At 41.6% G+C, this 64519-nt stretch overlaps 1 protein-coding gene across 1 annotated transcript; it reads right to left on the reverse strand.

Annotated features, from left to right (window-relative positions):
• Positions 1–49: 49 nt before the first annotated feature.
• On the reverse strand, positions 50–24106 carry LOC311120035 (anthrax toxin receptor 2-like). The gene is made up of 7 exons (XM_084194666.1): positions 23684–24106; positions 16430–16501; positions 9081–9152; positions 6483–6564; positions 5459–5563; positions 5043–5192; positions 50–565 (listed from the first exon to the last, which is right to left on the reverse strand). Exons 1-7 carry the CDS (start codon positions 23854–23856, stop codon positions 356–358), a joined length of 864 nt encoding a protein of 287 aa, XP_084050792.1. The 5' UTR covers positions 23857–24106; the 3' UTR covers positions 50–355.
• Between the last annotated feature and the right edge of the window lie 40413 nt (positions 24107–64519).

The following is a 64519-nucleotide window of genomic DNA, read 5'->3' on the forward strand; positions in this document are numbered from 1 at the left end:
CAACACTAAGGACCCACACACTGGACAACACTAAGGACACACACACTGGACAACACTAAGGACACACACACTCGACAACACTAAGGACACACACACTGGACAACACTAAGGACACACACACTGGACAACACTAAGGACACACACACTGGAAAACACTAAGGACACACACACTGGACAACACTAAGGACACACACACTGGACAACACTAAGGACACACACACTGGACAACACTAAGGACACACACACTGGACAACACTAAGGACACACACACTGGACAACACTAAGGACACACACACTGGACAACACTAAGGACACACACACTGGACAACACTAAGGACACACACACTGGACAACACTAAGGACACACACACTGGACAACACTAAGGTCACAAAAACACAGGACGGCAGTCTTTATGACCAGCAATGGAACATAAATACAGGCCCTGAGCTGGGTGTGACTGCAATGCAACACTTCACATTCCCACACACAACAACAACACTTACGGTTCACACAGACACTGGAAGGCTCCACTGTCAGGATCTCTGTACAGGACTGCTTTAATATCTGCAAAACGGAATGGATATGATGACATTAGTCAAGAGTTTAGAGAGTTTAGAAGAGTGGGGGAGAGATGGAGTGAGGGGGAGAGGAGTGGGGGAGGAGTGGGAGAGACAAAGATGAGTGGGGGAGAGAGGGACCCATGGGAGGGAGGAGTAGGAGAGAGAGGGGAGAGAGAGGGGCTATGCGGGGGAGAGAAGGGGAGTGAGAGAGAGAGGGAAAGCTACAGTGGGGAAAAAAAGTATTTATTCAGCCACCAATTGTGCAAGTTCTCCCACTTAAAAAGATGAGAGAGGCCTGTAGTTTTCATCATAGGTACACGTCAACTATGACAGACAAATTGAGAAAAAAATATCCAGAAAATCACATTGTAGGATTTTTTATGAATTTATTTGCAAATTATGGTGGAAAATAAGTATTTGGTCACCTACAAACAAGCAACATTTCTGGCTCTCACAGACCTGTAACTTCTTCTTTAAGAGGCTCCTCTGTCCTCCACTCGTTACCTGTATTAATGGCACCTGTTTGAACTTGTTATCAGTATAAAAGACACCTGTCCACAACCTCAAACAGTCACACTCCAAACTCCACTATGGCCAAGACCAAAGAGCTGTCAAAGGACACCAGAAACAAAATTGTAGACCTGCACCAGGCTGGGAAGACTGAATCTGCAATAGGTAAGCAGCTTGGTTTGAAGAAATCAACTGTGGGAGCAATTATTAGGAAATGGAAGACATACAAGACCACTGATAATCTCCCTTGATCTGGGGCTCCATGCAAGATCTCACCCCGTGGGGTCAAAATGATCACAAGAACGGTGAGCAAAAATCCCAGAACCACACGGGGGGACCTAGTGAATGACCTGCAGAGAGCTGGGACCAAAGTAACAAAGCCTACCATCAGTAACACACTACGCTGCCAGGGACTCAAATCCTGCAGTGCCAGACGTGTCCCCCTGCTTAAGCCAGTACATGTCCAGGCCCATCTGAAGTTTGCTAGAGTGCATTTGGATGATCCAGAAGAGGATTGGGAGAATGTCATATGGTCAGATGAAACCAAAATATAACTTTTTGGTAAAAACTCAACTTGTCGTGTTTGGAGGACAAAGAATGCTGAGTTGCATCCAAAGAACACCATACCTACTGTGAAGCATGGGGGTGGAAACATCATGCTTTGGGGCTGTTTTTCTGCAAAGGGACCAGGATGACTGATCCGTGTAAAGGAAAGAATGAATGGGGCCATGTATCGTGAGATTTTGAGTGAAAACCTCCTTCCATCAGCAAGGGCATTGAAGATGAAACGTGGCTGGGTCTTTCAGCATGACAATGATCCCAAACACACCGCCCGGGCAACGAAGGAGTGGCTTCGTAAGAAGTATTTCAAGGTCCTGGAGTTGCCTAGCCAGTCTCCAGATCTCAACCCCATAGAAAATCTTTGGAGGGAGTTGAAAGTCCGTGTTGCCCAGCGACAGCCCCAAAACATCACTGCTCTAGAGGAGATCTGCATGGAGGAATGGGCCAAAATACCAGCAACAGTGTGTGAAAACCTTGTGAAGACTTACAGAAAATGTTTGACCTGTGTCATTGCCAACAAAGGGTATATAACAAAGTATTGAGAAACTTTTGTTATTGACCAAATACTTATTTTCCACCATAATTTGCAAATAAATTCATTAAAAATGCTACAATGTGATTTTCTGGATTTTTTTTCTCTCATTTTGTCTGTCATAGTTGACGTGTACCTATGATGCAAATTACAGGCCTCTCTCATCTTTTTAAGTGGGAGAACTTGCACAATTGGTGGCTGACTAAATACTTTTTTTCCCCACTGTATGTGGGGTTGAGAGTGGGAGAGATGTGGGAGCTGTGCCATCATTTATGGAGAAATTATGCAAGACTATTACATTCCTCCATTCTATTAAAAACCCAGAGCCGACATCTATCTGAGCCCACTGTCATACAGCTGACATTATCATATAAAAAGGCAGTTCAAGAAATAGAGTTAAGAAAATATTTACTATATAAACTAAAGTAAAAAATAACATAAAAAGTAACACAATAAAATTACATAACAATAACGAGGCTATATACAGGGGGTACCGGTACCAAGTCAATGTTCAGGGGTACAGGTTAGTCGAGGTAATTTCTACATGTAGGTAGGGGTAAAGTGACTATGCATAGATAATAAACAGCGAGTAGCAGCAGCGTAAAAACAAAGGTGTGTGGGGGGGGGGGGGGGTCAATGCAAATAGTCCGGGTGGCCATTTTATTAATTATTCAGCAGTCTTATAGCTTAGGTATAGAAGCTGTTAAGGAGCCTTTTGGACCTAGACTTGGCGCTCCGGTACCGCTTGCCGTGCGGTAGCAGAGAGAACAGTCTATGACTTGGGTGACTGGAGTCTTTGACAGTTATTTGGACCTTCCTCTGCTACATGCTACACATGAAGCGCAGTCTGCTTCTGCATAACAGAATATGACCACAACAGTGTTGCATAATACTTCATATCCTTAATTAGAATATGAAGTCACTAATAGTCGTTTTTTTCAAAACTGTAACTAGTCAACAAAAACACTCAAATCAAAACAATCAAAACAATCTGAACTTGCTCTGACTTCTCTCACTTCCGGCAAATTTCTGTAACATTTGTCATGAAGTCACAGCAGACGTGGAGATCTTCCTGGTCCCAGGAAGTTGAAAGCTGCACAGATGATTTCAAATCATAGAAATCCAAGTGAGAACTTACAAGGCCAGCAATGTCCAGCAGCATCCAAGATTACTAATCACTGAAAAATGCTCTGTTTCTCTCTCTGTGTTTCTCTCTGTGTTTTCTTTGGAACCCAAACAGTAATTTCAGCTGGTCAACACTTTGCAGCTTTGGAGCTTTGTAGCAATGAGGGGTTGAGTGTTGCTTTTCGATTTTGGTCAAACCCTGTAGTTCAGTTAGTAATGTAACTACATTTTGCAGTAGCTTGGTGGTAGTTCAACTAAATTCAAATCCAGGTAGTGTTTCCAGTAGTTAATAAATGTTTTGTCATGTAGCGGTGTAGCTAACTACTGGAACTACACACTACTGTTTTACCATGTAGCGGTGTAGCTAACTACTGGAACTACACACTACTGTTTTACCATGTAGCGGTGTAGCTAACTACTGGAACTACACACTACTGTTTTACCATGTAGCGGTGTAGCTAACTACTGGAACTACACACTACTGTTTTACCATGTAGCGGTGTAGCTAACTACTGGAACTACACACTACTGTTTTACCATGTAGCGGTGTAGCTAACTACTGGAACTACACACTACTGTTTTACCATGTAGCGGTGTAGCTAACTACTGGAACTACACACTACTGTTTTACCATGTAGCGGTGTAGCTAACTACTGGAACTACACACTATTGTTTTACCATGTAGCGGTGTAGCTAACTACTGGAACTACACACTACTGTTTTACCATGTAGCGGTGTCGCTAACTACTGGAACTACACACTACTGTTTTACCATGTAGCGGTGTAGCTAACTACTGGAACTACACACTACTGTTTTACCATGTAGCGGTGTAGCTAACTACTGGAACTACACACTATTGTTTTACCATGTAGCGGTGTAGCTAACTACTGGAACTACACACTACTGTTTTACCATGTAGCGGTGTCGCTAACTACTAGAACTACACACTACTGTTTTACCATGTAGCGGTGTAGCTAACTACTGGAACTACACACTACTGTTTTACCATGTAGCGGTGTAGCTAACTACTGGAACTACACACTACTCTCTTTGCAAAAATAAAATAAAATATGTGTTTAGTAGAAAATAACTTCAATTCTATTTCGGAATCAGACCAGGCTAATTCTCACTTGAACTTTTTTTTTGTTTTGTTTAATTGGCTGTTAACATATGATCCCAAAGTGACATGTTCTTGCAATTTGTAGTCCATGACTTCAGATTTACATATGATAATTTTTCACGAAGTATTTTGGATGTAGTTTGGACTTTTTCAAAGTAACTTTAGTTAAGTCAAATCTATTTTTCTTAATGGTAGTTTTTCTTAGTGTAGCTTAACTTCTTCCAGTGCAAATTAATTGGTAGGTTGGTAAACTATATTTTCAGAGTAGCTTCCCCAACACTGCCAATGACTAACTATCAGGCTGTTCCTCAGTGCTGTTCTCCTGTGGGTTCTCCTGTGGGTTCTCCTGTGGGTTCTCCTGTGGGTTCTGTTACTGTGTGTGGTAAAACACAGACTTCCCTACCTACACTGACTGCCTACATGTTGAAACACAGAGAGCCACAAGCAGTTATTTCCATAGGCTCTTTCCATGTACCTAGGCTCTTTCCATGTACCTAAATGGGAAGGTCTGCCTCTCCAAACAGAAGTTTTTTTTTTTTTCCACAAGAAGGTTGCAATGAAGTGACTTGAAATCTCGACCCCTACTGCACATTTATTTACAGTAAAATAGTGAATGAATGAACATGTCTTACTGAATTGACGATGCCTTTGAGTGCATGGAAGCCATCTTTAACAGGGAACACTTGATCTTTGGTGTCAGCAACCTCGGCTAACTGTTGCTCGTCAAAGTCCTTGATACCGACACAGTACACCCGAGCACCGTAGTACCTTGCTTCATTGGCCTGCATTAGAGAAAAAAAAACGGAATAACTTTAACTTTGAACCAACAAGTAACACTTTGCATTGGACATTTAAGGCTCAGAATTCTTGGACCCAGATTAAGCCTACTCATGAACTTCAAGCTTTAAAAAAAAAATATATATATAGAAATGTTCCATTGAGCATACTTTTTAGTCAAGACTAGGCTAAATCTGTGTCTGAGAAACCACCCCTGTAAACTGTAAACTTGTAAACATGAATAGTTCAGTTTGGATGAAATCAAGCTCACCGCTTCAACTGTTAGATGCTGTACATAGACCGCCAGCTTTCCGTCCGTCAAAGCCACAATGATGCTGGAGGACTTGGTCGCTTGGGCTTTGATTTGATCGTTTGCCTTTTGGTTCAAACACAAGAGGTGGGAATGGAGGAGTAAACAGAGATATGAGATTATTAGTGAATAACAATATACAGTAGAGTCGGTGTCAGTTCCATTAGGTCTATAATTCAGTCAACTCAGCCAGGAAGTTAACTGAAATTCCAACTCCAATTACAATTTTCCTTCATGCTTTCCAATTAGGAAAATTAGAATTGGAATTACATTTTTCAGTTTACTTCCTGGCTGAGTTGACTATAATTGAAATGACAGTGACCCCAACCCAATACACCAGATATGTCTACAGAAGGAGACATATAATAAATGCAAAGCTAACTGTTATAGAGGAGTCAGAATGTATTAGTTAGTTCACCTGGAGTATTTCCAGCATGGAAAGCTTTTGAATTTCTCCCTATCTAAACAGCCAAACAGATCAAACACAGCAAGGCCTAGCTATTAGGCTAGCACAGATAGGGTCAATGTCAGACTAGGTTTAGGGGTAGCTTTAGGGTTAGCTTTAGGGTTACCTTTAGGGTTAGCTTTAGGGTTAGGTTTAGGGTTAGGTTTAGGGTTAGGTTTAGGGTTAGCTTTAGGGTTAGCTTTAGGGTTAGCTTTAGGGTTAGGTTTAGGGTTAGCTTTAGGGTTAGCTTTAGGGTTAGCTTTAGGGTTAGCTTTAGGGTTAGCTTTAGGGTTAGGTTTAGGGTTAGGTTTAGGGTTAGCTCAGTTGGTAGAGCATGGCGCTTGCAACGCCAGGGTTGTGGGTTCGATTCCCATGGGGGACCAGTATGAAAAAAAAAAAAAAGTATGCTCCCACTAACTGTAAGTCGCTCTGGATAAGAGCGTCTGCTAAATGACTAAAATGTAAAATGTTAGTGGATAGTTAGTTGAACATCTGTAAAGTATCTATTGGGGACTATCCAACGTGTTACACATACTGTACCTCTTTAATCCCTTCATGCATGTAAGTTTCCCCTGCTGGCTTCACCTCTCTCAGTCTCTCCAGGCCTTCCTGGATTTCATATCTTCAAACAGAAAGACATCAACTCACTATCCAACATTTTCTGGTAGGTGTTTTACATATAAAAGATACATATAAAAATTGCCTTAGTGGACTTTCTTTGTTCATGTTATGGCTGTTATAAGCATGTAATATGAACGCTTATAATCTTATTATTATTATTATTATAATTTTTTTCTAGGGGGTAGATCAGCTTTAATATTGCAGATAGATTGTAACTTCCATCAATGTAATTGTCTGCATCACTTCCAATATGTTTTTTTAATTTTTTTCTCTCACATATACATACATATACATTGGGGAGAACAAGTATTTGATACACTGCCAATTTTGCAGGTTTTCCTACTTACAAAGCATGTAGAGGTCTGTAATTTTTATCATAGGTACACTTCAACTGTGAGAGACGGAATCTAAATCAAAAATCCAGAAAATCAAATTGTATGATTTTTCAGTAATTCATTTGCATTTTATTGCATGACATAAGTATTTGATCACCTACCAACCAGTAAGAATTCCGGCTCTCACAGACCTGTTAGTTTTTCTTTAAGAAGCCCTCATGTTCTCCACTCATTACCTGTATTAACTGCACCTGTTTGAACTCGTTACCTGTATAAAAGACACCTGTCCAAACACTCAATCAAACAGACTCCAACCTGGCCAAGACCAGAGAGCTGTGTAAGGACATCAGGGATAAAATTGTAGACCTGCACAAGGCTGGGATGGGCAACAGGACAATAGGCAAGTAGCTTGGTGAGAAGGCAACAACTGTTGGCGCAATTATTAGAAAATGGAAGAAGTTCAAGATGACGGTCAATCACCCTCGGTCTGGGGCTCCATGCAAGATCTCACCTCGTGGGGCATCAATGATCATGAGGAAGGTGAGGGATCAGCCCTGAACTACACGGCAGGACCTGGTCAATGACCTGAAGAGAGCTGGGACCACAGTCTCAAAGAAAACCATTAGTAACACACTACGCCGTCATGGATTAAAATCCTGCAGCGCACGCAAGGTCCCTCTGCTCAAACCAGCGCATGTCCAGGCCCGTCTGAAGTTTGCCAATGACCATCTGGATGATCCAGAGGAGGAATGGGAGAAGGTCATGTGGTCTGATGAGACAAAAATAGAGCTTTTTGGTCTAAACTCCACTTGCCATGTTTGTAGGAAGAAGAAGGATGAGTACAACCCCAAGAACACCATTCCACCGTGAAGCATGGAGGTGGAAACATCATTCTTTGGGGATGCTTTTCTGCAAAGGGGACAGGACGACTGCACCGTATTGAGGGGAGGATGGATGGGGCCATGTATCGCGAGATCTTGGCCAACAACCTCCTTCCCTCAGTAAGAGCATTGAAGATGGGTCGTGGCTGGGTCTTTCAGCATGACAACGACCCGAAACACACAGCCAGGGCAACTAAGGAGTGGCTCCGTAAGAAGCATCTCAAGGTCCTGGAGTGGCCTAGCCAGTCTCCAGACCTGAACCCAATAGAACATCTTTGGAGGGAGCTGAAAGTCCGTATTGCCCAGCGACAGCCCTGAAACCTGAAGGATCTAGAGAAGGTATGGAGGAGTGGGCCAAAATCCCTGCTGTAGTGTGTGCAAACCTGGTCAAGACCTACAGGACATGTATGATCTCTGTAATTGCAAACAAAGGTTTCTGTACCAAATATTAAGTTCTGCTTTTCTGATGTATCAAATACTTATGTCATGCAATAAAATGCAAATTAATTACTTAAAAATCATACAATGTGATTTTCTGGATTTTTGTGAGATTCCGTCTCTCACAGTTGAAGTGTACCTATGATAAGAATTACAGACCTCTACATGCTTTGTAAGTAGGAAAACCTGCAAAATCGGCAGTGTATCAAATACTTGTTCTCCCCACTGTACATATATGTACATATATATATATATATATATATATATATATATATATATATATATATATATATATATATATATATGTACATATATATATATATATATATATATATATATATACATACATACATACATACATACATACACATACATATAAGCATATACATACATATATATACATACATATCCTTTAAAAATATATATATTTCCCTTTATTACTTTCCAACCCCACCTACCCTTCCCTAATTGGAGTAAACTAATGAAAAACAATGCTTAGGCCTCTACTTCATGCTTATACATACTATATACATTTTATGGACACGGTCAATAAATAAATAATATGCCATTTAGCAGACGCTTTTATCCAAAGCGACTTACAGTCATGCGTGCATACATTTTTGTGTATGGGTGGTCCCGGGGATCGAACCCACTACCCTGGCGTTACAAGCGCCGTGCTCTATCAGCTGAGCTACAGAGGACCACCACAGTCAATAATTATATTTTGTTTGTTTTTACTCCTGAACTTCCTCTGATCATTTTCATGATGTCCATCTGGTAAGCTTCTATATGCCATATCTTATAATCTGTTATTACAAGGCTTATAACATGTTATGTCATTGTCAATAGGAGGAATACCATACCTGTCTCCAGTGAGAGGTAACATCACTTTGGCTGAAGATGAGAACACTATAAAGGAAACCCTCATGCTGGGGCTGGAAGGAAACAAAACAGTAGAAAATATATATCAGGTCAATATACAGTAGAATATATATCAGGTTAATATACAGTAGAATATATATCAGGTTAATATACAGTAGAATATATATCAGGTCAATATACAGTAGAATATATATCAGGTTAATATACAGTAGAATATATATCAGGTTAATATACAGTAGAATATATATCAGGTCAATATACAGTAGAATATATATCAGGTTAATATACAGTAGAATATATATCAGGTTAATATACAGTAGAATATATATCAGGTCAATATACAGTAGAATATATATCAGGTTAATATACAGTAGAATATATATCAGGTTAATATACAGTAGAATATATATCAGGTTAATATACAGTAGAATATATATCAGGTTAATATACAGTAGAATATATATCAGGTCAATATACAGTAGAATATATATCAGGTTAATATACAGTAGAATATATATCAGGTTAATATACAGTAGAATATATATCAGGTCAATATACAGTAGAATATATATCAGGTTAATATACAGTAGAATATATATCAGGTTAATATACAGTAGAATATATATCAGGTCAATATACAGTAGAATATATATCAGGTTAATATACAGTAGAATATATATCAGGTTAATATACAGTAGAATATATATCAGGTTAATATACAGTAGAATATATATCAGGTTAATATACAGTAGAATATATATCAGGTAAATATACAGTAGAATATATATCAGGTTAATATACAGTAGAATATATATCAGGTTAATATACAGTAGAATATATATCAGGTTAATATACAGTATAATATATATCAGGTTAATATACAGTAGAATATATATCAGGTAAATATACAGTAGAATATATATCAGGTTAATATACAGTAGAATATATATCAGGTTAATATACAGTAGAATATATATCAGGTTAATATACAGTAGAATATATATCAGGTTAATATACAGTAGAATATATATCAGGTTAATATACAGTAGAATATATATCAGGTTAATATACAGTAGAATATATATCAGGTTAATATACAGTAGAATATATATCAGGTTAATATACAGTAGAATATATATCAGGTTCATATACAGTAGAATATATATCAGGTTCATATACAGTAGAATATATATCAGGTTAATATACAGTAGAATATATATCAGGTTAATATACAGTAGAATATATATCAGGTTAATATACAGTAGAATATATATCAGGTTAATATACAGTAGAATATATATCAGGTTAATATACAGTAGAATATATATCAGGTTAATATACAGTAGAATATATATCAGGTTAATATACAGTAGAATATATATCAGGTCAATATACAGTAGAATATATATCAGGTTAATATACAGTAGAATATATATCAGGTTAATATACAGTAGAATATATATCAGGTTAATATACAGTAGAATATATATCAGGTCAATATACAGTAGAATATATATCAGGTAAATATACAGTAGAATATATATCAGGTTAATATACAGTAGAATATATATCAGGTTAATATACAGTAGAATATATATCAGGTTAATATACAGTAGAATATATATCAGGTTAATATACAGTAGAATATATATCAGGTCAATATACAGTAGAATATATATCAGGTTAATATACAGTAGAATATATATCAGGTCAATATACAGTAGAATATATATATCAGGTCAATATACAGTAGAATATATATCAGGTAAATATACAGTAGAATATATATATCAGGTCAATATACAGTAGAATATATATCAGGTTAATATACAGTATAATATATATCAGGTTAATATACAGTAGAATATATATCAGGTTAATATACAGTAGAATATATATCAGGTTAATATACAGTAGAATATATATCAGGTTAATATACAGTAGAATATATATCAGGTAAATATACAGTAGAATATATATATCAGGTCAATATACAGTAGAATATATATCAGGTAAATATACAGTAGAATATATATATCAGGTTAATATACAGTAGAATATATATCAGGTTAATATACAGTATAATATATATCAGGTTAATATACAGTAGAATATATATCAGGTTAATATACAGTAGAATATATATCAGGTTAATATACAGTAGAATATATATCAGGTTAATATACAGTAGAATATATATCAGGTAAATATACAGTAGAATATATATATCAGGTCAATATACAGTAGAATATATATCAGGTAAATATACAGTAGAATATATATATCAGGTCAATATACAGTAGAATATATATCAGGTTAATATACAGTATAATATATATCAGGTTAATATACAGTAGAAAATATATCAGGTTAATATACAGTAGAATATATATCAGGTTAATATACAGTAGAAAATATATCAGGTTAATATACAGTAGAATATAAACTACCAGTCAAAAGTTTGGACACACCTACTCATTCAAGTGTTTTTCTTTATTTTTTACTATTTTCTACATTGTAGAATAATAGTGAAGACATCAAAACTATGAAATACCACATATGGAATCATGTAGTAACCAAAAATTGTTAAACTAATCAAAATATATTTTATATTTGAGAATAGCCACCCTTTGCCTTGATGACAGCTTTGCACACTCTTGGCATTCTCTCAACCAGCTTCACCTGGAATGCTTTTCCAACAGTCTTGAAGGAGATCCCACATATGCTGAGCACTTGTTGGCTGCTATTCCTTGTTTTTGTTTTTAGTCATTTAGCAGACGCTCTTATCCAGAGCGGCTTACAGTTAGTGAGTGCATACATTCTTTTTTTCATACTGGCCCCCCGTGGGAATCGAACCCACAATCCTGGCGTTGCAAACACCATGCTCTACCAACAGAGCTACATCCCTGCCGGCCATTCCCTCCCCTACCCTGGACAATGGTGGGCCAATTGCGCGCCGCCCCATGGGTCTCCCGGTCGCGGCCGGCAACGACAGAGCCTGGATTCGAACCAGGATCTCTAGTGGCACAGCTAGCACTGCGATGCAATGCCTTTGCCCACTGCGCCACTCGCCACTCACCTCCTTCACTCTGCCGTCCGACTCATCCAAAACCACCTCACACTCCTTCTTGATAGAATAGCCCTTACACAGGCTGGAGGTGTGTTGGGTCATGTTCCTGTTGAAAAACAAACGATAGTCCAACTAAGCCCAAACCAGATGACATGGCGTATCACTGCAGAATGCTGTGGTAGCCATGCTGGTTAAGTGTGCCTTGAATTCTAAATAAATCAGAGAGTCACCAGCAAAGCACCTCCACACCATAACACCTCCTCCTCCATGCTTTATGGTGGGAACTACACATGAAGAGATCATCCGTTCAGCGTCTCACAAAACACGGCGGTTGGAACCAAAAATCTCCAATTTGGACTCCAGACCAAAGGACACATTTCCACCGGTCTAAAGTCCATTGCTCGTGTTTCTTAGCCCAAGCAGGTCTCTTCTTCTTATTGGTGTCCTTTAGTAGTGGTTTCTTTGCAGCAATTCGACCATGAAGGCCTGATTCACACAGTCCCCTCTGAACAGTTGATGTTGAGATGTGTCTGTGACTTGAACTCTGTGAAGCATTTATTTGGGCTACAATTTCTGAGGCTGGTAACTCATATGAACTTATCCTCTGCAGCAGAGGTAACTCTGGGTCTTCCATTCCTGTGGTGGTCCTCATGAGAGCCAGTTTCATCAGAGCGCTTGATGGTTTTTGCGACTGCACTTGAAGAAACGTTCAAAGTTCTTGAAATGTTCCGTATTGACTGACCTTCATGTCTTAAAGTAATGATGGACCGTTGTTTCTCTTTGCTTATTTGAGCTGTTCTTGCAATAATATGGACTTGGTCTTTTACCAAATAGGGCTGTCTTCTGTATACCCCCCTACCTTGTCACAACACAACTGATTGGCTCAAACGCATTAAGAAGGAAAGAAATTCCACACATTAACTTTTAACAAGGCACACCTGTTAATTGAAATGCATTCCAGGTGACTACCTCATGAAGCTGGTTGAGAGAATGGCAACAGTGTGCAAAGCTGTCATCAAGGCAAAGGGTGGCTATTTGAAGATTCTCAAATATAACATATATTTTGATTTGTTTAACACTTGTTTGGTTCCTACATGATTCCATGTGTGTTATTTCATAGTTTTGATGTCTTCACTATTATTCTACAATGTAAAATAAAGTAAAAATAAAGAAAAACCCTTGAATGTGTATGTGTCCAAACTTTTGACTCGTACTGTATATCAGGTCTTTACCTTTCCTTTCCCTTACATTTACATTTACATTTTAGTCATTTAGCAGACGCTCTTATCCAGAGCGACTTACAGTGCATACATATATAAAAAAAAAAATATCATACTGGCACCCCGCGGGAATCGAACCCACAACCCTGGCGTTGCTAACGCCATGCTCTACCAACATCCCAGCCAGCCATTCCCTCCCCTACCCTGGACCAATTGTGCGCCGCCCCATGGGTCTCCCGGTCACGGCCGGCTACGACAGATCCTGGATTCGAACCAGGATCTCTAGTGGCACAGCTAGCACTGCGATGCAGTGCCTTAGACCACTGCGCCACTCGGGAGACATATATCAAGTCAATACACAGTATAATATATATCAGGTCAATATACAGTAGAATATATATCAAGTCAATATACAGTTGAATATATATCAGGTTAATATACAGTCAAATATATATCAGGTCAATATACAGTAGAATATATATCAGGTCAATATACAGTAGAATATATATCAGGTCAATATACAGTAGAATATATATCAGGTCAATATACAGTAGAATATATATCAGGTCAATATACAGTAGAATATATATCAAGTCAATATACAGTTGAATATATATCAGGTTAATATACAGTATAATATATATCAGGTCAATATACAGTAGAATATATATCAGGTCAATATACAGTAGAATATATATCAGGTCAATATACAGTAGAATATATATCAAGTCAATATACAGTTGAATATATATCAGGTTAATATACAGTAAAATATATATCAGGTCAATATACAGTAGAATATATATCAGGTCAATATACAGTATTTTCATTAGTATTATTGTATACTATTCTAGACTGCACAGTAATGTAACACTCAACAATATGTGAAGGTTTGACCATTAGGATCTCATTGACTTGACAAACCCAGAATGAGTTAGACAGTTATTGAATAGACTGTGAAGTGTAAATACATTATTTCAGATACGCAGTGTGAAGAAAAGCAAACTACCAACAAACGTTACATGGTATACAAGATACCAATACACTAGTTTGTATCACCTGATTCTAGTACAGTATGTGATTTAAGGGAGGATATGCTGTTCTCCTGAGGAGGGAGGAAGTGGTTAACAGACAGTAAACAGGTTGTCATGACAATGATTAACCCCCCCCCCCCCACCACCACCACCACCACCACCACCACCACCACCTCCACACACACAGGATGTTGTGCAATATATTTTTATACCTGTCACTTTATGAGGGTGTGAATGGGTAATGGAAAGTCATATGCTTTGTTCCAGACCAAACCCACACGATCTATATCTAGCTGTTCCACCTGCCCATTAGTTTTGCCTTGACTGATCCTAAGGTGCAAACACAGCTGTACATGGATATAAATATTTGGCAAAAAAAAACAATAACTGCCTTTATAAACTCTGAAAAATATTTAGCTGAGTAAATATGTATATACAGTATTTCCTGGACCAGTAGAGTCCTCAGAGATGCGAGCGTTCTTCAGAGCATAAGGAGAGGTGTTGCTTGCTCTCACCCACATGACACATGGCCTAGTCTCAGCTAAACTCAGCTAGTCTCAGCTAGTCCTTGCCCACAGTCAGACCACATAGCATCTTTTAGCCACACGGACAGGTCTGGCAAGAAAACACAGCAGACGTATGGATCATGTCCTTACTAAATATGTATTTTTAGAGCCTGACTGAGTAATTTGTTTGTGGAGATTGAGAATTGGATTTAGTGATAAATGAGAAATTGTGTGAGTCAAAATATTTGTACTATTTGTAACTTTAGACAGGTGATGGACTGGCTAGAATCCAATCTATTCCCCATACATACTTTACTGATCTTATATCTAAAGATGTTTGCCTAACATCTCAGGCTAGGCTGAAATTATAATTGCAATTAAATCTTTTTTTTTTTTCTTCAGTTTTCTCTTCAAACAACACTGAATAAATCAAGAGCTTGCTTGCAGTGCCAGGGAGAAAATCCAAATCTGGAGAAAAACCAGAAGAGAGATATCTCTCCAGCCTGCATGCTCCACATGGCAGAGCAGAAGTGTTCCTGGTAAACGAGCATTGTGTAGCAGATTGTCCTCGCCTCTCTGTGTTCTTTTGCCTTACTGTACATTCCCTGCCTCTCCCTGGACCATTCCGTGCAGGACCACCTGGGTTCAAAATACTATTCTGAATCATTTAAAATACTTTATCTGCACTTGATTGAGCTTGCCTGCCTTGCTTAATGGACCAATTGAATAATCGCAATACTGTAAACCCCGCCCGTCTGGCCCTTTTGGAAGGCGAGAACAAAAACGCTCAAAGTATTTGAAAGATATCAAATAGTACTTGAACCCAGGTCTTCTGGCCCCCTTTCTGTGGAAGGAAGGGGAGATAGATATCTATGTGTGGATCTGGACCACCCTGGTACAAATGGCCATTCTCACAGCCCATAAGACTGATCCTCGCTGCCTCCCACTCCCACCTGGCCTGCTTGCTATGTTCTTCAACAAACCATTTCTTCATTTCAGTTTGGCTGGGTCGATACCGTCTGGACTGGCACATAGCATTGAGTCAACCAACGTTGTTACGCAAGCTAAAAGATTCAGCCTGCAATTTAATTTTATTGGTCCTTTTTCTCCTCTTGTTTAACACAGGTTGGACATGAGGACTGTTTCCTATGGTAGTCGGTACAGTATGCAGAGTTAGGCTCTATTGGTTAATGGACTGGGAAGAATTTGATTAGTCGTTTAGCTAGACAGAAGTTGGTCAGAAGAACGTTTAAAAACAGGTACAAGATAGATAGAAACTCAGATGTGATATAAAGCTGGGCATAGACAAAAGTGGCATTTGTTGATTTGTTGAAATCTCCAAGGGCCTCAGAATCCATTTTAACAAACATATCCAGTCCTCCCTTTACTTACCCAACGCTCATCGGGGAGCATAAGCAATCAACAAGTCTTCTCCATTACACTCAGTCCTTGTCCCTTCGCCAGACCACAAGTAATTTGTAAAGTATACAAAATGCTTACCTCACAAATCGGTCTGTCAGATTCTTCACAAAGGCATAAATCTCACCCCAGTCGTTAGAAACACTTCCCGACCTGCAACAGAGAAAACACAGTTGACTTGCAGAGTTCTGTTCCATTGGACGAGCCCACAACAATAAAGGCATTTTAATAATCATGAAGACTGCCTTGATCCTCCTGTTGTTTTTGCTGACCAATAACCCCTTCACCAAAGAGCACCTTAACCTACAATTGTGATGATTTACATCCATAGAGCTGCTACAGTTAGACTTGCTGACTAGGCCTGCAGAGTGCTGTTAATTGAGCACAGCACGAATAAGCTGAATGTGTTCAGACCGATGCTTTCAGATACAGTAGATGAAAGACAACCACATTGTCTTTGAAACTAAATTAAACTTGAGTCACACAATTCCTTAGGAGAATGTTTGAACTTGATCACCTCCTGCAAGAACTGGATGTCTCTACAGATGGATAAAGGATTCATTATGGTGGTCATGATGAGAAGAGCAGAGAGATTAGAGACATTGGTAACATTATTTACGTTATTAAAGCGTTGTTGTGCCAAAACCACTGATATTGTGAGTCTCTACAGCTGCATCACAAGTGCTGTGGCCTGGTTTACTTCCCTGGTTTACTTCCCTGGAATACTTCCCTGGAATACTTCCCTGGTCTACTTCCCTGGTCTACTTCCCTGGAATACTTCCCTGGTCTACTTCCTGGTCTACTACCTTGGTTCACTTAATTGGTTCACTTAATTGGTTCACTTAATTGGTTTACTTCCTTGGTTTACTTCCTTGGTTTACTTCCTTGGTTCTTTGGTTCACTTCCTGGTCTACTTCCTGGTCTACTTCACTGGTTTACTTTCTTGGTTTACTTCCTGGTCTACTTCCTGTTCTACTTCCTTGGTTTACGTCCTGGTCTACATCCTTGGTTTACTTCCTGGTCATTTCCTTGCTACAATGCCAATACCACCTAGTTTCATTAAATAAACTATTTTGGTTGATAACTGATATGATGACTCATAGCTTGTGTTATTATTGTTATCATTGAGATACATCATGTTCCTAAATGTGACTGCAACAGTCAAGAGGGTGATGTTGGAGTGTGCTTACCCTCTATCAGTCAAAGTGAGCAATGTGAACACAGTCAGTGTGTTAAATCTGCCCTTGATGATAACGACATCGGAGTAATTAAACTAATAATTACAATTCAATGTATGTGCAGAGAACATTAAAACATGAGAGATTCACCATTAGGGCCACCATCTTTCACACAGCTTCTCTCCTCCCCCATCTCCAAGACAAGGTCAATGTTTCTGTCTGGCAAAGAGGTGATTAACTTTGTGAATACATTACATTGGTCCTCGTTACAACACCTACACGTCAGTACTGACCTCAAGAGCTTCGGACCTCTTGGTGTAATGGCTATGGTGTTGGACTGACTGACCGTTCACTGAAACATGCAGTTGGCTTTTACATTTACATTTTACATATTTAGCAGACGCTCTTATCCAGAGCGACTTACAGGAGCAATTAGGGTTAAGTGCCTTGCTTAAGGGCACATCGACAGATTTTTCACCTAGTCGGCTCGGGGATTAGAACCAGTGACCTTTCGGTTACTGGCACAACGCTCTTACCCACTAAGCTACCTGCCGCCCCTTTTGACGATCTAATGTTTACTAGTAGGCCAAAGTACTGTATGCCTTCAGAGTATTCAGACCCCTTGACTTTTTCCACATTTTGCTGTGTTACAGCCTGAATTTTAAATGGCTTTTGTGTCACTGGCCCCATAATGTCAAAGTGGAATTATGTTTTTAGAAATGTTTACTAATTAATAAAAAACTGAAAAACTGAAATGTCTTGAGTCAATAAGTATTCAATCCCTTTGTTATGGCAAGCCTAAATAAGTTCAGGAGTAAAACTTTGCTTAACAAGTCACATAATAAGTTGCATGGACTCAAGAACTACAATGGAATATATTGTTCTGTGTACGTGTTATTTTGAGTAAACGGAAAGGTAGGGGTGGTGGGATGATATTCTGTTTTTATGTTAAGCTGTTTTCAAATGAAACACAATACCTTGCTCTTGTTAAAGCTTTTGAATGTATTCGTTTTTTCTTTCAATAATAGTGTTTAACATGATTTTTGAATGACTATTTCATCTCTGTACCCCACACACATCATTATCTGTAAGGTCCCTCAGTCGAGCAGTGAATTTCAAACACAGATTCTACCACAAAGACCAGGGAGGTTTTCCAAGAAGGGCACCTATTGGTAGATGGGTAAAAATAGAAAAAGCAGATATTGAATATCCCTTTGAGCATGGTGAAGTTATTAATTACACTTTGGATGGTGTATCAATACACACAGTCAATAATAATATAATATAATAATATGCCATTTAGCAGACGCTTTTATCCAAAGCGACTTACAGTCATGCGTGCATACATTTTTACGTATGGGTGGTCCCGGGGATCGAACCCACTACCCTGGCGTTACAAGCGCCATGCTCTACCAATTGAGCTACAGAGGACCACAATACAAAGATACAGGCTTCCTTCCTAACTCAGTTGCCGGAGAGGAAGGAAACCGCTCAGGGATTTCACCATGAGGCCAATGGTGACTTTAAAACAGTTACAGAGTTTAATGGCTGTGATGGGAGAAAACTGAGGATGGATCAACAACATTATAGTTACTCCACAATACTAACCTAATTGACAGAGTGAAAAGAAGAAAGCCTGTACAGAATAAAAAGATCCTGTTTGCAACAAGGCACTAAATTAAAACAGCAAAAAATGTGGCAAAGAAATTAACTTTATGTCCTGAATACAAAGCGTTATGTTTGGGGCAAATCCAACACTTCATATTTTCAAGCATGGTGGCGGCCAATGTTCCCTCTTAGCTGTGTGCAGTAGCCCCAAGACTGCCGGCAGAGCGCAGATGAAATATCAGCCCACGGAGCACGAGATTGAACTTCACTCAACTCTCTAGAGTTTCCCCTGTTAGTTAACGCTATCAACGTTTCCCTTTACTGTGGCAATTGTGATCGAATCAACGCAATATTATCCACTTCCAATGCAACATACCGAAACAAAACGAACTGTGCAAGAGATTTTGTTGTAGGCACAATGCATCAGAGTAGGATTCTATTGTGCATGACTCAGCCCATACTCTACACAGACCTGGTTTGAATAAGCTATGTAGCCAATAGGCAGAGGGTAGCATAATTTGTCTGATTCTCTTTAATAATGGTTTGGGAATAATAAAGCTTTTTATTTTGTAAAGTAGTTTCTTGCATCAAACAACACAACAACATTTTCAGTCACCTCCTTGTCTGAAGGACAAGTTGATAAACAGGTTAATGTCAAGCCCTGCATGTTTTTTTTCTTTCAAAAGTCTCACGGAATGTAGGCCTACATTGAACACCACACATTGGCTGCTACTGTAGACTGAATGATAGACCAGCTATTTCCATGTTAAAATGTTATGGGATGCATTTTCTCCATTGTTTTGGTAGGCTACTCTGGTAGGCCTACATTATGATCAAATTGCCATAGTAGCCTACTTGGCCACTGTTAAAACTGTAACTTAAAGGGGGTACAGCCTGTGTTCACAGTAAATGCACGCTGGAAGTTGCACAGAATTTTCACAACGTTCAAGTTTGCTCAGCAGACCTGAAATTTGCTCAGTGCCTGATTTTTTTAATTTTAATATTTTTCCTGAAAAATTATAGGGAACATTGGTGATGGCTGCATCATGCTATGGGTATGCTTGTCATCAGCAAGGACTAGGGAGTTTTTTAGGATGAAAAGAAACGGAATAGAGCTAAGCACAGGCAAATTCCTAGAGGAAAACTTGGTTCAGTCTGCTTTCCAACAGACACTGGGACACAAATCCACCTTTCAGCATGACAACCTAAAATGCAAGGCCAAATTTACACTGGAGCTACTTACCAAGACGACATTGAATGTTCCTGAGTGGCCTAGTTACAGTTTTCACTTAAATCGGCTTGAAAATCTATGGCAAAACTTGAAAATGGCTAGCAATGATCAACAACCAACTTGACAGAGCTTGAAGATTTAAAAAAAAATACTAATGTGCAGATATTGTACAATCCAGGTGTGCAAAGCTCATAGAGACTTACCCAGAAAGAGTCTCAGCTGTAATCGAAGGTCAAAGGTGACTCTACCCTATTGACCCAGGGGTGTGAACAGTTACACTACCGTTCAAAAGTTTGGGGTCACTTAGAAATGTCCTTGTTTTCCATGAAAACATACAAGAAATTAGTTTGAATAGGAAATATAGCAAAATGCATAGGAAATGTAGTCACTGACAAGGTTAGAAATAATGATTTTTTTTATTGAAATAATAATTGTGTCCTTCAAAATTTAGCTTTCGTCAAAGAATCCTCCATTTTCCAGCAATTACAGCCTTGCAGACCTTTGGCATTCTAGTTGTCAGTTTGTCGAGGTAATCTGAAGAGATTTCACCCCATGCTTCCTGAAGCACCTCCCACAAGTTGGATTGGCTTGATGGGCACTTCTTACGTACCATACGGTCAAGCTGCTCCCACAACAGCTCAATAGGGTTGAGATCCGGTGACTGTGCTGGCCACTCCATTATAGACAGAAGCTGACTGCTTCTTCCCTAAATAGTTATTGCATAGTTTGGAGCTGTGCTTTGGGTCATTGTCCTGTTGTAGGAGGAAATTGGCTCCAATCAAGTGCTGTCCACAGGGTATGGCATGGCGTTGCAAAATGGAGTGATAGCCTTCCTTCTTCAAGATCCCTTTTACCCTGTACAAATCTCCTACTTTACCACCACCAAAGCACCCCCAGACCATCACATTGCCTCCACCATACTTGACAGATGGCATCAAGCACTCCTCCAGCATCTTTTCATTTGTTCTGCTTCTCACAAATGTTCTTCGATTCGTCTGTCCATAACACTTTTTTCCAATCGTCCTCTGTCCAGTGTCTGTATTATTTTGCCCATCTTAATCTTTTCTTTTTATTGGCCAGTCTGAGATATGGCTTTTTCTTTGCAACTCTGCCTAGAAGGTCAGCATCCCGGAGTCGCCTCTTCACTGTTGACGTTGAGACTGGTGTTTTGCGGGTACTATTTAATGAAGCTGCCAGTTGAGGACCTGTGAGGCGTCTGTTTCTCAATATAGACACTCTAATGTGTTTGTCCTCTTGCTCAGTTGTGCACTAGGGCCTCCCACTCCTCTTTCTATTCTGGTTAGAGACAGTTTGCGCTGTTCTGTGAAGGGAGTAGTACACAGCGTTGTACGAGATCTTCAGTTTCTTGGCAATTTCTCGCATGGAATAGCCTTCATTTCTCAGAACAAGAATAGACTGACGAGTTTCAAAAGAAAGTTATTTGTTTCGGGCCATTTTGAGCCTGTAATCAAACCCACAATTGCTGATGCTCCAGATACTCAACTAGTCTCAAGAAGGCCAGTTATATTGCTTCTTTAATCAGCACAACAGTTTTCAGCTGTGCTAAAATAATTGCAAAAGGGTTTTCTAATGATCAATTAGCCTTTTTAAATGATAAACTTGGATTAGCAAACACAACGTGCCATTGGAACACAGGACTGATGGTTGCTGATAATGGGCCTCTGTACGCCTATGTAGATATTCCATTAAAAATCAGCCGTTTCCAGCTACAATAACCATTTACAACATTAACAATGTCTACACTGTATTTCTGATCAATTTGATGTTATTTTAATGGACAAAAAAATTGCTTTTCTTTCGATAACAAGGACATTTCTAACTTTTGAACGGTAGTGTATGTAAATGAGATATTTCTGTAATTCATTTTCAATAAAACTTGCAAAAATGTCTAAAAACATGTTTTCACTTTGCCATTATTGGGTATCGTGTGTAGACGGGTGAGAAAAAACAACTTAATAAATGTTGAATTCAGGCTGTAACAACAAAACGTGGAATAAGTGAAAGGGTATGAACACTTTCCTCTGGTCCTCTGTAGCTCAGTTGGTAGAGCATGGCGCTTGTAATGCCAGGGTAGTGGGTTCGATCCCCGGGACCACCCATACGTAAAAATGTATGCGCACATGACTGTAAGTCGCTTTGGATAAAAGCGTCCGCTAAATGGCATATTATTACTTTCTGAAAGCACAGTATTTGGGCCCCATGCAGCTCTCAAAAAGCCCTTTTAGTTTATCAATGGTATCAGCAGTAATCTCTGCATCATCCTGTCATTATATATTTGGAAACAGGGTGGAGCAGTAGACTAGAGGGGTTTGAAACTGGAGGGAGGTGCAGAGCTGCAACGGGCAATGTTTATTTCCTGGTCTAGAAGTTGATAGAGAAGAATAATTAAGTCAAAACTTAAAACGTTTGTTGTATCAAGTCAGTTCGCTTCCTGAGACAGTATGGGTATGCATCACCGAACCTCCTCTTCCTCTAAACTTTTGCAGAACTGGAAAGAGTTCTCCATGTGTTACAAAGGATCAGGGTTGCAGTGAGGGCTGGGTTTAAGACCACACAAAAGCTTTGTCTAAGTAGCGTCATGTTATCTTTACAATGTATCATGGTTAGGCAGATCTAAACAGTGCTTCCAATAGGCATACAGTCTATATGGCTGCCATATTGTTTCATAGGCATAGACCTATGGCAGGGGTCACCAATTACATTCAGCCTTTTGGACGATTTTTTTTTTTTCTTGAGCGGATGGTCAGGGGGGCAGGAACATAGTTATGAATAATTTGTACACTGCAAATGTACCGCAAGAATCCCAAACAGATGTAGAATTTGAGATAAACAGAATAATTTCAAACCTCGATTACATTGGGATACAATCATATGGCTCTTTATATGAGTGGGCTCGTTTCCTGGTGATTTTAAAGTCGTTTGTATCCAATAACGAAAATGACAACAACATATATATATATATATATTATTTTTTTTTTCAGATAACTTTTGGGGGAAAAATATTTATTGGACTGTTCGGCAGGTTAATGTATTTAGGCCTGCATTCTAGGCCGGGAACTAACCAATTTAACCTTTCAGCTGCTGTACGGGACCAAGCATGATTGATTTGAACCATATGAATAATCAATGTGACTGTGTACATTTCTAGGCTTAATGTGACATTGCTTCATTGTTGTTACATCGTAGCTACATTGACACTGTTGTTGTTACATTGTCACATCGTAGCAACATTCTTATTGTTTCCATCCCTGAACATAACAGGGTAACACATTCCAAGTTACAACAAATGTCACTTACCTATCTAGAACAAAGTACAAGTCGTAAGCTCCGTGACAAGATGCTTCTTCTGCGTGACAAGACCATGCAAACAAACTCAGCAGAACTATTCCAGCTGTTGCTGCTGTTGAAGTCCAGTGGAACTTAGCGCGAAGAAGCGTTTTCTCCTTCATTGTCAAGTTCAACGGTGTCATTGGCAAACTTATCAAGCGAAATGACACTTATTATTCTAGCACATAAACAGAAGAGAGTATGCTAAAAGCGAGCCGCACTGCCCGGTTGAGGAGAAACGTGTCAAAACTTCTACAGCACAATAAAGTAGCCTTCCTGCGTTGATGTCACCGACAGTATTTATTGTTGTCCTCTGACGATGTACTACTCTAAACCGAAGTCCTTTTCCTGTTGAGTCAATACAATATCCCATTTCATAAAACTTCCCCGTAGGCTACACAAAGCACACTCCCACTAAAGCTAACCTTATTCCAAGCGCGCATGCGCTTGTTGAAACCAGACGTGGTCAAGTTTAGTGGGTCTACTATATTCACAAATATATTTGTTAGTGGTGATTATACCGTATAATTATGTGTGGCCAGGTTCCGGGTCCAGGATTAAGCGACATAAGCGGTCACTTTGGGCCCCAGGCCGCTAGGGAACAGTCTGGGTCTCAACTTACTGTTGAGAGTTAGAGTAATAGAATACACAATCAGCAGTTTTTCTCTTGTTATGTCAGTCACCTGACAGTCACTCAATTAGCCATGTCAGCTAACAATTTTTAGTTTGGTCAATTAGTCTAGCTAAAGTTGTACTAATCATGGCCGAATACCGACCAGGCACGAAGGGCACGTGCCCAGGGGCCTTGACATGCAGTGAGCCCCCATTGATTTTGTTAGTCACTCTCACTCTCACATGGCATAAGTCATGGCAAAATGTGAGAAAAAAAAAAACTATATTTTTCTATTTTCTTTCTGTCTGCATTGGTGGGAAAGGGCCCATAAGTAAGCATTTCACTGATAGTCCACACCTGTTATTTACGTAGCACGTGACAAATAAAATCAGACTTGATTCAACCCCACGGCAAAATGGGTAGAATTTCAGGAAATGTGCTGTAAAACAGATTTGTTTTGTATCTCTGCCCCACGGCAAAATTACTAGAATTGCAGGAAATTCATTCAAAAATGTAAATATTCCTCTGCACTGTCAAGAGGGGGGAGCCACTAAAATGGTTTGCCTGCGAGTTGGGGTGGGGGGGGGGGGGGGGGGGGGGGGGTGGCAACCAAATCTCGCTTTAGGGCCCACAAAAGACTAGAGCCAGCCATGTATATGGCCTAAGTTAAAGAACATTCTTTATTTCCTGTTTGAAGAAGTGTACTTACTGTGATCAAGATGTGGTTGTCCCTGATTGCACTTACTTTGCTCACAGCTGCTTGTTTGAAGAAGTGTACTTACTGTGATCAAGATGTGGTTGTCCCACCGGCTATCCTAAGTTGAATGCACCAATTTGTAAGTCGCTCTGGATAAGAGCGTCTGCTAAATGACTTAAATGTTAAATGTTAAAGGTCATTTTTTGGGGGTGGAGGAGGGAGGAGAGACTGAGGAAATATGAAAATATTCTGATGCTCTATGAATGCAACAACATCATAACGAAAACCCATATCCTGCCGCAACAGCCATCACAACAGCCATCACAACAGCCATCACAACAGCCATCACAACGGCCATCACAACAGCCATCACAACAGCCATCACAACAGCCATCACAACAGCCATCACAACAGCCATCACAACAGCCATCACAACAGCCATCACAACTGTCACCAGTCACCACACCCCAAAAGGTGTGATGAAAATGTGTATTTTGAATTAAATAAAAAACACATTTATAATAGTATTTTATAGTTGATATAATTAATTATTTTATTTAAGGAAGACACCCGATGGATTGTTTTTTACGGTTGGCTCTACAGTCCTAATGGGATGTTGGGGTGACTACTATAGACTCAGGCTTAGTAATTCAGCATACGAATAGAAGTATTGATCTGATTCCAAATCCAACTGGATATTTCCTTTAGACTGAGACAGATGACAATAAATGTGTTTTTTTTGCAGAAGGAAATGGAGACAAAAAGAGCAGGAAGACAGTGCAGATGTTTAGCTGTGCGATATGGCCATACAGTGGGGAGAACAAGTATTTGATACACTGCCGATTTTGCAGATTTTCCTACTTACAAAGCATGTAGAGGTCTGTAATGGTTATCATAGGTACACTTCAACTGTGAGAGACGGAATCTAAAACAAAAATCCAGAAAATCACATTGTTTGATTTTTAAGTAATTAATTTGCATTTTATTGCATGACATAAGTATTTGATACATCAGAAAAGCAGAATGTAATATTTGGTACAGAAACCTTTGTTTGCAATTACAGATCATACGTTTCCTGTAGGTCTTGACCAGGTTTGCACACACTGCAGCAGGGATTTTGGCCCACTCCTCCATACAGACCTTCTCCAGATCCTTCAGGTTTCGGGGCGGTCGCTGGGCAATACGGACTTTCAGCTCCCTCCAAAGATTTTCTATTGGGTTCAGGTCTGGAGACTGGCTAGGCCACTCCAGGATCTTGAGATGCTTCTTACGGAGCCACTCCTTAGTTGCCCTGGCTGTGTGTTTCGGGTCGTTGTCATGCTGGAAGACCCAGCCACGACCCATCTTCAATGCTCTTACTGAGGGAAGGAGGTTGTTGGCCAATATCTCGCGATACATGGCCCCATCCATCCTCCCCTCAATACGGTGCAGTGGTCCTGTCCCCTTTGCAGAAAAGCATCCCCAAAGAATGATGTTTCCACCTCCATGCTTCACGGTTGGGATGGTGTTCTTGGGGTTGTACTCATCCTTCTTCTTCCTCCAAACATGGCGAGTGGAGTTTAGACCAAAAAGCTCTATTTTTGTCTCATCAGACTACATGACCTTCTCCCATTCCTCCTCTGGATCATCCAGATGGTCATTGGCAAACTTCAGACGGGCCTGGACATGCGCTGGCTTGAGCAGGGGGACCTTGCGTGTGCTGCAGGATTTTAATCCATGACGGCGTAGTGTTTTACTAATGGTTTTCTTTGAGACTGTGGTCCCAGCTCTCTTCAGGTCATTGACCAGGTCCTGCCGTGTAGTTCAGGGCTGATCCCTCACCTTCCTCATGATCATTGATGCCCCATGAGGTGAGATCTTGCATGGAGCCCCAGAACGAGGGTGATTGACCGTCATCTTGAACTTCTTCCATTTTCTAATAATTGCGCCAACAGTTGTTGCCTTCTCACCAAGCTGCTTTCCTATTGTCCTGTAGCCCATCCCAGCCTTGTGCAGGTCTACAATTTTATCCCTGATGTCCTTACACAGCTCTCTGGTCTTGGCCATTGTGGAGAGGTTGGAGTCTGTTTGATTGAGTGTGTGGACAGGTGTCTTTTATACAGGTAACGAGTTCAAACAGGTGCAGTTAATACAGGTAATGAGTGGAGAACAGGAGGGCTTCTTAAAGAAAAACTAACAGGTCTGTGAGAGCCGGAATTCTTACTGGTTGGTAGGTGATCAAATACTTATGTCATGCAATAAAATGCAAATTAATTACTTAAAAATCATACAATGCGATTTTCTGGATTTTTGTTTTTAGATTCCGTCTCTCACAGTTGAAGTGTACATATGAAAAAAATTACAGACCTCTACATGCTTTGTAAGTAGGAAAACCTGCAAAATGGGCAGTGTATCAAATACTTGTTCTCCCCACTGTACGTGTGAAATACAGAGGTCCAATGCAAGTTACTATCTCGTTGGGCCTCAACAGTTTGATAATTAGCCTAGTAGCATAGCCTAGCCTAGTAGCATAGCCTAGTAGCATAGCCTAGTAGCATAGCCTAGCCTAGTAGCATAGCCTAGTAGCATAGCCTAGCCTAGTAGCATAGCCTAGCCTAGTAGCATAGCCTAGCCTAGTAGCATAGCCTAGCCTAGTAGCATAGCCTAGCCTAGTAGCATAGCCTAGCCTAGTAGCATAGCCTAGCCTAGTAGCATAGCCTAGTAGCATAGCCTAGCCTAGTAGCATAGCCTAGCCTAGTAGCATAGCCTAGCCTAGTAGCATAGCCTAGTAGCATAGCCTAGCCTAGTAGCATAGCCTAGTAGCATAGCCTAGCCTAGTAGCATAGCCTAGTAGCATAGCCTAGCCTAGTAGCATAGCCTAGCCTAGTAGCATAGCCTAGTAGCATAGCCTAGTAGCATAGCCTAGCCTAGTAGCATAGCCTAGTAGCATAGCCTAGTAGCATAGCCTAGCCTAGTAGCATAGCCTAGCCTAGTAGCATAGCCTAGTAGCATAGCCTAGCCTAGTAGCATAGCCTAGCCTGGGAAATAGACCTAGCTGTTGCGGTAGCACTATTTTGAAAACAATTAATGCTTAACAGAAATAAAATCATTACTTTTAAATCAATCCAAACCTCATCTGGGCTAGAATCAGTCTACAGGCAGTGTAACGCATCACAGACATCCTGATGCTCTCACTACAGAACAGATACTACAGCCCATATGAACTATACAGCGATAACTGGCCGCATGCCACTATGGCTGCCCAGAGTGGCAGCATAATGCAGCACGTTCAGTTGGGCCTCAATAATTGAGCATAGCAGGTTTGTATGAAGGTCTGCTGTAGCTCAGTTGGTAGAGCATGGCGCTTGCAACGCCAGGGTTGTGGATTCGTTTCCCACGGGGGGGCCAGTATGAAAAATGTATGCACTCACTAACTGTAAGTCGCTCTGGATAAGAGCGTCTGCTAAAATGACTAAAATGTCCAAAAAAAATGTCTGGTTATTAAATGGGGTAAATAGTTTAATCCATTTTCTGTTTCATTAATTTATTCACAGGCAAAACATCATACGTCATCAAGTTTAAAATCAATACAATCGGCTATGCTAGTTGAGATTCATAGGTTAATTTAAATATAACGATGTTAGCTAGTCAGCTAGCTTGATAAATAGAGATGTTCGTTTGTCGGTATACATAATCTTTTGTCTCTACATTAACTAACATATTCCTCTTAACTGTAAATGTTTTGCATGATTCTTTTTGAAGTTATAATTACCTACATTTGCTTCCATCCTAGCATTTTTGTAAGCCATCTTTGCTGAAGCAACTCTCCGGCCTTTGGTTGCAGAGCTTCATGGGAGTTTTGGGAACCACTCAATTGGATTGGTCATCGCCCCACATTCGCCGCTGGTGATTTGCATAATCCTGAACTTTTTCTCCGCTTCCCAAGCCACATTCGCATTGCCCAACGGTCCCCGCCCACTCCGCTTTTCATCACTTTCCTCTGTGACAGGAGAGGCTATACGGACAAAATTGATGACGTATATTGCGCAGCTAAGAGTTGAGTGTGGCGACGAATGGATTCGGTTCTGTCAGTCAAGGTGATGATGAGCCCTTCCCAGCTAGCTAGTTTATGCTAGTCAGCAACAACAGCAGCATGGCGCTAGTTAAAACTTGTAAAAGAAAGTGATGTTTATTTCAATGGGCGAGGGAGAATTAACTTGTAGTATTGGTCACCATCTGGATGTCACCGTGACATGCCAATTAGCTAACTAAGGACAAGCCGGTTGGAATGACCAGTGCAACGGTGTTGTCACTGCACCAGCCAATTTGTTCCAGCCCAACTTGATTTTTATTTTGAGTAAGATAGCAGCCTACATGAGAAATAACAACGTAATATTGGTAGTAACCATCTGGATGTCATGTGATACAGTCTACTGCTCAATGGGGAGAGTTTGCGCTACAAAGCCGGCTACACAATAACACCGAGACACGGTGTCCTTCGCTCCTGCTTGCCGACTGCTGTCCTTCAATAAGGAGAAGGAAGTAGCTAGATGGTGTAGCCAACATCAGGCCAAGAAGACGGCTAACGCACATTTATTGTAGTGATTTACACCGAAAATGTACAACTATGGTATTAACGTTTACAATTTATTTTTAAAAAAAAGAACATTTACTCCGATAAAAACGGAATGATTCTAAACGCTCTCTCAACTTTTCGAATTCTCGCTGAGGTTTCTAGCCACAGAGTATAAACTAGCTAGCTGGGAAGGGCTCATCAGGACGACTGACTGAACTGACTGAACCCAATCCGTTCCTCTTCAATCGACTCTCGCTGCACATCACACGTCATCAATTTGGGCACCAGGCGTGTCCGTGTGGCCTCTCCCCTCTGTGACCCAAAGCTGGAGAGTTGCTTAAGCAAAGATGGCTGAGAAAAATACTAGGATGAAGCAAATGTAAGTAATCATAACTTAGTAATGGTTACTGTAGTTGTAAGTGCTCTTTGAAACCAGGAAATGACAGTAAAAACACGACTTGTTAAACATTCAACCGTGCCAGCCCACTCTTAATGTCCATTCAGTTCGACTTGCCGTTCGTTCGGCCAATAACTGTGCATAAAGATAACATATGGTTCCCAGTAGTCAAAACAGTTTGCGCATACATTCTGACAAAACATTTTGAAGTTGTTGTTGGTTTTCGTGTTTGACGTTCAGCAGGGGGTTTTCCTGCCAAAGTTCGGTAGCCAAAGTCTACGCCCCTTCATCGGTGATTGGTCAAGAATAGATATTCTTCAATGAAGTGTTTGTTGTCATTCAACGACAGACGGCTAGTTTCCATGCAAATTTTTTCACTTGAGAAATACTGTACCAAACATCTTATTTCGATGTAAAATTGCGCAACTAAGACCTCCTATGCAAAAACGTTGTCACGCTCCTGCTCCCTCCCTCCGGCACTCGACGACGCCGGTCTACAAACCACTGATCCTGGAAACCCACCTTACGCACACCTGGCAACCAACATTGCGCACACCTGGCAACCATCATTGTGCACACCTGCTCCCCATCGTTAAGCACATCTGGACATTATCACCACCCTGATTACTCTCCCTTCATATAGCCCTCAGTAGCCTCAGTCATCAGTCAGTATTGGTTTTGGTTACGTTCAGTACACTTCTCCTGTTTTGTATTTTGTTCATGTTTATTATTATTAAACTCACCTTCTGCACCTGCTTCCTGACTCCCTGCGTATACGTTACGAATGTCAAAAAATGTCTTGACTTACCTTAGATTGATTCTGACTATTTTGAGGAAGTGTTACTGTATGCTGTTACATCATCTCAAGAGGGACAAACAGTAATATTGCTGCTTTTTTTCTAGTTTTTCAAGCGAATGTCTTTTTAAGGGAGTATGCGAGGCACAAAGGTTCGCTTCGCCATTCCCAAGTTCTGCTAGGAGCAAACCAAAAATAGTATGCGGACACCTTTACAGAACTCATACTTACAGAACTCAAACTGCCGCCACTCCCTCGGCAAAACCATTGCCTCATCAAGCAGGGGTGCACCTAACAAACAAACTGGTTGTAATCTCCATTTCCAGCTAAGGCTATACAAACATCTAGAAGCAGACTAATAATCATCATACAATATTCACAGGCCTATCCTAAAACAAACCAGCACATTCTCAATAGCAGACATGTCAACAAACAACATAATAAATCGACAAAATGACAGAACCCGCGTGGTTCTAGAATCTTCAGCCTAGATACATGCACACATCCGCTGCCGGCCTCGTAATGGAGCGGAAAAGCGCCAACGAACCCCGCAAACAAAGTAAGAACTCGAAATGAACAGAAAATAACTTCACTAGAATTACACAGATACATTGAGGGAAAACATTTATTTGATCCCCTGCTGATTTTATGTTAGCCCACTGACAAAGACATGATCAGTCTATAATTTTAATGTTAGGTTTATTTGAACAGTGAGAGACAGAATAACAACAAAAATATCCAGAAAAACGCATGAAAAAAATGTTATAAATTGATTTGCATTTTAATGAGGGAAATAAGTATTTGACCCCTCTGCAAAACATGACTTAGTACTTGGTGGCAAAACCCTTGTTGGCAATCACAGAGGTCAGATGTTTCTTGTAGTTGGCCACCAGGTTTGCACACATCTCAGGAGGGATATTGTTCCACTCCTCTTTGCAGATCTTCTCCAAGTCATTAAGGTTTCGAGGCTGACGTTGGGCAATTCGAACCTTCAGCTCCCTCCACAGATTTTCTATGGGATTAAGGTCTGGAGACTGGCTAGGCCACTCCAGGACCTTAATGTGCTTCTTCTTGAGCCACTCCTTTGTTGCCTTGGCCGTGTGTTTTGGGTCATTGTCGTGCTGGAATACCCATCCACGACCCATTTTCAATGTTCTGGCTGAGGGAAGGAGGTTCTCACCCAAGATTTGATGGTACATGGCCCCATCCATCGTCCCTTTGATGCGGTGAAGTTGTCCTGTCCCCTTAGCAGAAAAACACCCCCAAAGCATAATGTTTCCACCTCCATGTTTGACGGTGGGGATGGTGTTCTTGGGGTCATAGGCAGCATTCCTCCTCCTCCAAACACGGCGAGTTGAGTTGCTGCCAAAGAGCTCGATTTTGGTCTCATCTGACCACAACAATTCCACCCAGTTCTCCTCTGAATCATTCAGATGTTCATTGGCAAACTTCAGACGGCCCTGTATATGTGCTTTCTTGAGCAGGGGGACCTTGCGGGCGCTGCAGGATTTCAGTCCTTCACGGCGTAGTGTGTTACCAATTGTTTTCTTGGTGACTATGGTCCCAGCTGCCTTGAGATCATTGACAAGATCCTCCTGTGTAGTTCTGGGCTGATTCCTCACCGTTCTCATGATCATTGCAACTCCATGAGGTGAGATCTTGTATGATCCAGGCTGAGGGAGATTGACAGTTCTTTTGTGTTTTGTCCATTTGCGAATAATCACACCAACTGTTGTCACCTTCTCACCAAGCTGCTTGGCGATGGTCTTGTAGCCCATTCCAGCCTTGTGTAGGTCTACAATATTGTCCATGACATCCTTGGAGAGCTCTTTGGTCTTGGCCATAGTGGAGAGTTTGGAATCTGATTGATTGATTGCTTCTGTGGACAGGTGTCTTTTATAAAGGTAACAAGCTGAGATTAGGAGCACTCCCTTTAAGAGTGTGCTCCTAATCTCAGCTTGTTACCTGTATAAAAGACACCTGGGAGCCAGAAATCTTTCTGATTGAGAGGGGGTCAAATATTTATTTCCCTCATTAAAATGCAAATCAATTTATAACATTTTTGACATGCGTTTTTCTGGATTTTTGTTGTTGTTATTCTGTCTCTCACTGTTCAAATAAACCTACCATTAAAATTATAGACTGATCATTTATTTGTCAGTGGGCAAACGTACAAAATCAGCAGGGGATCAAATATTTTTTTTCCCTCACTGTAACTGGGCATTTGCTAACAAGTACTTCAGTCATACACCTGTTTAAAACCAGTAACAAGTTTTGCTTGCAATTACTGTGACACGTTCTACCTAGTGCAGCCGAACACACATACTGGATAAGAGTGTCAGCTACATATCAAATGTACATAAAGACACAAGGTAGAGTGATACTCGTAGGCTCCTCAATATTGCAGGGCCGTGCACAGACCTTTGGAATGGGGCAGGTGCTCAAAGAGGGAAAAAACGCAACATTTTATTTTAGCATTTTTGTTTCTGCAAAAACACTCATCCAACTGTAAGCAAGCTACCTAGACTATTGCTCACAGAGAGGGCAAATAGGGGAGGGCTTTCAGACGATCATAGCAGATATAGATGACGTAAACCAGCTAAGTAGTTAGCTACTAAGGTCTATTGATTTTGCTGATGTTTGCAAATGGTGTAATAGATGAACTTTACTCTGCTTTGCTGAAGCATTTGGAAAAGCATTGCTACATAGGTTTCTTGGAATAGAGGACATTTGGAGGTATGTGAAAGCCGGGGATTGGTTTATTAAAATCACGCCATATTATGTTACATAGGATATAAATACCAGGTTCTGAACAAAGGGAGGGGGAGAGACAACATATTGGATCAACAGATTGGCTGTTTCTCTCCAGATATAACTGCAGATATCTGTAAATTAATACTGTGAACTTTGATACAATACATCTTTATAATCAAAGAACAGTGTAAGCGGACTTCTTATCATCACAGCATAATTAGCAACGTTGACTTGGACACCACATTACTGTAGCTAGCTAGCTGTTAGCTAGCTGTTAGCTATGCGGTTGTAACAATGTTACTACTGTTTACATGTGATTGGAGATTGTTCTGTTAGCTATGCGGTTGTAACAATGTTACTACTGTTTACCTGTGATTGGAGATTGGTCTGCTGCTAACATCAGCGTTGTAGACCTACTGAAAACAGTCTAATGAACCCGTCCCTGTCCCTGACATGTCCCTGACCTGTCCCTGACCTGTCCCTGACCGAGAGACAACATACAACTGAAAAAGTAGCCAGTGTTTCACTACAAATACTACTGCTAGGCGCCGGTAGCTTCTGCTGGTCCAGCAGCAGGACGAGTGCAGTGCATGAGGAGCGGGAGAGGGGGAATTTAACAAGATTCAAAAATGAGAAATGATCTAGTTTGATGGGACATTCTTAACAGAACAGGAGAGAAAAGAGACTAAAAGTTAAATAAAAATGTATTAATAAAAAAAATGCTACCAATCTGAAAGGGCACTTTCCTCATAGGAGGGCAAAAGGAAAATGTGCTCAGGAATCCCTGGAGTCCTATCTATACATAAATAAGATATGATGTCATTACTTGGCATTTCCATGACAACGAGGTGAATTCCATGCCTTCAGGTGTGTCTTCCATCCACTCACCTAGCCTGATCCCAGATGTGATTGTGCTGTCTTATGACAATGACCATCAATTGGCAAGGAAGCAGAAACAGCTCTGGGACCAGGCTACTGCTCATCTACTGCTCCTATTTGAATAAAGGCCAATCCCACATACTGTAGTTTTGGATGAGACACCAATTAATGTAAGCAGATTAAGAACCACAAACATTTGTGATTTTCCCATGTTTCCCATTGTTGGGAAGGGCTCGTAAGTAAGCATTTCACTCTTAGTCTACGCCTGTTGTTTACGAATAAACATTTGATTCAATGATTTGATGTCAGTACTGGTAGTGGAGTGTCATGAGTCTGCCAATCAAGGCACTATGAGTCTGGCAATTGTGCGGAAAAGCACAAAGCTCCGTTACATTTCTGAGAATTAGACTGAAATGAAAGGAAAGAACAATCTAGTATTTACTAGAACAGCTCACCACAGACCACAACGGTTAAGTCCTCAACGGAGTATTATGTACATTTCCTTGTTTAATATTTTTTTATTCAACCTTTATTTAACTAGGCAAGTCAGTTAAGAACAAATTCTTTGTCACGACTTCCGCCGAGGCTGCCTCCCCTCCTTGTTCGGGCAGGTTTCGGCGTTCGTCGTCACCGGCTTATTAGCTACTGCCGATCCATTTATCATCACTCCACTTGTCTTGTCTAATTAATCACACACACCTGGTCCTTATCCCCAATTAGTCATTGTATAAGTGTTCCCTCTGCTTCCTTGTCTGTGTGGGTGATTGTTTGTAGTGAGCTGTGTGTAGCTCGGTTGAGCTACCCTTACCTTGTTGTTGCCAGGGTTGTATTTTTCCCCTGTGCCTGAGTGTTGTTGTCGCATGCTTGCGCAACTGTTTATCGACGGAATAAACTCTTTGGATGCATATTACGCTCCTGCGCCTGACTCCTCCTATCCGGCCAAACCCGGACGACGCTGGGCAAATTGTGCGCCGCCCTATGGGACTCCCAATCATGGCCGGATTGGGATACAGCCTGGAATCGAACCAGGGTCTGTAGTGACGCCTCTAGCACTGAGATGAAGTGCCTTAGACCGCTGCGCCACTCCGGAGCCTAAACGTAGTCCTACCCAATCAAATCGGAATATTTTGGATAACAGCAATGCAAAAGTATAATTATCTGGTGAATCAAAGTTGAATTACATTGTAATTAATGAGTGGGGAAGGTGTTAATTCTTCTACATGCTTCTTCGGTTCCATACATGATCTACATCATCCCACAATACATTCTCAACGGTGTGGCATCAAAAACAACAAGGATCCTATTCCTTAAATAGTGCACTACTTTTGACCATAGGGGAATACAGTGCCATTTGGGACTCTGGACAACGATGTATTGTTACATTTAAATGATATTTGATTACAGCGATGTATTAGAATGAAAACCCATTGGCTTGAGAAACAAGTTGTATTCCGACGATTTGGCAAGGACTTATAAGTTATATTCTTAATTGAAGGTGACGGTTAAAACAAAACAAAATAACTGTTTAAAACCACTGAGGTGTTGGAAGTGATCAGCGAAAGAGAGGCCGTGACGAACCGCCGAGGTATTATTGCAACAGAAGATACAAACAGTTAGACAGGAAACGTAAGAACTGTGCTATTGACTAAACAACAGATTATCAAAGGAAGTAGACCAAATAATAACAACAATGTATGTGTCTCACAGCGTTTGTTTAACGTAGCATAGCCTTATCAAACGACTCACATAGAGGATATGGGGGATTTCTTGATTAGTAATGATTAGGCTAAGCCATGACTGTGTCTGCTAGAGTGACTGAGACTGAAACTCAACAGTGACTCACAGGAGATGGTAAAGTGCAGTGATAAAAACAAATCCACTATTGGCCAACGTTTATTAACTATATGGGAATGTCCAAGGGGGATATATACCGACTCAAGTCAGAAATTGGATTTTGGACTATATTTAAACATTTCTTATAGGAATTTTTAAGGAATTTTAAAGCAGCGTAGATTGTGATTTCATTCTCAACATACTTCCTCTCAAGGACATTGAAGTTATTATGTTGTCATTACATTGTTTCATCGGATGAACAAAATACTCATTATCGATAATTGGAGAGGCGTCAAGAGAATCAAGCCGCCTCAAGAAAGAGAAACCTAAGGAAATATTAGTCACAATAACAGTGATTCATCGTCCACTAATTACGTCTATACTTCATCATTACCGTAATAACGGTTGTTTTAGCTTGTTTTGTTTGCTCTGAGAAAGCATTGTTTGTCATGAGCGACATCCCTATAGTTGAAATGGAGTGTGTTGTCCAGATATGAACAGTATCTATCAATCAGGTCTCGAGGCCATGTGTGTCAAGTCAAACGGCACGCGAGAAATGTGTGACTGTGTGTGTGCGTGTGTGTGTGGAGGGCGGGGGGGGGGGGGGGGGGGGGATGAATACGTCCAATGCCATTGGTTGTGTAGATACAAAACATTAAGGACACCTGCTCTTTTCATGACATAGACTGACCAGGTGAAGCCAGGTGAAAGCAATGATCCCTTATTGATGTCACTTGTTAAATCCACTTCAATCAGTGTAGATGAAGTTTGAGGATACAGGGTATGGATTTGTAAGCCTTGAGACAGTTGAGACATTGTATATCTGTGCCATTCAGAGGGTATATTGGCAAGACAAAATATTTAAGTGCCTTTGAACGGGGTATGGTAGTGGGTGCCAGGTGCACCGGTTTGTGTCAAGAACGGCAACGCTGCTGGGTTTTTCACGCTCAACAGTTTTCCCGTGTGTATCAAGAATGGTCCATCACCCAAACCATCACCCAAACGATATCCAGCCTACTTGACACGACTGTGGGAAGCGTTGGAGTCAACACAGACCAGCATCCCTGTGGAACGCTTTCGACACCTCGTAGAGTCCATGCCCTGACGAATTGAGGCTGTTCTGAGGACTAAAGGGGGGTGGGGGTACAACTCAATATTAGGAAGGTGTTCCTAATGTTTGGTGTACTCAGTTTAGAGCCATATAGAGATATATTATGGGTTTATGTCTCAACCTCAAATGAATGTAAAATATATAAGCACCACATAAAATCTGGAAATTATACGGCGCTTATCTTTTCCATTCTTTTTGGAATTAAGGTTATGCAGAGCTTTGTGGATGAGTGATTATTATGATACAACTACACTGCTCTCTGTGATGACCATGTCCTGATTTTCTCCTAGTGGGTTATGGTTGAGTCATTCCACAGATTAAGGCCTGTATGAAGAGTGTGCGTGTCTGCTTGTGTGCGTGTGCGTGCGTGCGTGCGTGCGTGAGCGTGCGTGAGTGTGCGTGTGTGTGTGTGTGTGTGTGTGTGCGTGCGTGAGTGTGTGTGTGTGTGCGTGCGTGCGTGCGTGCGTGCGTACGTGTGTGTGTGCGTGCGTGCGTGCGTGCGTGCATGTGTGTGTGTGTGCGTGCGTGCGTGTGTGTGTGCACGCTGCTTCCTCCTCCTCCCTATCAGTGACAGCTCACTTAAGCGATTAAGGAATTAAAGATCTGGGGTTTAATGGGTCCTGAGTCTTTTTTTCAGTTGGCCCTGTAGAAACATGTTCTGCATAGACAGGCCCTCCGCTCCACTGTTTCACTGGATTAGAGAAGAAGTCAGGATTAATCAACTTTAAAAAGCTGCAGGGCCCCAGCAGGTGATGAAGTCATCATGAAGAAGAAGTACCTTTTTAACTTCTCTCTGTTACAGAGAGATGTCAGAGAGGAGAGAGCGTGTGTATAGGGAATGGTTTAATATAGGGAAACATCGGCTTGGGAAAACGTCGGTTAGGCACAACGGATAGATGTCAACGAATATGGAACAGTCGTTTTACATTTCCACCGCTACTGTCGGTGCAGAAGTCAAAGAGACAGGCCAAAGTATGGCTTCAGAACGAAGCCTCTTAACTCTTTGTGAGTGTGGAAGTCTACTTATTTAAATTTCAGATTGATTTGAATGATTAGTAAAAGTTGGAAAGCCACTATTAATTAAACCCAATGTGTCCTACATCAGTGCTGTGGGATGACTGATTATATATGGTCCCATGAGCACCAACATGCGAAGTTCATAGGAGAATGTCAAATTGGGTATTTTAAAAAATAACTCTACAAATTAGGAATAAGTAGTGAAATGTAGGTTATTTTGTGGGTTTTAAACAACTAATTGACCAACCTCAGTTCAATTATTTGAATTCCATTTTATTCGGTTTTTTTTTGTGTGAGCTCGATGTGCAGTTTCTCTCGAGATAAATCAGATCAAGCACCGAACTGTGCGATGTTGTACGGAGATGTAGTTTCCAACAGACTAATATTCTACATAGTTTGGCATAGAAAACGTGGTAATTAACTACAATGACCATAATCCATTGCGCGCCTGCCTACTTGTCCGCTCTGTGTGGAGTGGACACAGGAGAGAAGAGAGAACGCCAGATCGCGAGGGATAGAGAGCAGTTGCTTCACGAGGAGATCTCTACCTGAAAATACATCATCTAAGTGATGGATAGTTGGGATTCAGCAGCTATAAATGTATGCCTTATTTACTTTGAAGAACTACTAAAATAGTGATTTAGTCAGACAGCATAGGCAGCAGATCTATAGAGATGAGATGATGACTTGGAATTAAATAATAGTAATCAAATAAAATAAATATATTATACACAACAACTAAAATATTATATTAAAGTAAAGTCATGTGAATAAATGATGGTTTAAAGTGATCAGCAGTAATGGGCAGTCACTACCATCATGGGACTTTTATTAATTGTTTTATTCTGTGTTGTTATGTTTAGGTTACATTTATTTGCACCAAATAAAATAAGTGATAAACAACAATACAGATTTAAAAAATAACAAATAAAATAAAAACGGTTGTGCTGATGTGGTTGGAAGCCCAAGGGCTTATATAAAAACCAAACCACTACCTTTACTTGTTACATCTGTGAACTTTCATTATCCTGCCTCCTCATGCATCAAAATAAATATTGAAACCGAAATCGAACTGACCTCAAAAACGACTAATCGTTTCAGCACTAGGAATAAGCAAAGGTTTTGATATCAGGTCAAACAGATGGAAAAAGGGGTCTTAGAAAACATCTACCAGAAAAAGTCTGAAAAGGTTTTAGAAATACATCAAAACCCAGTAGTGTTGAAGTGAAGACCCCATCCAACTAATATCAACACTTAGATTTATTTTTGGAGAAATGTGCCTTGTGCCTTGAAATTCCATTACCAAAAACCTATTATCTTCAACAAATTTTATAATGTATCTTCCTCATGAGGAGGGAGGATAATGAACGTTCACAGAAGTAACAAGTCATGACAGCGCTAACAATTAGTTATAGTGTTTCTACTGATATCAAGTGTGTTTATGAATTATTAAGTGATTAAAACTCGTAATTCCGATACCAAATTGGTAACGGAATTTCAGAAAAAACAGTGACAGAATTTCTGCAGTCAAATTGGCTACAATATAAATCATAGTAGTCACAAACCATAGTTTGGTTCCCAAGTTTGGACAGTAAAGCACAGTAGAGCACAGTAGAGTACAGTAGAGTAGAGCACAGTAGAGCACAGTAGAGCACAGTAGAGCACAGTAGAATAGAGCACAGTAGAGTAGAGCACAGTAGAGTAGAGCACAGTAGAGCACAGTAGAGCACAGTAGAGCACAGTAGAGCACAGTAGAGTACAGTATAGTAGAGTAGAGCACAGTAGAGCACAGTAGAGTAGAGCACAGTAGAGTAGAGCACAGTAGAGCACAGTAGAGCACAGTAGAGCACAGTAGAATAGAGCACAGTAGAGTAGAGCACAGTAGAGCACAGTAGAGTAGAGTAGAGTAGAGTAGAGTAGAGTACAGTAGAGCACAGTAGAGTAGAGCACAGTAGAGTACAGTAGAGTAGAGTAGAGCACAGTAGAGCACAGTAGAGTACAGTAGAGTAGAGCACAGTAGAGTAGAGCACAGTAGAGCACAGTAGAGTACAGTAGAGTACAGTAGAGTAGAGCACAGTAGAGTAGAGCACAGTAGAGCACAGTAGAGTACAGTAGAGTAGAGTACAGTAGAGTAGAGCACAGTAGAGTAGAGCACAGTAGAGTACAGTAGAGTAGAGCACAGTAGAGTAGAGCACAGTAGAGTAGAGCACAGTAGAGTAGAGCACAGTAGAGCACAGTAGAGCACAGTAGAGTACAGTAGAGTAGAGCACAGTAGAGTAGAGCACAGTAGAGTACAGTAGAGTAGAGCACAGTAGAGTAGAGCACAGTAGAGTAGAGCACAGTAGAGTAGAGTAGAGTAGAGTACAGTAGAGTAGAGCACAGTAGAGTACAGTAGAGCACAGTAGAGTACAGTAGAGTAGAGCACAGTAGAGTAGAGCACAGTAGAGTAGAGCACAGTAGAGCACAGTAGAGTACAGTAGAGCACAGTAGAGTACAGTAGAGTAGAGTACAGTAGAGTAGAGCACAGTAGAGTACAGTAGAGCACAGTAGAGCACAGTAGAGTAGAGCACAGTAGAGTAGAGCACAGTAGAGTAGAGCACAGTAGAGCACAGTAGAGTACAGTAGAGCACAGTAGAGTACAGTATAGTACAGTAGAGTTGTGGGTTCGATTCCCACGGGGGGCCAGTATGAAAAATAAAAAAATGATGTATGCACTCACTAACTGTAAGTCGCTCTGGATAAGAGCGTCTGCTAAATGACTAAAATGTAAATGTAAAATGTAGAGTACAATATAGTACAGTAGAGTACAGTAGAGTAGAGTAAAGAAAAGTAGAGTATAGTTCAGTACAGTACAGTACACCGTAGAGCACACTAGAGTTGAGTACACTATAATGTACTGTACTGAACTCTACTGAACTGTTCTGTGCTGTACTGAACTGAACTCTATTGTACTGTGCTGTACTTTGATGTCCAAACTTGTCAAACACAGACATCTATCACTTGTTCAGATTTGGTCCGGTCCAGAACAAACAAATCTGGTCTTGTTTGGGGGCAGAGCTAAATAAAATAATAACCAATGTGCAGAATAATACCCAAATATGTAAAGGAGGATATTGCATAGTTGTGCCTTTGTGTACCTATTAAGGATACATCACCATGAAGACAATGATATTTATATCCATAATTTTTCATTTCTGTGTAGTACAGATCAGGGACCCATGAATAAATTCCATTACCGAAATTCCGTTACTGACACACAGTCAACGTGCCATGACACACAGTCAACGTGGCATGACACACAGTCAACGTGCCATGACACACAGTCAACGTGGCATGACACACAGTCAACGTGCCATGACACACAGTCAACGTGGCATGACACACAGTCAACGTGCCATGACACACAGTCAACGTGCCATGACACACAGTCAACGTGCCATGACACACAGTCAACGTGCCATGACACACAGTCAACGTGCCATGACACACAGTCAACGTGCCATGACACACAGTCAACGTGGCATGACACACAGTCAACGTGGCATGACACACAGTCAACGTGCCATGACACACAGTCAACGTGCCATGACACACAGTCAACGTGCCATGACACACAGTCAACGTGGCATGACACACAGTCAACGTGCCATGACACACAGACAACGTGCCATGACACACAGTCAACGTGGCATGATACACAGTCAACGTGGCATGACACACAGTCAACGTGCCATGACACACAGTCAACGTGCCATGACACACAGTCAACGTGCCATGACACACAGTCAACGTGGCATGACACACAGTCAACGTGCCATGACACACAGTCAACGTGCCATGACACACAGTCAACGTGGCATGGCATACAGATGTCAGATCTTATCTTGATCACTCTATTGTCAGGGAGAAATTTCCCCGCTGCATCAGGATATTCAAATGAGCCTGGCGATTCCTTGAAAATGTGCAGTTCTCTTTCTCTCCATGCGGGGGGCAGTCAAGTCATTGGGATCAGGCCTGCTATCAAAATAATATTATCTCTCCGCTCACTCAAACGCTAGGTCCTATTACTGCAACACTCAAATGTACAAAAATGTATCTGAAATGAAGCCATACACATCAGCAACTGGAGTTTTATATAGCTTTAATAACACAAGAGAGATATTGGTCTCCACTAGGCTATGGCATACAAGTGTGAAGTGTATCCTAAGTTTACAAATGAACTGTCAATATTGACTTCCATCATGGCCTGGGGTGGTCTAGCAGTTAGGGCTGCTGCCTTCAGGGCTCGCTTATAGGCCTACTGTGTTGGAGTGGGTTTGATGCCGAACCACGCCCCTCTGACACAAATAACTCCACCCCCCCCATGTGACTTGATTTATACTGAACAGAAATATCCATATTGACATTATGTTTATATTCTATGTCTGAATAATGTGCGCATTGCCTGACTAAATAGACTGCATGCACCAGCAGATGCTCCCCACACAAACACACTAATGAAGTCTGTCCGTAGCTTGTCAGTCTTTGAGATGTTGAAGAGTTATTGAGGGGTTATTATATAATGTTTCACAAAAAAAGCAAGCAGAAACTGGGTTCCCATTGTAATTGAATGCTTTGTATGGAAAAACAAGTTGAAGCCAACATTTGATGTTGTCTTGCTTATAATAATCGCACACGGTTTTACCACAAAAGAAAGCAACAGACTAGTGCGACAGACTAGCGCGACAGACTAGCGCAACTGACTAGCGCAACGTGGGTCAACAGACTAGCGCAACAGACTAGCGCAACAGACTAGCGCAACATGGGTCAACAGACTAGCACAACATGGATGAACAGACTAGCGCAACAGACTAGCGCAACATGGGTCAACAGACTAGCACAACAGACTAGCGCAATAATTGAAATGTCAGGAAACAAACGAAAGCAGCTAGCTATAAAAAGTCAGCAGAAATGAAATCACAGAAATAATTATATTGGAGCAGAATAACTTTAAAACCATAACTTCAATGACCTTTCAAGGACCAAATAGTCTGTGTAGAGGAAATGTTTGATTTTCAAGGTAGGCTATTCCATGGCATTATGACTGAATTGCACATTGTAAATATTAAACTAAAACGGAGAACTTTTGAAATACACTACATGACCAAAAGTATGTGGACACCTGCTCGTCGAACATCTCATTCCAAAATCATGGGCATTAATATGGAGTTGGTCCCCCCTTTGCTGCTATAACAGCCTCCACTCTTCTGGGAAGGCTTTCCACTATAACATGCCATTTAGCCACTAAATGTTGGAACATTGCTGCGGGGACTTGCTTCCATTCAGCCACAAGAGCATTAGTGAGGTCGAGCACTGATGTTGGGCGATTAGGCCTGGCTCACAGTCGGCATTACAATTCATCCCAAAGGTGTTCGATGGGGTTGAGGTCAGGGCTCTGTGCAGGCCAGTCAAGTTCTTCCACACCGATCTCAACAAACCATTTCTGTATGGACCTCGCTTTGTGCACGGAGGCATTGTAATGCTGAAACAGGAAAGGGCCTTCCCCAAACTGTTGCCACATAGTTGTAAGCACAGAATCATCTAGAATGTCATTGTCTGGTACAGCATTAAGATTTCCCTTCACTGGAACTAAGGGGCCTAGCTCGAACCATGAAAAACAGCTCCAGACCATTATTCCTCCTCCAACAAACTTTACAGTTTGCAGTATGCATTCGGGCAGGTAGTGTTCTCCTGGCATCCGCCAAACCCAGATTCGTCTGTCGGACTTCCAGATGGTGAAGTGTAATTCATCACTCCAGAGAACGTGTTTCCACTGCTCCAGAGTCCAATGGCGGCGAGCTTCACACCTCTCCAGCCGACGCTAGGCATTGCACATGGTGATCTTAGGCTCGGTTCATGGAAACCCATTTCCTGAAGCTCCTGACAAACAGTTCTTGTGCTGACGTTGCTTCCATCGGAACAACTTAGTCCTTTTTTAACAGACTATGGGCAATTTATCTATTTGACATGCATTCTGTACAATAGAAATAAAGTATTTCCTTGTTAACCATGGCAAATCTACTGTGGAAATTTACCAGACAATTTGTATGAATGGAAACCAATGTTGGTGTAGTCTACTGTTACTATTTTATTAAATTCCTATTTATGTTATCCAAAAGTATCTGTTATGGCCATTTCTTATCAAGATCAGGGGATAAATATCCCTGGACTATCCATATTTGAAATGTGTAACTATACTGAACAAAACTATAAAAGCAACATGTAACAATTTTCAAAGATTTGACTTAGTTACAGTTCATACAAAGAAATCAGTCAATTGAAATAAATTCATTAGGCCTTAGTCTATGGATTTCACATGACTGGGCAAGGGCACCCACTGGGCACCCACTGGGGAGCCAGGCCCAGCCAATCAGAATTCATTTTCCCCCACAAAAGGGCTTTTTTTACAGACAGCAATACTCCTCAGCACACCTTCATACGATCCCGCAAGTGAAGAAGCCGGACGTGGAGGTCCCTGGGCTGGCGCGGTTACAAGTGGTCTGTGGTTGTGAGGCTGGTTGGACTTACTGAGAAATTCTCGTTGGAAGCGGCATTTGGTAGAGAAATGAACATTTCATTATCTGGCAACAACTCTGGTGGCCATTCCTGCAGTCAGCATGTCAATTGCACGCTCCCTCAAAACTTGAGACATCTGTAGCATTGTGTTGTGTGACAAAACTGCACATTTTAGAGTGGCCTTTTATTGTCCCCACCACAAGGTGCACCTGTGTAATAATGTTTAATTAGCTTCTTTACATGCCACACCTGTCAGGTGGATGGATTATCTTGGTAAAGGAGAAATGCTCACTAACAGGGATGTAAACAAATGTGTGTACAACATTTGATAGAAATAAGCTTTTTGTGTGTATGGAACATTTCCGGGATCTTTTATTTCAGCTCATGAAAAATGGGACCAACACTTTACATGTTGCGTTTAGTGTATTTTGAATACATTTCATTGGTCAAGGGGTTGTGAAAAGTTCATACAGACTTAAAGGGGAAGCAATAGTATCGATTCAAGAAAAAAAAAAAAAAAAAAAAAGAGGCTTTCATCAGACAGCGAAGATATTATAATATAATAAACAGTATCTATGTATCTAATATCAAATATCTATGTAACTGAAGTGATTTGGTCAAATGTAACAGAGTAAAAAGTAAGTTACGACCTTCAGAAATTACTTGAGTAAGCGTAGAAGTAGAGCCCACAGAGAGTAACTAGAACAGTACTAGTTCCTCCAGACAGTACAGTCCACAGAGAGTAACTAGAACAGTACTAGTTCCTCCAGACAGTACAGCCCACAGAGAGTAACTAGAACAGTACTAGTTCATCCAGACAGTACAGCCCACAGAGAGTAACTAGAACAGTACTAGTTCCTCCAGACAGTACAGCCCACAGAGAGTAACTAGAACAGTACTAGTTCCTCCAGACAGTACAGCCCACAGAGAGTAACTAGAACAATACTAGTTCCTCCAGACAGTACCGCCCACAGAGAGTAGCTAGAACAGTACTAGTTCCTCCAGACAGTACAGCCCACAGAGAGTAACTAGAACAGTACTAGTTCCTCCAGACAGTACAGCCCACAGAGAGTAACTAGAACAAAACTAGTTCCTCCAGACAGTACCGCCCACAGAGAGTAACTAGAACAGTACTAGTTCCTCCAGACAGTACAGCCCACAGAGAGTAACTAGAACAATACTAGTTCCTCCAGACAGTAGAGCCCACAGAGAGTAACTAGAACATTACTCATTCCTCCAGACAGTACAGCCCACAGAGAGTAACTAGAACAGTACTAGTTCCTCAAGACAGTACAGCCCACAGAGAGTAACTACAACAGTACTAGTTCCTCCAGACAGTACCGCACACAGAGAGTAACTAGAACAGTACTAGTTCCTCCAGACAGTACAGCCCACAGAGAGTAACTAGAACAGTAATAGTTCCTCCAAACAGTACCGCACACAGAGAGTAACTAGAACAGTACTAGTTCCTCCAGACAGTACAGCCCACAGAGAGCAACTAGAACAGTACTAGTTCCTCCAGACAGTACAGCCCACAGAGAGTAACTAGAACAATACTAGTTCCTCAAGACGGTACAGCCCACAGAGAGTAACTAGAATAGTACTAGTTCCTCCAAACAGTACGGCCCACAGAGAGTAACTAGAACAGTACTCGTTCCTCCAGACAGTACAGCCCACATAGAGTAACTAGAACAGTACTAGTTCCTCCAGACAGTACAGCCCACAGAGAGTAACTAGAACAGTACTAGTTCCTCCAAACAGTACCGCACACAGAGAGTAACTAGAACAGTACTAGTTCCTCCAGACAGTACAGCCCACAGAGAGTAACTAGAACAGTACTAGTTCCTCCAGACAGTACAGCCCACAGATAGTAACTAGAACAGTACTAGTTCCTCCAAACAGTACCGCACACAGAGAGTAACTAGAACAGTACTAGTTCCTCCAGATGGTACAGCCCACAGAGAGTAACTAGAACAGTACTAGTTCCTCCAGACAGTACAGCCCACAGAGAGTAACTAGAACAGTACTAGTTCCTCCAGACAGTACAGCCCACAGAGAGTAACTACAACAGTACTAGTTCCTCCAGACAGTACAGCCCACAGAGAGTAACTAGAACAATACTAGTTCCTTCAGACAGTGCAGCCCACAGAGAGTAACTAGAACAATACTAGTTCCTTCAGACAGTGCAGCCCACACACACACTATCAGATTTATGACTTGTAAATATCAGATTGTTGATTTGTAAATATCAGATTGATGGCATGTAAATATCAGATTAATGACTTGTAAATATCAGATTGATGACATGTAAATATCAGATTTATGACTTGTAAATATCAGATTGATGATTTGTAAATATTAGATTGATTGCATGTAAATATCAGATTTATGACTTGTAAATATCAGATTGATGATTTGTAAATATCAGATTGATGACATGTAAATATCAGATTAATGACTTGTAAATATCAGATTGATGACATGTAAATATCAGATTTATGACTTGTAAATATCAGATTGATGATTTGTAAATATTAGATTGATTGCATGTAAATATCAGATTTATGACTTGTAAATATCAGATTGATGATTTGTAAATATCAGATTGATGACATGTAAATATCAGATTTATGACTTGTAAATATCAGATTGATGATTTGTAAATATCAGATTGATGACATGTAAATATCAGATTTATGACTTGTAAATATCAGATTGATGATTTGTAAATATCAGATTGATGACATGTAAATATCAGATTAATGACTTGTAAATATCAGATTGATGACATGTAAATATCAGATTTATGACTTGTAAATATCAGATTGATGATTTGTAAATATTAGATTGATTGCATGTAAATATCAGATTTATGACTTGTAAATATCAGATTGATGATTTGTAAATATCAGATTGATGACATGTAAATATCAGATTTATGACTTGTAAATATCAGATTGATGATTTGTAAATATCAGATTGATGACATGTAAATATCAGATTTATGACTTGTAAATATCAGATTGATGATTTGTAAATATTAGATTGATGGCATGTAAATATCAGATTGATGGCATGTAAATATCAGATTTATGACTTGTAAATATCAGATTTATGACATATAATATCAGATTTATGACTTGTAAAGATGGACAGGTCATCTCCTTGTGAACAGGCAACTGTAAAGTCAAAACTCCACATCTCTTCTCATCATCCTTCCTTTTCCATGATGGAGAGAGCTAGAGAGAGCGAGAGAGAGAGGGATGATCCTGGCTGGATGAGAAGGTAATTGTCGCTGCTGCTTGGCCCGTCAGGATTAATGTGAGTATTCCACACAAACACATGCAGGCACACACACGCACGCACACACACACACACACACACACACACACACACACACACACACACACACACACACACACACACACACACACACACCCCAACAGGCCATGGTGTAAATCAAAGTGGACAGGGCCTCCGTTAGGGAAGATTGACCTGTAAAGAGTCTCAATCAGAGCAGTTAGCACGGCTTCTGTTTGATTGGTGTGTGGCAGCACACACACACACACTCACACACACACACACACTCACTCACACACTCACTCACTCACACACTCAGTCACACACACACAGCGCGGGAGAAGGGAGGAACAGTTTGTCATGTCTTGTTTTCTCCCACAGCAGGAAGTTGAATGTGCCCAACTCTCAGATGCTAATTGTTTTTGCGGTTTGATTTCGGTAATGCATCTCTATTGGTTTTTATATCTTGTTGAGGTAGAGATGATCTCTATTGGTTGTTTGAGGTAGAGATGATCTCTATTGGTTGTTTGAGGTAGAGATGATCTCTATTGGTTGTTTGAGGTAGAGATGACATAAGGCTCTTGTCTTTACTGTGTTCTCCTCAATATTAGTATTTTTTTATGTATGCAATGTTGCCCATACTTTTTAGATAAGTAACATATATTTATTTTTTATTTTATTGTGGTTGAACAGCCACAGATGAGGTCAAACCTCTGTCTCCTCATTTAATCAACTATCTTCTTTCCAAACCTCTCCATCTAAAGTCGTCACCATGTTGTCATGTTGCAGCAATGGAAGAGAAAGGTCGAAATGGAGAACAGATGTATCATATTTACTTCCCTGTTACCACCAGACTAAAGTTGGATGAGTCAACGTTGTTCTCAGGTTATTCCACCATACCTCATCAATGTAATTGCATCAAATCAGAGTTTATTGGTCGTGTACACATATTTGCAGATGTTATCGCAGGAGCAGTGAAATCCTTGTGTTTCTAAGTCCAACAGTGGTACCTCTTGATTAACTGTGTATCTTACACATGGTACAGAGTATCCCTCAGCCACCTTCTAAAAAGACATGATATACTGCCTCTCCAAGAACACTTCCCTCTAGCATCAAATCATCTGTCATGTGTTGAGGCTGTGATTGTTGTTTTCAACATCTTTCTCCTTCATTTTCTCTCTCTCGCTCTCTTGCTCTCCCTCTCTCCTACCTTTCCTCCCTCTCTCCCTCTCTCTCTCTCTCTCTCTCTCTCTCTCTCTCTCTCTCTCTCTCTCTCTCTCTCTCTCTCTCTCTCTCTCTCTCTCTCTCTCTCTCTCTCTCTCTCTCTCTCTCTTTCTTCCCCTCTCTCTCCCTCTCTCCTTCTCTCTCCCTCGCTCCCTCTCTCCCTCTCTCCCTCCCTCCTTGGCTCTTGTTTTTCCTCTGTTTGTGTTTGCCTGACAGGCAGCCTAGCGCTGGCAGCTTTGTCCGTCAAGTGGCACCTGCTCCTCCTGATCGTTTGCTCAACTTCCCGTCCAGAGCTGTGTAGATTACTGTCAGTGTTGTTCTCCAGCCATCTTCTTCAACATTCACACACACACACACACGCACACACACACACACAAACAAACACACACAAACAAACACACACAAACAAACACACACAGACGCAAACACACACACCCCCCTCTGATCAAATGTCTCCGAGGCCCTGAGAGGTTGGGCCGACATCGGGTCTAACTGCAAATCTGGCACACACAGACACACACAGAGATATATCAGTTTTGTTTAGTTTGTATACATGGCAGCTGAAAAAACATAATTGCATATACAAGTACAACCAAACAATAATTCAATACATTGTGACAGTTAGGAACTGAAGGGATGCTGGATGGTGATCTGGGAGAAGAATATAGGATGGTATTGACAGTGATTATATATATATGATAGGATGGTATTGAGAGGGATGGTATATATATGATAGGATGGTATTGAGAGGGGATGGTATATATATGATAGGATGGTATTGAGAGGGGATGGTATATATATGATAGGATGGTATTGAGAGGGGATGGTATATATATGATAGGATGGTATTGAGAGGGGATGGTATATATATGATAGGATGGTATTGAGAGGGATGGTATATATATGATAGGATGGTATTGAGAGGGATGGTATATATATGATAGGATGGTATTGAGAGGGATGGTATATATATGATAGGATGGTATTGAGAGGGGATGGTATATATATGATAGGATGGTATTGAGAGGGGATGGTATATATATGATAGGATGGTATTGAGAGGGGATGGTATATATATGATAGGATGGTATTGAGAGGGGATGGTATATATATGATAGGATGGTATTGAGAGGGGATGGTATATATATGATAGGATGGTATTGAGAGGGGATGGTATATATATGATAGGATGGTATTGAGAGGGATGGTATATATATGATAGGATGTTATTGAGAGGGGATGGTATATATATGATAGGATGGTATTGAGAGGGATGGTATATATATGATAGGATGGTATTGAGAGGGGATGGTATATATATGATAGGATGGTATTGAGAGGGGATGGTATATATATGATAGGATGGTATTGAGAGGGGATGGTATATATATGATAGGATGGTATTGAGAGGGGATGGTATATATATGATAGGATGGTATTGAGAGGGGATGGTATATATATGATAGGATGGTATTGAGAGGGGATGGTATATATATGATAGGATGGTATTGAGAGGGGATGGTATATATATGATAGGATGGTATTGAGAGGGGATGGTATATATATGATAGGATGGTATTGAGAGGGATGGTATATATATGATAGGATGTTATTGAGAGGGGATGGTATATATATGATAGGATGGTATTGAGAGGGGATGGTATATATATGATAGGATGGTATTGAGAGGGGATGGTATATATATGATAGGATGGTATTGAGAGGGGATGGTATATATATGATAGGATGGTATTGAGAGGGATGGTATATATATGATAGGATGGTATTGAGAGGGGATGGTATATATATGATAGGATGGTATTGAGAGGGGATGGTATATATATGATAGGATGGTATTGAGAGGGGATGGTATATATATGATAGGATGGTATTGAGAGTGATGGTATATATATGATAGGATGGTATTGAGAGGGGATGGTATATATATGATAGGATGGTATTGACAGTGATGGTATACAGCGCCTTCGGAAAGTATTCAGACCTCTTGATTTTTTCCACATTTTATTACGTTAGTCTTACTCTAAAATTGATTAAATGAATAACAATCTACACACAATACCAGTGCTAGCTGTGCCACTAGAGATCCTGGTTCGAATCCAGGCCGGCCGCGACCGGGAGACCCCATGGGGCGGCGCACAATTGGCCCAGCGTCGTCCAGGGTAGGGGAGGGAATGGCCGGTGTCACGCCCTGGCTCTGGGGACTCTAGTATGTTGAGCCAGGGTGTGAGTTTTCATTTGTGTTTGTTCTAGTTGTTGTATTTCTATGTTGGCCAGGGTGGCTCCCAATCAGAGACGGCTGTAGCTCGTTGTCTCTGATTGGGAGTCATACTTAGGTAGCCGTTAGGCATTCATTTGGTGTGGTTTCTTGTTCCGTGTTGGTTTGTGAATGTAACCAGGGACGTCACGTTTTCGTTTTGTTCTTTTGTTCGTGTGATAATCAATTAATAAATATGTTCGCATTCCACGCTGCGCCTTGGTCCTCCTCTGTTCCCGACGATCGTGACAGCCGGCAGGGATGTAGCTCAGTTGGTAGAGCATGGCGTTTGCAACGCCAGGGTTGTGGGTTTGTTTCCCACGGGGGGCCAGTATGATTTTTTTTTATAAAAAATAAAAATAAACGAAGAGAAAATGAACAATAATAAAACATTTTTTTAAAATAACTATAAAAATAATGTATGCACTCACTAACTGTAAGTCGCTCTGGATAAGAGCGTCTGCTAAATGACAAAAAAATAATAAATACTTTCCGAAGGCACCGTATATGAATATGAATATGCTATACAATAAGCCATAGAGGCGGCAGGTAGCTTAGTGGTTAAAGCATTGGGCCAGTAACCGAAAGGTCGCTAGCCGTGATGCCACTCTCCGATGGTGTCTCGGGGGAGTTAGGACATGCCAAAAAACACATTTCCAATTCACACATGCATATAATACAAACAGATGTATTATTATTGTATATGTAATTGACACAAACACCCCCTAAAATGCTTAACACACCTGACCGACATGCACAACAGTGGAGGCTGCTGACGGGAGGACGGCTCATAATAATGGCTGGAAAGGAGTAAATGGAATGGCATCAAACACTTGGAAACCATGGAAACCACGTGTTTGATGTGTTTGATTCCGCTCCAGCCATTACCACGAGCCTGTCCTCCCCAATTAGAGTACCACCAACCTCTTCTGATGCACAATAACACACCCACAGACGGCGGGAAGAAGACGGGGAGAGAGCGGGTAGACGAGGAGAGAGCGGGTAGACGGGGAGAGAGCGGGTAGACGGGGAGAGAGTGGGTAGACGGGGAGAGAGCGGGTTGAAAGTGAGAAAGAAGGGCGCGAGAGAGAGAGAGTGAGAGAACTGCAACAGCACAGCCATTATGACTCGCCAGCTGAAGTTAAATCAAAAATGGGTGCCGGTTCAAATGGCTGTATCTTCACATCCCATCCTTCTGAGGGCTAAACGATGACATGGGATGATTGGAGTAGAGGCCTTACTTTACAGTTGATTGTTATCCAGGCAGAGCCTCATCCCTTGAGGGGAAACACACTTTCAAAGAAGGAAGTGAATGAGATAGTATGATGCGATCCTAATGGCACCCTATTCACTATGTAGTGCACTACTTTTGACCGGGACCTATAGCGAATAATCCGGTAACTACTTCTTCTTCTTCTCTGTGTTTCCAATACAACCCCTTCCACCACAAAGCCCCTCCTCTTCCCGCTTCCTGCCCCAGTTCAGATTACCCAGGGCACTTCTAGACTAGAGTGTGGACAGGACAATTGATATGTTTAGCGTTCATCTTGGTGATGTTTCTTCTTCGTCTTGTCATGATGTTCTTTAGACCTTTGCGTGGACTTTCTTCCAACACTGAAAAAAAAACGTCCTTCCTCCCGGCAACATTGGTTCTTAAGGATAGATACCTTTCATCCTAAGCAAAGCGTGCCGAGGGTAAAAGTGTTGGGATGGTAAATTCTGACTCTTGAGTGCTGTCAGTTCTGGTATTGACATGTGCATTTACAGAAAACGCATCGAAATAGCTGAAAGATTGATATGGAAATGTTACATGTGTGGAAAGATGTGGGATGTTATGCATTCATTGTGAATCACAGTCCCATATCAAATCAAATCAAATTGTATTTGCCACATGAGCCGAATAAAACAGGTGTAGACCTTACAGTGAAACGCTTACTTACAAGCCCTTAACCAACAATGCAGTTTTAAGAAAAATACAGTGGCTTGCGAAAGTATTCACCCCCCTTGGCATTTTTCCTATTTTGTTGCCTTACAACCTGGAATTAAAATAGATTTTTGGGGGGGTTTGTATCATTTGATTTACACAACATGCCTACCACTTTGAAGATGCAAAATATATTTTATTGAGAAATAAACAAGAAATAAGACAAAAAAACAGAAAACTTGAGCGTGCATAACTATTCACCCCCCCCAAAGTCAATACTTTGTAGAGCCACCTTTTGCAGCAATTACAGCTGCAAGTCTCTTGGGGTATGTCTCTATAAGCTTGGCACATCTAGCCACTGAGATTTTTGCCCATTCTTCAAGGCAAAATTGCTCCAGCTCCTTCAAGTTGGATGGGTTCCGCTGGTGTACAGCAATCTTTAAGTCATACCACAGATTCTCAATTGGATTGAGGTCTGGGCTTTGACTAGGCCATTCCAAGAGATTTAAATGTTTCCCATTAAACCACTTGAGTGTTGCTTTAGCAGTATGCTTAGGATCATTGTTCTGCTGGAAGGTGAACCTCCATTCCAGTCTCAAATCTCTGGAAGACTGAAACAGGTTTCCCTCCAGAATTTCCCTGTATTAGCGCCATCCATCATTCCTTCAATTCTGACCAGTTTCCCAGTCCCTGCCAATGAAAAACATCCCCACAGCATGATGCTGCCACCACCTTGCTTCACTGTGGGGATGGTGTTCTCGGGGTGATGAGAGGTGTTGGGTTTGCGCCAGACATAGCGTTTTCCTTGATGGCCAAAAAGCTCACTTTTAGTCTCATCTGACCAGAGTCCCTTCTTCCATATGTTTGGGGAGTCTCCCACATGCCTTTTGGCGAACAGATCTTGTGATAGCTGGTCACAGTAAAGATTGCCTGAAATAACCTTTTCCTATCAATTAAACATTCGTTGAAAACAAGTATCCTATGAGTTTCTTGATCTGACAGGCTTGTGCTCTCTCACCATTGAGCCATGAGAGGAAAGGATACACCTTTAAAGAATTCGAACAGGGACCTGGTGTCCTTGAACTGTCTAGACATCAGAACACCTTTACCCAGCAGCACTGAGTATCTTATAGATGAGGTACTTTGCTCTGGAGTCGCCCTGAACTCTCCCTATGATTCATCAGAGGTTCCTCATATGAGCCAGAATATACTGTAAGTCGTGAATTGATGGAGAAATTCCTATCCCCTCTCCTCTTTAATAGATTTACCTAACCACTCACCCATGAGTTCACACACGTGCATACCTCCTCACTCAACTTGACACGCTTGCCGCCCCACATTTTCTCTGACGAGTATGTACCGCATGTGACAAAGCTCTCAAAGCTCTCGGTCGGACGAGGACGGGACGGGGGCTCTGGCCCGTCTCGCTCGCCTCACCATCTCGTCACTCCACCTGACAGCTGCCATTTTCAGTCCCGAGCAACGCGCCCCTCCGCCCCCCCCCCCCCACTGCCTGCCGCAGACCGCCAAGGAGGAATCACGCTCTGTTCTCTCTCCGCTCTCGCCGTTTTCAGGAAGCAGACTCGAGACAGCGAGGGGGAAAGGAGATTGTGTCACTGGCGATCAGCGACAAAAGGATAGAAGGCTAGGTCGTTTCCGCAAGAGGTGATAGCAAAGGGCACACACACACACACACATACACACACACACACACACACATACACACACACACACACACACAAACACACATACACACACACACAAACACACACACACACACACACACACAAACACACATACACACACACACACACACACTTAAGGTTCAGAGGAGTTTGAGGTGCTGTGGAGAAGCTGTGCTTAAAAATAAGAATAATTGAGTAACAATCCCAGTAAGCAAAATACATATTTTCAACATCTTTTCAATGAATTTTGCTCATGGGGATGCTAATCCTATGTTGAACATAATAAACAGCTCTCTATCCACCGGATGTGTACCAAACTCACTAAAAGTGGCAGTGATAAAGCCTCTCTTGAAAAAGCCAAACCTTGACCCGGAAAATATAAAAAACTATCGGCCTATATCGAATCTTCCATTCCTCTCAAAAATTTTAGAAAAAGCTGTTGCGCAGCAACTCACTGCCTTTCTGAAGACAAACAATGTATACGAAATGCTTCAGTCTGGTTTTAGACCCCATCATAGCACTGAGACTGCACTTGTGAAGGTGGTAAATGACCTTTTAATGGCGTCAGACCGAGGCTCTGCATCTGTCCTCGTGCTACTAGACCTTAGTGCTGCCTTTGACACCATCGATCACCACATTCTTTTGGAGAGACTGGAAACCCAAATTGGTCTACACGGACAAGTTCTGGCCTGGTTTAGATCCTACCTGTCGGAAAGATATCAGTTTGTCTCTGTGAATGGTCTGTCCTCCGACAAATCAACTGTACATTTCGGTGTTCCTCAAGGTTCCGTTTTAGGACCACTATTGTTTTCACTATATATTTTACCTCTTGGGGATGTTATTCGAAAACATAATGTTAACTTTCACTGCTATGCGGATGACACACAGCTGTACATTTCAATGAAACATGGTGAAGCCCCAAAATTGCCCTCGCTAGAAGCCTGTGTTTCAGACATAAGGAAGTGGATGGCTGAAAACGTTTTACTTTTAAACTCGGACAAAACAGAGATGCTTGTTCTAGGTCCCAAGAAACAAAGAGATCTTCTGTTAAATCTGACAATTCATCTTGATGGTTGTAAAGTCGTCTCAAATAAAACTGTGAAGGACCTCGGCGTTACTCTTGACCCTGATCTCTCTTTTGACGAACATATCAAGACTGTTTCAAGGACAGCTTTTTTCCATCTACGTAACATTGCAAAAATCAGAAATTTTCTGTCCAAAAATGATGCAGAAAAATTAATCCATGCATTTGTTACTTCTAGGTTAGACTATTGCAATGCTCTATTTTCCGGCTACCCGGATAAAGCACTAAATAAACTTCAGTTAGTGCTAAATACGGCTGCTAGAATCCTGACTAGAACCAAGAAATTTGATCATATTACTCCAGTGCTAGCTTCCCTACACTGGCTTCCTGTTAAGGCAAGGGCTGATTTCAAGGTTTTACTGTTAACCTATAAAGCGTTACATGGGCTTGCTCCTACCTATCTTTCCGAGTTGGTCCTGCCGTACATACCAATACGTACGCTACGGTCACAAGACGCAGGCCTCCTAATTGTCCCTAGAATTTCTAAGCAAACAGCGGGAGGCAGGGCTTTCTCCTATAGATCTCCATTTTTATGGAACAGTCTGCCTACCCATGTGAGAGACGCAGACTCGGTCTCAACCTTTAAGTCTTTACTGAAGACTTATCTCTTCAGTAGGTCATATGATTGAGTGTAGTCTGGCCCAGGAGTGTGAAGGTGAAACGGAAAGGCTCTGGAGCAACGAACAGCCCTTGCTGTCTCTGCCAGGCCGGTTCCCCTCTCCACTGGGGTTCTCTGCCTCTAACCCTGTTGCAGGGGCTGAGTCACTGGCTTGCTGGTGCTCTTTCATGCCGTCCCTGGGAGGGGTGCGTCACTTGAGTGGGTTGAGTTACTGACGTGATCTTCCTGTCTGGGTTGGCGCCCCCCCCTTGGTTTGTGCTGTGGTGGAGACCTCTGTGGGCTATACTCGGCCTTGTCTCAGGATTGTAAGTTGGTGGTTGGGGATATCCCTCTAGTGGTGCGGGGGCTGTGCTTTGGCGGAGTGGGTGGGGTTATATCCTTCCTGTTTGGCCCTGTCCGGGGGTTTCTTCGGATGGGGCCACAGTGTCTCCGGACCGCTCCTGTCTCAGCCTCCAGTATTTATGCTGCAGTAGTTTATGTGTCGGGGGGCTGGGGTTAGTTGGTTATACCTGGAGTACTTCTCCTGTCTTATCCAGTGTCCTGTGTGAATTTAAGTATGCTCTCTCTAATTCTCTCGTTCTCTCTTTCTCTCTGAGAACCTGAGCCCTAGGACCATACGTCAGGACTACCGGGCATGATGACACCTTGCTGTCCCCAGTCCGCCTGGCCTTGCTGCTATTCCAGTTTCAACTGTTCTGCCTGCGGCTACGAAACCCCTACCTGTCCCAGACCTGCTGTTTTCAACTCTTAATGATCGGCTATGAAAAGCCAACTGAGAGACCTGAGCCCTAGGACCATACGTCGGGACTACCGGCCGTGGTGACTCCTTGCTGTCCCCAGTCCGCCTGGCCTTGCTGCTATTCCAGTTTCAACTGTTCTGCCTGCGGTTATGGAACCCCTACCTGTCCCAGACCTGCTGTTTTCAACTCTTAATGATCGGCTATGAAAAGCCAACTGAGATTTATTCCTGATTATTATTTGACCATGCTTGTCACTTATGAACATTTTTGAACATCTTGGCATGGTTCTGTTATAATCTCCACCCGGCACAGCCAGAAGAGGACTGGCCACCCCTCATAGCCTGGTTCCTCTCTAGGTTTCTTCCTAGGTTTTCGCCTTCTTAGGGAGTTTTTCCTAGCCACCGTGCTTCTACACCTGCATTACTAGCTGTTTTGGGGTTTTAGGCTGGGTTTCTGTACAGCACTTCGAGATATTAGCTGATGTAAGAAGGGCTATATAAAATAAAATTGATTGATTGATTGAATCACCAAAACACTAACTTTTGCATTTCACTGTTAGTAAAACCTGTTATTTTACGAAGCATGTGATAAAATAACGTTTGATTTGATTTTAACTATAACTTGTTGGTGATTTCATTCATGTTGACATGTTTCGGCGTAACCGTTCTAGTTTTCAAATTGTGAAAGGCTACAGTGTCTTCATGTGTTTTTTTGGGGGGTTTGAAAACATATTTTGGAGTGAGCAATTTGGGGTGGTTCTGCATGGTTTGTTGATGTTTATGAAGTGAGTTCCAATGGAGAAGAATAGAAGGGGTTTTATCCACGGATAAACACACAGGGGATACATTCCCCCTCCAATAGACCTGGGGCAGCTCTTTCACATCGCTGATCACTAACACATTGTCCCTGAATGAATCATCCTATCCATCATTTTAGTTGTTTGACAATAACATATTTTTCATGTTGTTTTTTTCTTTTTCTGAAAGTAAAATGTTGTGGTTCTTGTGTGTTATTACGTTTGAGGGACTTTCCTACGCTTGCAGTGAGTGCCTTATTATTGCTACCTCAGTATTTGCTAGGCAACTTTTTAGAATAAAAAATATATATCTACAGTATTCTTATTACAGTCAAAGTATCATGCCACAGATAACCATTAACTCTCCCCATTGACATTTAAAGAAGAAAACACTCCTTCACAATACTGTGTGAGCATCCAGAGAAAGCATCAGCTGAAAAGGTTACAGTTCACCCTGTGGACATAGCACACAATGTCCCTGTAACACATACACACACACACACACACACACACACACACACACACACACACACACACACACACACATCCACTGGTCTCCTTTCCCGAGCATCCTCTGCCCCACGAGTTCCCATGGAGTACTACTACCACAGTGGTTTCTCTCTCTGCTGTGTGAACTTTTAATGCGATTACAGCCTGTATAGGGTGACATGAGTCTGACCCGGTGTTCTTGGGGTGGGGGGGCGTCCGTTTTCCCAACGCCAACATAAGAGGTTTGGATAGATGATGGATGATGGCCAATGTCTTTCCTTTCAAACCCCCCTCCTCCTGGACATCATAGCGCTGCTCCTGCAGAGCCACCCACCTTCTCATCTCCGGGGTCACTAAGCAACCTGGACTCAGTGGTAGACGTAACATTAGTGAATGAATATCCCTCCATTTATGTATGTTTCACATGGTATGTATTCATTTGTGGATGTCCATCATCCATTTCGTATGATATGTTACAAGTTTGGGCAATATGTTACGAATCTGCAACATGTATGATGTGTTACAAATTCCAATTTGTTGTTGCTAACGTTAGCTAGGTGGCCAACTTTAGCTAGGCTAGGGATTGGGGTTAGGGGTTAAGGTTAGGGTTAAGGGTTAGGGGTTATGGTTAAGAATTAGATTAAGGGGTTAGGGTTAGGGGAAGGGTTAGTCACCATACTAGGTAGTTGCAAAGTAGCAAAAAAGTTATAAGAGCGAAAATTGCTCCAGATTTACGTTGACTATTTTATGTCTAGTCTATGAGACCAGGCTGCACTAAGATCATGTTAAAGCACCCTGACAGTAATGAGTAGAGAGGGATGTGTGGTCCAGGGGAACAGGAATTAAATGGGCACGCTTATGATACCAGTAAACTCTGGCCAATCTCCGCAATATTCAGCTGGACATTGAGCTGCAGTGTCTGGGCTTTAGTCTGACCTGTGTTACACTAATGTGAAGCGTCATGCCATCTTACTAGGGGACGGATACAGAGGAGCTGGGGAGACTAGGGACCTGGACCCAGCACTCTATTAGAAGTTAGCGAGGACGCTAACTGCTCTGCTCTGCACGAGGACAGACCACTGCCAAACATTTTCAATGAGTTACACACTTGAGTTGGCAAAGGAACATTTGGTGCTCGTTGCAGGACCGTCTTTCCCTCGCAACCCCACCTCCTCAGTGTTGTGCAAAATCACCCCCCCCCCTGTCCTTCTTTATATCTCTCTCTCTCTCTCCTCTCTCTCTCTCTCTCTCCCTCTCTCTCTCTCTCTCTCTCTCTCTCTCTCTCTCTCTCTCTCTCTCTCTCTCTCCTCTCTCTCTCTCATCTCTCTCTCTCTCTATCTCTCTCTCTCTCTCTCTCCCCTCTCTCTCTCTCTCTCTCTCTCTCTCTCTCTCTCTCTCTCTCTTCTCTCTCTCTCTCTCTCTCTCTCTCCTCTCTCTCTCTCTCTCTCTCTCTCTCTCTCTCTCTCTCTCTCTCTCTCTCTCCTCTCTTCTCTCTCTCTCTCTCTCTCTCTCTCTCTCTCTCTCTCTCTCTTTCTCTCTATCTCTCTCTCTCTCTCTCTCTCTCTCTCTCTCTCTCTCTCTCTCTCTCTCTCTCTCTCTCCTCCTTGAGGTCTAGTGTATGGGAGAGATTAAAACTCAAGGCAGGGAACTGAACACAATCAACTCTTCTGGCTGGTTTCCTGGTAACACGTCTCCAATTCTTTACCCTATAAGGCCTGAGTAATCAACGTGTTTCCCCAAAAACCACATCAGACACATGAGACGGGGGTTCGGCAGCGGGGCTCGTGTCAAGGCTGAAGTATTTAAAAAAACATAAACAAAGGAGGCAGGAATGAAGGTCCGAGGAGGGAGGAGAGAGAGGGTCTTCTGAGGTAAATCAGCTTTGACATCCCTACACACACACACACACACACACACACACACCACACACACACACACACACACACACACACACACACACACACACACACACACAATGCCTGATTTGATGGCCTGTGCTTATCCCTTTCTAACGTGACAATAACGAGGTTGATGACCGGAGTGTGTGACCCCTAAGAATGCCCCTCAGGGCTGATGCCCCCCAGGGAGACAAAGTGATTTGTTAAAACAAAGGTCTGGGGTCAGGGTCATGATGGTAGTATCATCTTAAGCCTTGTTCACACTGGCAGTTTGAAGTGACTCACACATTTTTCCCACATATCCAATTCAAATCTGTTATTTTTCCTGCAGACTGAACAGCCAAAAAGCACATGGTATCTGATATTTTAAAACACATTTCAAACCACCTTTGTAGTCGGTTTGAAGTCAGATGTGACTTGTGCCAGAACGGTTAAATCTGATTTATTTGCCCTTAAGTGGATTTTATACTGTTATTTGGCATATCTTGTTGCTTGCTAGCTACTCTGTTGACAGTTTGACAAGACCATGAAATAACTAACTAGTTTGTTAATTGTTTACAAACAAATTAGTGAATGTGCTAGAAAGCTAAACAGCTAGCTAGCTAGCTAAGTGACTGTTGTGGCTAGCCGAAAATGACTTGTTTTGAAAGTTGGGGATCATCTTATCAATTGAGGCTTTAAAAGTGTTCTTACACATTTACGTCATTTAGCAGACGCTCTTATCCAGAGCGACTTACAGTTAGTGAGTACATACATTTTTATTTATTTTTCATACTGGAATCGAACCCACAACCCTGGCGTTGCAAATGCCATGCTCTACCAACTGAGCTACATCCCTGCCGGCCATTCCCTCCCCTACCCTGGACCAATTGTGCGCCTCCCCTTGGGTCTCCCAGTCGCGGCCGGGCTATGACAGAGCCTGGATTCAAACCAGGATCTCTAGTGGCACAGCTAGCACTGCGATGCAGTGCCTTAGACCACTGCGCCACCCGGGAGGAGTGATTTTGAACATTCAAAGCAACTGGGAAACATCCATTGCAGGAAATGTTGTCACCTTCGCTTGCGACATGACTTCTGAGTGACAGGAAGCGGTAGCAGGAGCACCACCAATCGGTCTGCACCACTGTGCACCCACCCATCATTACTATGACAACTAGCCATGTCAGCAAACGACTGCTGTCTGAACACACACAAATCCCATCTGGTCACTTGTAACTTGCTGTTTGGACGGTCAGTAGTCCAAAACGGATTTGAAAAACAAAAACTGATTTGAGCATTTGAGGCCTGCAGCGTGAGCAAGGCTTTAGTGATCCCTTGAGCTGATGGCTTACATGTCTCTAAGGAGGGAGAGGAGGTTCAAAACAATTCCAGTTAGCCATGGTTATCCATACTATTGCTGACCCAGGTCAGAGGTTAGGTCAAAAGCTAACAGATCCTTGTTGACTTGAGGCAGGGTTAGGGTCGATTCAAAGTGAGTCAAGTGATGCAGTCAATTCAGGAAGTGAACTGAGGTTCCAATTCAATACAAAAGGGCATCCTTTTTTTAATGACTTCTCAATAAAACTGAAAAGGATAAGCTTTTTATTAGAAAATATTAATTAATATAAAATTTTAATTTTAAATCCCTTCCTGAATTGGCTGACTTCTATTTGAATCGTCTTCAACCTTGACCTGTGACATGAGGCATACTGGGGTATGGTGGGGTGCCTTTGGGCTCTGATCTGCCCCATAAGCCTATTGGAGGGGCAGCTCAGGGGCATCTCTGTACTCTTCTGCAGTGGTGTATGGGAGTTTTTTTAAAGAACATTTCATCAAAATCAAAATGATCCTGTTTTTCTTGCCCCTTATTAGCAAATGTCCCCCTTTGTTTGGAAAATAAGTCAAAATACCAACAATATTCCTCTGCGTGATGTGTAGATATTTCCTTGTCAGTTGCTATTGAACAAGCTGGTATGATGGATGGGTTCTTACTGAGTAAAGACTTGGTCACTGGATGTCCAAAACAACTCGTTAGCATTCCGCTAAGAATTGAACACTTTTTATTCACTTTTTGAAATATTCTCTCCAGACAGTTACCAAACAAGGTATTTAACATCAAACTCTCCAAACTTGTCTTTGACTGCATGTTTTCAACGACTGTGGGACCTCCCTTTGTTGTGTTGCTCTACTGTCTTTCCCTCTTGGTCTCTCTTTCTCTCTGTTTTTCTGTTTCTCTCTGTTTTTCTGTTTCTATGTCTCTTTGAAATGAAACTTTGATGCACTTTTAGAGCGCAGGGGACTCCTATTCTGGGCCACATACACACACACACACAGACACACACACACACACACACACACACACACACACACACACACACACACACACACACACACACACACACCTGCTCCAAAGCCCCTGTTCTACAGCTGCGCACCACACTGTTATTTTGAAATTATATTTTGCCCCTCACCCTCTCTCTGTCAGTCTATTCCCCCTCACTCTCTCTCTCTCTCTCTCTCTCCTCTCTGTCTGTCTGTCTGTCTGTCTGTCTGTCTGTCTGTCTGTCTGTCTGTCTGTCTGTCTGTCTGTCTGTCTGTCTGTCTGTCTGTCTGTCTGTCTGTCTGTCTGTCTGTCTGTCTGTCTGTCTGTTTCCCCCTCACTCTCTGTCTGTCTGTCTGTCTGTCTGTCTGTCTGTCTGTCTGTCTGTCTGTCTGTCTGTCTGTTTCCCCCTCACTCTCTGTCTGTCTGTCTGTCTCTCTCTCTGTCTGTCTGTCTGTCTGTCTGTCTGTCTGTCTGTCTGTCTGTCTGTCTGTCTGTCTGTCTGTCTGTCTGTCTGTCTGTCTGTCTGTTTCCCCCTCATCTCACCTCCCTCCCTGTGCCCTGTCTATGGTGCCCATCAGGGCCAGGCTGTGTGTTTGCGGATGACTTTGATTCCTGGTTTCCACATGGTTCCTGCAGTCGTCGAAGGCCACTGGGTTTCGGAGGTGAGCAGCACCGCGACGCCAATGACAGCCCTTCCTCAAGGAATTCAACATCACTCGTCATCTCTACGACCACCTCTGTCTGTCGGTCTGTCTCCCCCCTCTCCCATCTGTCTCCCCCTCTCCCCCACTAGGCTACATCAAACACAACAAAAAAACAACTATTTAAATGGGCAGTTTGTTGTTTGGTGATAGAGGACTAATAGATGTTTTTGAGGAAGTTGGAAAATAATATCATGAACTCTTTACTTTGTGATGGACTGAAATATACTCCCTGGATTACAATGATGAGTTACCAGTTACACAGAGAAGAAAAACATTGTTATTGATGCCATTTTGATGATTTATAAAATGGAAAGATGGAGGGGTAGAGGCGGAGAGGGGTAGAGGGTTGGAGGGGTGGAGGGGTAGAGGGGTGGAGGGGTAGAGGGATGAAGGGGTAGAGGGATGGAGGGGTGGAGGGATGGAGGGATGGAGGATGGGAGGGTGGAGGGGTAGAGGGGTGGAGGGGTAGAGGGGTAGAGGGGTGGAGGGGTAGAGGGATGGAGGGATGGAGGGATGGAGGGATGGAGGGGTAGAGGGATGGAGGGGTGGTGGGTGGAGG

The sequence above is a fragment of the Coregonus lavaretus genome, assembly GCF_964263955.1.
Source record: "Coregonus lavaretus genome assembly, contig: HAP1_SCAFFOLD_3343, whole genome shotgun sequence".
In the NCBI taxonomy this organism is placed as follows: Eukaryota; Metazoa; Chordata; class Actinopteri; order Salmoniformes; family Salmonidae; genus Coregonus; species Coregonus lavaretus.

What these genes read in the sequence shown, in the direction of transcription:
- LOC311120035 (XM_084194666.1), bottom strand. Translation starts at nt 23,856, where the DNA reads ATGACACCGTTGAACTTGACAATGAAGGAGAAAACGCTTCTTCGCGCT. An exon ending in TTGTACTTTGTTCTAGATAG is followed by an intron (nt 16,502 to 23,683) that starts GTAAGTGACATT and finishes TCTCTGTTGCAG; the next exon opens with GTCGGGAAGTGTTTCTAACG. An exon ending in CTGACAGACCGATTTGTGAG is followed by an intron (nt 9,153 to 16,429) that starts GTAAGCATTTTG and finishes GTTTCCTTCCAG; the next exon opens with CCCCAGCATGAGGGTTTCCT.